Source organism: Lathyrus oleraceus, chromosome 5 (assembly GCF_024323335.1).
Source record: "Lathyrus oleraceus cultivar Zhongwan6 chromosome 5, CAAS_Psat_ZW6_1.0, whole genome shotgun sequence".
Lineage (NCBI taxonomy): Eukaryota > Viridiplantae > Streptophyta > Magnoliopsida > Fabales > Fabaceae > Lathyrus > Lathyrus oleraceus.
In genome coordinates this window covers 212,981,217-213,053,305 of record NC_066583.1, presented here as the reverse complement: position 1 = coordinate 213,053,305, position 72,089 = coordinate 212,981,217, and the positions used below count along the sequence as shown (strand labels likewise).

Genomic DNA, 72,089 nt, shown 5'->3' with positions numbered 1-72,089 from the left:
ATTCAAGAAGAACCGTTATGGATAATCTTCAAACGCGACATGGTGATTAAGCTTAAGCAAGAGCTAATGATGAATTCATTCAAGACTATTGATGGTAGAGGAACAAATGTGCACATTGCTGGTGGACCTTGCATAACTATACAGTTTGTGACGAATATTATAGTTCATGGGATTAATGTGCATGATTGTAAACGAGGTGGGAATGCTTATGTGAGAGATTCGCCTACACATTATGGTTTTCGAACACTTTCTGATGGCGATGGGATTTCGATTTTTGGTGGAAGTCATATTTGGGTTGATCATTGTTCGCTTTCGAATTGTCGCGATGGATTGATCGATGTTATTCATGGATCTACTGCTATTACTATTTCTAATAATTTTATGACTCATCATAATAAGGTGATGCTTTTGGGTCATAGTGATAGTTTCACTAGAGATAAGAACATGCAAGTTACTATTGCTTTTAACCATTTTGGTGAAGGACTAGTTCAGAGAATGCCAAGGTAATATAACATATATATTCTGTTGAGTTATTTGAATTAATTTCTCTTTTTTTTTAATATGTTTGTTGTGTTTATAGATGTAGACATGGATATTTTCATGTGGTGAACAATGATTATACACAATGGAGAATGTATGCTATAGGTGGAAGTGCTAATCCAACTATCAATAGTCAAGGAAATAGATTTCTTGCTTCCAATGACAATACCTTCAAAGAGGTTAGTTAGATCCATGGACTACTAGTTTTTAAGAGGTTCTGTGAAAAAATATTTTAAGATAAATAGAGATTTTATTTAATAATGATTTAACTGTGATAATATTTTAAGAGATCTTATTTGGGTCATACGTCGTAGTCTGTCTTGCACGTTTTCAAAGATGGTTCTGATCATTTTATAATTGATTTATATGAGATTTGGATGGTGTCTCTTGAAGTTACGAAGTCGAGCTCATGCTAATTTTTCAGGTGACGAAGCGCGAGAATGCAGGACAAAGCCAATGGAAGAATTGGAATTGGAGATCAAGTGGTGATTTGATGTTAAATGGTGCTTTCTTTAGGGCATCAGGAGCAGGTTCATCATCAAGCTATGCAAGAGCATCAAGTTTAGCAGCAAAACCATCATCTGTAGTTGCTTCTATCACTGCATCAGCTGGAACATTAAACTGCAAAAAGGGTTCACGTTGCTGAATTTAAAAAGCCTATAATAGTATATCACTTTAGAAATAAAGGCAAGAAATGTTCATGAATATGAATATGCCAATTTGTTGTAAATTGAAGTTTATAGACATTTTGCTTTGTAACTACAACCTTAACTTGTGTCTGGAACAATCCACTAAGGTTGATAGACACATGTGATAGAGTTGATATAACTATATGTTGATTTTTCTTTATGAATGAAAAGTGTTTGATTTGATCATGTGGAGCATAGATACATATCACATGAAGTGGAAAGTGAGATTCAATTATCTTTTCATTGGTACCTGTAACCATGAAGATCGTAGAAGGGACCCATAAGCATGATCTTTAATGACTTATGTCAGTAGCATCTACTGTTATTTAGATGGATTGATTGATATTTGATTTTTTTTCTGACATTCAAAGCAATAAGAGTTGATAATAATGCAACAAATATTGATCTTTTGTGAAAATCAATTAATGGTGTTTTATAAAAAGACAATGATTGAAGTTTGTGTCTCAGAAAAGATGCTGTTGTTATAAATGTCACCACCAAGTTTATTAGTTTAGTGCTATGCTCATGTTGCAATGCAAAATGGAATTTTTGGCATTTAAGATGGATCTTAGTCACATGATCTACTTAATTGTTATTATATGCTATTATTGGGGTGCCAATCGGGCATTCCCGCACTGCAAAAGTCCACGAAAAAACGGGACGTGGCGGTCATAGTTGAGGATGCGGGTTTAAAACATAGGCGCATCCTAAAAAAAGTGAGGGCGGGGCAGGAAAAATCTGTGGGTACTGTACTTTTTAAGTCTAAAAATGCAAAAATTCATGTAAATACTCGTGTCCGTAAAAATCCGAGGAAAAAACAGGACAGGGCAAAGACATTAGAGGCTGAGGGCCTAAATCTTTGGCCCACACCGCACTAAAGTACGGGAAAAACGGGCATGTCCAATGGACCGGACTCGTTTTGCCACCCCTAGTTATTATCTTCTCTCTGTTCCATAATGATCCACCGAGTGATTTATTTGAAATAAATAAATATATTAAAATGAATGATTCATTTTAATTTTTAATATATTTTTTCAATTCTATCCTCTAATTAGTATTATTTTTATCATTCTCAATATTTTATTAGAAATACTTTAATAAAAAATATCATTCTTTCTTTCATTTATTTATTTTTTTAATCAATATAAAATAGTGAACTAAATCACTTATTGGAAAATTGAGAGAATAAATTATTTTAAAAGTACATTAAAGTTATTGATTTTTTTTACTTAAACCAAGTTACAATATTCATAGTACAATTTGGAGAGTGGATATTATTGCAAGGAGCATAAGTGATAAAAGCTCTTGCTAAAGTGTGAGAACACTGATTAACTTGTTGCCTAGTAAAAATAACCAGAAAGTTATTTGACTCGTGATAATAGTTCTACAATCATCTATAATAGAGTCATATTATGCTCCATTAGATTTTATGTTGCACACATCATCAATTATTTTTTTACAATCTAATTTGAAAATGACATTTGTGAGACTTGCTGTCAAGATCCATTCAAGGGCTTCATGCAATCTTCAGGCTTCACACTCTACCGATAAAAGGCTTATAAGATCATTGGTTTTATGTTTCGTTTCTCATTATATATATATATATATATATATATATATATATATATATATATATATATAAAACAGTTGATTAGATTTGACATAATTACAAATAAATTATAATTAGAAATAAATACAAAATAAATATAGATGAATATAAAATCAATATAGATTCTATCACACCCCCACAATCAAAACTGCAGGTCAACGAATGTTTAGACTGATTCGAAAATCATAAAAAAAAAATAGGAGTCTTCATTATTTTTTTAAACTATGTCTGCTCTATGATGCTCAATAGCTTTGTCCTTCATCTTGTAGAATGTTTTTTACCTTTACGATTCATAAGACTTGGATAGACGGTTTTGATATTTCTAGATTAATCACACTTATAACATGTCACTTGACTTTCTTCCTACTTGTTATCATGTCATTTCTTTAATAGATTAAACTTTCTGAATTTAAGTTGTCAAAATGGTTGAGACCATTATTCCTCATATACTAATCGAAACACCTAACAAACAATCACATTTCTTCATCCTTTGAAGATTCTTCACTAGTATCATATTCTTTTTCCTCAACTTAATCCTTGGAAGTAGATACCTTCAAGATAATGATTATCTTCTCTTCCTTATTCTTGTCTTTCCTTTTGATAATGACTTCACTTTATTTAAGTCTATTCACCTAGTGTTCATGTTTTGTTAACTTTCCGAAAAGAGTTGACAAGTTAAGTGTATTTAGGTCTTGAGATTCTTATATGTAATTATCTTTGATTGTAGTTCCTACACGGAGATCTCAGGATTTTTTTAGTGCAATCCTGATTAGAACTAGTTTTATCCAAATTTTCTAATTATGTGAGAGATTCTCATTTGCATGGAGGCAGCGGACTCTCTGGGCTCCATGCAAAAGAGTTCATACTCTTCTCTTAAAGTATTAATCTTAGATTATTTAACGTCTTCAATTCCCTCATCGAGAATTTGAAGTGCATCCTATGTTGCTTTAATTATTTTATAGTGTGAGATAGATGAATATTCATCAACACTTAAGAAAGACATAAGTATATTTCTCGTTCTCAAATCGTAAGATGCTTTCTTAATTTCATCATCATCTCAATCCTTGAGGTTTTCTTTACATAGACGTCATTGACGATCCTTTTAGGGATAAAATGTTCTTCTTTGACTGTAATGCATATTTGTAAATCTACAAACATAATATCCACATACATATAATCCTTATAATAAGTATAATTTTCTCCGTAAAGACGGGAGTTCTGTATACGCATCTTTTAGATAATTCTCCACCATATTCAAATCTCTTAGGATTGTGAGACCTTTATCAAAAGATCAAGCTCTTGATGCCATTTGTTTGTGAATAAGATGGAAATATAATCTAAAAGTGGGGCTGATTAGACTTTTCTCTTTTTGAGAATTATAAATCAGAGTTTTAAGCGGAAGCAAAAATAATTGAAAAAAAATCAAAATATTGTGCAATCGGAAGAATTATACTAAATTACTCAAGAATCACAAATAAATAATGATGGGATATAAGCAATTTGGCTTTTAATCTATCTAAATTCAAATTGAAAAATTTTAATAGATTTAGATTAAACTCTTAAACATTGTAATATTACAACTTGTACAATATAATCAGCAAACATATAAATTTGAGAGTTAACTCTTATCATACCTAACTAAAACATTAGAATCTAAGAAACTGATAAACATATAGCATACAAGATCTAATGTTAAAATATGTGTTTGTGTGTGAGAGAGAGAATAACGAAGCACCATGATTTATATTGGTTTAATTTGACTACACAGGTTTTCAGTACAAAATGATATCACATAAATATTGCAGAAAAAACCTAACACCTAAGACAATAATTTCAATTTCTCTATCTCCTCAAGTTTGTACACGTCTCACAAAGTTTGTTGTTAAGATTGACTTCTTGATCTTAATTGAACCACCTTTAAACCTTCAAGATAATCAAATTTTATTTCAGCAACATTCTTCAAACCCTACCTGAAATCACTTGAATGAAGATGAGAAAACGATTAACTCTAAAGTTCTTTGGAGAAGAACTTTCCTTTTTCTTCTTTAGAAATTCACTATCGGAATTCTACAACAGATCTTCTTACTAGAAATATCCAATGAAACATTATCACTCTAATGAATTACTCACACAAAAAAAACTCATTCTATAAGTTGAGCAACATTCATGCACAAGATGAAGTTTTTAATATTTGAGAAAGAAGATAAGTTTTTCATAAAATCACTCTTGATTTTTGATATTTTATGAAAATAATGAAGAAAAATTGATTTTGTATGTGCTAGAGAAAAGGCACACAAATCATGTAAATATGACCTTTTGATCGATTGAGATTTATTCGAGTCGTGTCATGTGATTCATAACACACTAATCCATGAATTGAGTCGTATTTACCCATGATTAGATTCAAGACATTTCATGACTAGTGTCTTGCTAAACAAAAGTGCTTGATTCAAATTATGCATTTTCTTGATTCTAGTCAATTGTGTTGAGTTTGGTCAAAAGACTATTATATGCATTCAAGCTCCATTTTAAAAGAGTCGCAAGTGAAATTTTATTGTAAGATACTCAATTGCAATAAAAATTAAGATATAAGACAAACATCAGAATACACTAATTGCACAGGGTTACCCTAAAAGCAATTTTAAAAGTTTAATTCACTTGAAAAATCATAAAGTGTATCTCGAGAGAACACAAGTTGAAATTTGTTTTCACGTTATAAGAAGTGTGATAAAGTCAAACAAGCTTGTGGTTGAGAAGGTGGCTTCGGAAGATAATTCGAAAGATGTGTTTACGAAATAATTGACTAGGTCAAGACTCAAGTATTGTTTGGAATTTATTGAGTCCATTGAAGAGTTATTCAAACTTGGGGAAAAGATAATTGATGAGAAAATTGACCCTTCTCTTGAATAGACTTTAGCAGACTTTAAAAAAAAGGTGATTGGTAGATAAATTGGCATTGTGATCATTTCTTGAGTCAAGGTGAAGATTTGTGGAGTATGACTCAAGAAAACTCAAAAAATCAATTTTTTCATTCAAAAAAAATTGCCATAAACTCAAGGCGTTTAGGATGACATGTGGAGTATTTCAATTAGAAAATTTATACTCAAATTTGAGGCATTCCAGAGAAATGTAAGGGTTTTCATCTCTGAAGTTGTGTCATATTTAACGTTTTTTCTGTCTTTTTTTTTAATAAAAATGCATTTTTAAAAAGAGAAACTTAGAGAGACAAGGAAATAGATTCTCGAGGTTTCAAAGTCTAACATGTTTAGAAATATTTGTAAAAACTTTAAGATTGTGTGAATATGTATGGAGGGATGAGAGATTGGGTAACAAATTTGGTAGAAAATAGGATGTTCTTATGAATTTGGAGAGTTATTTTCTTATAACTTATTTGTAATAATTTGTGTAAAGACTCTTGATTGGTAGTAGAAGGAATAGTTGTTGACACTCCTAAATGGTTAAACAATTTATATCTCTTTTTCTCTATTTTTAATCTGATTAAAAAAATTAAGTATTAAAATTTATATATATTTTTGGAGAATATTAACATGTGTCTTTGGGACATGTTAAGAAATATACAAATAAAAAATTTGTATTAGAAAAAATAGTAAAAAATTAATTACAAATTTTTGATAAAATCAAAAAACAATTTCAAAAAAATATTTTTATATTTTATTTTTAATTTATGTCCTTAAGACATTACTTTATATTTTAACTTAATCAAATTAAAAATACATCAGTATGTTTGAAGATATTTAATTTTTATTTTAATCACAAAAGTAGGTTTAATAAAATTGAATTTTAAACAATATTTTTGTAAATATCATTTGCACCTTCAAGTATAACATGGAGGAACCTAAGAAGCAAGAACACCAGAGGCTAGCGGCAAGGAACAAAGAATCTCTGAACTCCGAGCAATCAACGCACGGCCGGCTTTTCACAGTTTTCAAGGACGTTGAATTCCCATTAAAAAAAATGCTAGTATTTCTAATCAAACATTTTCCAGTTACAAAAATAAGATTATAATAGAACATGCCTTAACAATCTACATCAGAAACTCAACTTAGAAAACTATGCTTTCGGCAATCTTTTATTTCATGGAGAGAAACTAGACGGCTGTTTAGTTAGCTTCAAAAAATAAAAGTGAATTAATAAAGAGAGACCGTTGGGAGTTGAGTAGAGCAGTTAGATTGTAATCTGAGAAGGTGGGGATTAGATTCGTCAATTAGGAATCAACTCCAATACACATTCAATTCTCGACGTTTCATATACAATTAAGGCCACAACTATGCAACAAATTAGATAAAATTGTTTATTAGGAGGAATATAACGTGGTGAAAGCAACACCATTTTTTAGGATGCACAAAACGGATTAGTGCACAAAATTTTTCAGAATTAAATTATAGTTAAATGGAGTCTTATAATATATTTGTCAAGTTAAATCGTGATTAAATAGAATTTTTATTTATTTTGTCTTTGTTAAAGTATAATTAACCTACACACAGGACCTCTAAAAATTGAGATGGTTTTGATCAAATACTAATGCGTATTAGTATTTCTTTCGCTCTAGTTTTTTGTTATCATTATAGAAGTGAAGGTTGAGATTATATCTGATAGGCATTACATTTATGTGTGTTTCAGATCTGAGATAGATGGAGGCCTCTATATTTTCATCCATTGATCATTTGAGAATTTTCATCAAATTTAGGGTAAGCCTCTTAGAACTATACAACAATTATATAAATGATATTGTCTCTTTTGTTATTTTAATAGATAAGGGGTCTAAAAATTTTAAGAGTAAAAAAATGATGGGGAAAATGAGATTGAAGCATTTTCCTTAGGTTAGGCCTATGTATTAATGTGGTACCTTTGTATCGGTGTGGTATCTACTTCCCACCTAGACTTGCGACTCAGGGTTGAGGTGGAAGTTTATACAAAAATAATCAAGTTGGGGAATCATTTTTATATGCTTTTGTGATTTGTGTGTTAGCATATGTCTCTGTAGCTTCGTGCTTACTTCATGTGACTTAGGTTTTCTCTTGAACACATTATATAATATTGCTAGTTAATGTATTCATTCCTTGGGATTATTCATTCCCTATATTATTTAATCATAAATCTTTAATGATTAAAATTTTATCAACTCACACAAACTACTCAATTCATTTGTAAGTTACTATCTAAGTTTAAGCATGAAAATAACATGAACATAAGAGTTTCATAGCTCCACCCTTAGTCCTAGGTGATGTCATTTAACAAGGTCAATCCCAAATCAATTCATTGATGATAGATCAATAAAAAGTGTTAAGATCATATATTAGATAAATAACATAAGAACAATCAATTAACATAGTAGTTGCATACAAGAGTACAAGATTAGGCCATAAGAATAAGAACATGTCCCTAACAATTATTTGATATTTTATCTACTCACAATGCAATTAAACATTAAATAAGGGTTATAGATATATTATATGATTCATACAAAAGATTAGGGAGCTCCAACGGTGAATAGCCTTCCATTTTTCTCTAAAATAACTCATAAAATACTCATCTCTCTATCAAAATTGGAACCCTTGTGAATGGCTAAGACTTAACATATATAGTAGTTTTTTTATTGCGCAATCGTGTCATAATTGTAATCCATCCCGTTGCGATTTTTTCAAAGAATTGAACTTTTGTGTCTTCATGAAAGTTGTATCCATGGATGTTAGTTTTCCTTTTCCATTAATTTCACTTCAATTAAACTTGAGAAACTGCAGAAATTATCAAAATATTGCACACGTATCATGTTGTTATTTTACCAAAGTTCAACATTGTGCTAAATCAAAATTCTTCCTGATCATGGGACGATTTTGATAGGACTTTCATGTCTTCTTGTTTTCTTCAAGACCTTGTGTAGTGTTCTCACTATGTCTCTTTCACTATAACTTTCACATGTAACATTGTAAAATTGTCTAGTTAGAGTTATTTTGACATGAAATGAAAATTTTCAGAATATCTTGAATCTTACTATAACTTGTTTTGATTCATGTTATGTTAGTGATAATATGATTAAAATACTAAGAAAAATTAGAACAAAAATTAGTATGGTAAGGTGTCATCACAACCTCGAACTTAAATGCTTACTTGTCCTAAAGAAACAAATTTGGAAGATTAGAGTATACACTAAAATATAAAAAGTATTTGACCAGCAATAACTTCCCATTCTAATGCTTCTTACTAGAATACATAAATGATCATGCCTGATTATTACTTCCATTCTCAAACTTCAAGATGAATAAGTTCAGAAAAATCTTTTGAACTTTCATTTGTACTCAACTTTTCTCTTTTTCTCGTCAACCAGCTCAAGTAAAAATCAGAGTGATCACTCAATCAACATTGGACTTCCATTTCACCATAGGCTTGAAAAGTTTCTAAACAGTTAGACTATAAAAAAATACTTTTGAGGTCTTTTAGGGTTGAAACATGACTAAGGTTAATATGTGATATTTTGGGAATAATATGTTTAATACTTTGGATTTAGGAACGTTATCCTTACAATAATTCTTTTCCTTCAAATTTATTATCTTTTTTGACAAATGGGTAGTGTTCAAAAGATGGTACCAGCTTTAGAGACTTAACTTTCTTTTTATTCACAAGAATACACATTATTTTTATTTATTGAGTTTTCTTTCAATGGGTACCTTTTCATTAATTCTTTCATTTTTTAATATTTTTTCAAATCTCTATTTGTATTTATTTATGACTATTAACCCAAACTTAAAATATTATTATTCCATGAGGAACATCAAACTTAAAAATTTTGCTTACCTTAAACGGTATAATCACTACCTAATATATAATAACGAGGTAGCAAGGGATAGTAGTATAACATTTGATGGTTGAAAAAGGTTTAGAGTACTAAGAAAAACATGCCTAGATATATGTTGAACACTTGGTTGGACACTATTATGGTTAACGCCTTTAACCACTTAGAGTAAGAATAAGATTTGGCTCTGCATCTGGCCTTTAGTTTTGATAATAACAATGCATTATTTTTTAGAGAACAATTTTGTAGATAATGGTTTTTATCTAGTGTGTAGCTTTTGCTAACAGGTTCTGACTCTGAAGCATTGACGTGTGACGTCATCAGATTATGGAATCAACACACTCTGACTTTGAAGAGATACAAGTGTTTTACAAGATATTGTCAAGTTCTAAGAAAGCTCTTAGGCAATGGTTATGTTGAACGTTTGTGCTAAAGCTTCTGACTGTGACTCTGATTGAAGAGCCTCTAAAGGATTGTCAGCCTTCAAGATTTTGCGCTCAAGTTCTGAATATTCTGAAGAACAAGATAGAAAGACTCTGAAGACCAGGTTCTGAGGAACTGTGTCAAGACTCTGAAGACCGAAGTTCTGAAGATTTTGTCAACTAGTCTCTTGATCCTTCTAAGCATGCTTCAACATCATTTCATCATAATCCTCTGAAGATTAGAAGATAAGATCAAAAGGTTTTGCGTCAGAAAAATAGTACACGGTATAAGATTGCCCTTCCCTCCACTACGCTGATTTTGTGGGCTAGGAGCAGTACTATTGTGCATTTTGTATTCTATATGCAAACTGTTACACAAAGAGGCAGCTGCAATTTGCTATTCCAATTCTACCTTCCAACGAATCTTTTAACTACCTCTATAAAAGAGTCTTGGAAGAATGGAAGAAGATGCTCATGTTATTACGCTACGCTCATACACACGCTCTTGCTGAAGTAAATATTTTATGTGTATATTCTTTATAAACATACAAGAGTTGTTGCTCGTTATTGTATAAAATATTCATTTTATTAATCTTGTGTCAATCTGCTTTCTTAGAAGCAATACTTGTAAACACACACTTGTAAATCTCAAAGTTATTTGAGTAGTTTCCTTGAGTGACTAGATTTTAGTCAGATAGACTCAAGAAAACAAAGACAGCTTGTCTTTGTGGTGTATGTAATCAGTTTCGGTTATAATGGATTAAGTCCTTGTTGAGAAGGCAAAATCACCTTGGTAGGATGGACTGAAGGTAACTTCGTTAACAGCGAACTAGTATAAAAATAATTTTGTTATTTTTTTTGTTCGTGTTATTGTTTGTTTAAGTTGGTTTTGAAGAATCTTTTATTTTTAGAAACCCAATTCAAACCTACATTTCTTGTGTTTCTTGCCACCTTTAATTGGTATCAGAGCTCTAGTCCTGTAAAGCTGTAAGTCAAAAGGATTTCTCGGTCATTTTCAATGGAAAGAGGAAAAACAACATTTATAAGATCAGACTTTCTAATTTGAAAAATCAAAATGTAAAATGCCTTATGTCTGTAAATGAAGAGCAATGGGTGTGGTATAGACGATAGGGTCATGTTAGCATGGGGAGGCTTTCTCAACTAAATAATCTTAATTTAGTCAGAGTCCTGCCAAATCTGAAATTTGCTTCAGATGCTCTTTGTAAAGCATGTCAGAAAGGCAAGTTTTCTAAAACTTCTTTCAAGGCTAAAAATATTTTCTCAACCTCCAGACCATTGGATCTTCTTCACACTGACTTGTTTGGTCCAGTGAAAACTTCCTCTGTTAATGGTAAGAAGTATGGACAAGTCATTGTTGATGACTACATCAGATGGACATGGGTAAAAATTCTCAAACACAAGGATGAGTCACATTATGTACTTTCTATCTTATGCTCTCAAGTTCAAAATGAGAAGGATCTCAGAATTGTAAAAGTCAGAAGAGATCATGGTGGAGAATTTGAAAACAAAGATTTTGAAAAACTGTTTGATTCTAATGGCATTTCCCATCATTTCTCCTATCCGAGAACTCAACAACAAAATGGAGTTGTAGAGAGAAAGAATAGGAATCTGCAAGAGATGGTCAGAACCATGACTAATGAGACTAATGTGGCTAAGCACTTTTGGGCAGAGGTAGTCAATACAGCATGTTATATTCAGAACAGGATCTTCATAACACATATTCTAGGTAAGACTCCCTATGAATTATGGAAAATCTGAAGCCCAATATTTCATATTTTCATCCATTTGGATGTTCTTGTTTTATGTTGAACACTAAAGAGAACCTGAAGTTTAATTCTAAGGTACAGATAAAGATCTTCACATTCTCGAGAATTGATTCTGGGAGACAAGTATGAACCTGTCAGAACCAAATCCTCTTTCAAACCTTCTGAAGTGACTATTTTAGGTTTGGTATCTCTGATAGAGCCTACATCAATTGATGAAATGCTTCAGGACACATAATGGATTCTGGATATGCAAGAGGAACTCAATCAATTCTCCATAAATGACGTGTGGGATATGGTGCCAAGACCCAAAGGAACTCACATTATTTGAACAAAGTAGGTCTTCCGAAACAAGCTGAACAAACAAGGAGAGGTAGTAAGAAACAAGGCTCGACTAGTAGCACAAGGTTATAGTCAGCAAGAGTAGATTGACTATAAAGAAACCTTTACACCAGTTGCCAGGCTAGATTCTATTCGTCTCTTAATTTCTTATGTTGTCAATTATAGCATCATCTTATATCAGATGGATGTTAAGAGTGCATTTCTGAATGGTTACATTACTAAAGAAGTGTATGTGCACCAACCCCCTGGTTTTGAAAATCCTAAAAATCCAGATTTTATTTTCAAGCTTAAGAAATCATTGTATAGTCTGAAACAAGCTCCCAAAGCATGGTATGAAAGACTAAGCAATTTTCTTTTAGAAAATAATTTCACCAGAGGGGAAGTTGATACAATGTTAATTTGTAAGTCATTCAAAAATGACATTCTTGTTGTTCAAATTTACGTTGATGATATCATATTTGGTTCTGTTAATGCTACTTTGTACTAGGAATTTGCTAAGTCTATGCAGACAGAGTTTGAGATGAGTCTGATGGGAGAGCTCAAGTTCTTTCTGGGAATTCAGATCAATCAAAGTCCATAAGGAATGTACATCCATCAGAGCAAGTACACCAAAGAACTTCTGAAAAGCTTGACATGTCAGAATGCAAGATATCAAAGACTCATATGCATCATACATGTATCCTTGAGAAGGATGACGTAAGTGCTAAGGTAGAACATAAGTTATACAGAGGTATCATTGGTTCTCTTATGTACTTAACGGCTTCTAGACCTGACATTTTATTTAGCGTTTGTCTGTGTGCTCGCTCCCAATCAGATCCTAGAGAGTCCCACTTAGCAGTTGTTAAGAGGATTTTCAAGTATCTGAGAGGTATTATTAACCTTGACTTGTGTTATAGAAGATCTAAAGACTACAAGCTAGTCAGTTATTGAGATGTTGACTATGTTAGAAACAGACTTGAGAGGAAAAGCACTTCTGGAAGTTGTTAGTTTCTGGGAGATAATCTGATCTCATGGTCCAGCAAAAGGAAATCAACAATAACACTTTTAGCTGTTGAAACTGGATACTTGCAGCCTCTGGATGCAACACTCATATGCTCTAAATGAAAAGCGGGCTAGAAGATTTCCAGAAATATGAGAGTACCATTCCTATACTATGTGATAATGCTTCTGCTATTTGTTTCTAAGAATCCCATTTTTCATTTTAGAACAAAACATATTGAGATAAAACATGACTTTATACGTGACTTTGTTCAGAAGGGAATTTTAAATCTAAAATTCATTGAACAGACCATCATTGGGTTGATATCTTTACAAAACCCCTTGTCGAAGATAGATTCGTTTTCATTCTGAAAATTTTGAAAATGGACTTATATCCAGAATGAAAAAGATGTTTTTCTCAGAATGTTAATCTCTCAAAATTGAAAATTGAGACTCTGAGATTTGTTGGTTGCTTTGAATGTGTGAGTCTTTTGAAGTGAGAAGGTTTCACAAGTTAAGATGTATCAAGTTAGAACTTGTTTGGTTAAACAAAACTGTTGTATGGATACTAAACAGATTCACATTAAATGTTTGTCAATCAGTCTTGATTAGTAGAATAGTTTTAAGACATTTGTCTTAAAAACTAATCCATTTCTAATATAATGATGTGACACGTTGGGTTAATAAATCTTCGTATTAGGTAAAATATTTCATGATTTACCCCTTGTTAGAATGTTTGCTTTTCTATAAACTTTTTCAGGATTGCAAAAACATCTATTTAAACCCATTTCACACACTTTCGCTACTATCACAACCTACACTTTCTATCTTTGAACTTAAAACTTTCAGTAAACTCTAAAACCCTTTTCTTCATCAACAATGGCATCTTCACAACAACCTGCTCAACAAACTCAAGAACAGCAACAACCTCAATAATAAGAGCAAGTACTTGAAGGACTTCAAGAATTCACTTTGTCTACCCTAGTTGAAAAGTTAAACGTCTTGTGTGAATTTTTGGTGGATTTTGATAACCTCTAAGCAAATGGGTATTATCTGTTTGGAACCTTGAGATTTCAAGGATGGGAAGGGACTTTTAACGTCTAAAAGGACCAGTTTACGAAGGGTTAGTTAAGCAATTCTGGATTTTTGATGAAGCTACGAATATTCAAGTGACATGATATGTATTGGGTCACAAGATCTCCATTTCTGAGAAATCTATTGCTACACTTCTGGGCCATGATGGTTCTGGAAAGCGATGTTTTGGTATGCTTTCCAAGAAGAGTAAAATGGAAGATACTGCAAAAGTTATCTTTAAGAATGGAAATCCCTCTTCCAATCCTAAGAATCTTCATGAAAATCTTAGAATTTGGTTTAAGATCATTCTTGGGTGCATTCTTCTCATACCTTCGTCAAACTCTCAAGATTACATTAACATTGATCAGAAGCACATGTTGTACTATCTGTCAATTGGTGACAAAATGAATCTACCCTAAACTCTTTTCAAATATCTGAGGGAAATGGTTAAGGAAACAAGGAATGGAGCTGTTAAGATGAGAAATTGGATACCTTTGATGGGTTGATTTTTGACATCTTGTTTGAAAGCAAAATGGTGCAGAAGCTTATGGATGCAGAAATGATCAAGCAAGTTGATTTTATAATTGGCAAGAATTTCAATGGACATACTCTGAAGAACATGTCCTTGATTACAAATGTTGTTGACCTTTCAGAACTCCTAGACAGGACTTTTGTTGGTTCTAGAAGGATTCCAGTGGATGATTATCCTGTCTTATCAAAGAGAGAATCTAAGGAAGTTCTGGAATATTATGATAAAGATTGTATAGCTAAGGGTTATCCTCGGGATGTGATATCTTATGCTGAACTTCTGGATCACCTCATTGACATGTACTATATGAAAAGAAAACGGAAGCCTATATCTTCTAGTGAAGAACCTTTTGGGCCCGCCAGAACTCCCACCAAAGCTGCTAGGATTTCTGGACTCAGTATTCTAAGAGACACAATGAGGCCAGAAGCAGAATCTGTCTATTCTGAGACTGTTAGGTCTTCTGAAGTGACTCCTTCTAGGAATCATGGTAAGTTTCCTATGAATGAGACTCCTTTCTATTCTGATAGTTTTGTCATTTCTACTTCATATATTCTTTCACAACCTTCTCCACCAACATATATTCCTTTTTGAACTATAACCATTCCTCCTTCTAGATCCTCTATTATTTTTTAAACAAACATTACACATATACCATCCATTTCTATCACAATTCCCTTACTCATCCCAACTTCTATTGAATTCACTACCATCACACCACTAACCTTAAATGCATGTACCATTTTTGTAGTTATACCCACTACCAAACCCTCGAATACATAAATATATCCCTCTGACTCTGACTTTTCCACACCTACTTCATTCACCCTAACCATGCCAGAAGCCCCTCCCTTTCCAGAAGATACATCATATTCGCCAACTCCACCCCACCAACCCTTTGATGAACATGTCTTTGACACGTTAATAGAACGACTCAAAAACAATGAACCTTCTACCCCTTATTCTTTTGACCAAACCATTGAAATTTCCACTAACAATGAGACTCATTTTGAACCTAACCCAAACCTTAAGGAATATGATGATTTAGTAAGACAGTCAGAATCAGATGTTGATGTCATCGCAGTCCCAGCTAAAAACTCATGTTTTTATGCTGATCTAACTTCTGTTCAAACCAACATTCGCCCTACATTCATGGATGAATTGTTTACTCAGTTTGAAGGTGAGGTTGTTAGCAGACTCAATGCTCTTACTGAGGCTTGCATTTCTAACGCAAACCTCTCTGAAGTTTGTGATTTGACTAATAACTTCAGAAGTTAGATAGAAGTCAGCTCTAAAGAGTTGGAAATTCCTTATCTGAAGAAAGCTAAAAGGAACTTACATGTCAGACTCTCTGGTATAGTTGAACCTTTACTTCAGAAGGTTCCTCCAACGCTTTTGCTTCCTGATCCATTAGTGACTCAACCACCTTCTCCAGCTCATACTACTATGGTTGCTTCTAAGACTACTCTTGAAGTTAGTAATAACTCTGGACTCAAGAAGACTGTGGTTTCTGAGGAATTTATTTTGAAGACTTTGGAACATCTGGCGGCTGAGAATTCTGAAGTTAAAGAGAGACTCAAGCATCAGGATTAGAAGACTTCAAATATTGAAGGGTTGTTTGAGAGATCTTATCAAGACTACCATCCCCTTATAAACCCTAGTTTTTAAAACTATGTGTCATATTTGTTTTTTGTTTCATTTCTGTAATGAGTTATCTTTTTTAATGAAATTAAGTTTTTTCTTGATTTACTTTGTCTTTTATTTTATATTTTTGAATTATGACAAAGGGGGAGAAAGAATGACTCTGATTTTGATATATCCAATTCCATTATGAAGCCTAAACATGTCTTTATATGTTCTGACTTTGGTGATTCTGAGAACTTTGAAAAAGTTCATCATGTTATCCAAGTGTTTCATATTCTAAGGCATTAACCAAGCAAGCTGAATCAAGTTCACAGGAATCAGACTTATGTTTAAGAATCAGACTTATGTTCTTGACAGTTAACTAAGCAGTTTGCAGTTAACCAGACATATTCTTGTTCTAAACTAAGTTCAAGTGATCAAGGTTGAACTAGGCGTATACAAGCTCTGAACCAGATATATTCAACTAGACATGAGGAATACAACCAGGTTATGAAACCAACACTATGAAAGCTCTGACAAATCATGCTCTGTGATGAGATTGATATCCATACTTTCTAACCCTCAAGCAAGGACTCTGAAAGAAATACTTTTATACCCAAGTTGTTGCATTCTGGAAAACTACTTCATCCATTACAATCAGGCTTCTGCCTTATGGGAAGACAACAACCATGCTTCAGTATCTAGGCTTCTGCCTTATGGGAAGTTATTTCTTTCATGCTGATTGAGATTTTTATATGTGTTAAGATTACTTGAAGTCTTAAATTCATGGGGAGATTGCAAACCTAACTCTGATATTCTAATGTGAAAAATAATTTTTAATAGTATAAAATTCAGAGGGAGCTTACAAACCTAATTCTGATAACATTATGTGATTTAAACAAGTAAAAATTGTTCATCAAAATACATGGTTTTGTCACCATCTAAAAGGGGGAGATTGTAAGAACAAGATTTGATTCTACATCTGCCATTTAGTTTTGATGATGACAATGCATTTTTTTCTTAAAGAATAATTTTATACACTAATGGTTTTTATCTAGTGTGCATATTTTACTAACAGGTTCTGACTCTGAAACATTAACGTGTGACGTCATCAGATTCTAGAATCAATACACTCTGACTTTGAAGAGATGCAAGTATTTTACAATATGTTGTCCAGTTCTAGAAAGCTCTTTGGCAAAGGTTATGTTGAACGTTTATCCTAAAGCTTCTGGATGTGACTCTGATTGAAGAGCCTCTGAAGGATTGTCAGCCTTCAAGATTGTGCGCTCAAGTTCTGAAGACTATAAAGAATAAGATCGGAATACTCTTAACACTAGGTTCTGAGGAACTGTGTCAAGACTTCGAAGACCAAAGTTCTGAAGATTGTGACAACTAGTCTCTTGATACTTCTAAGCATGCTTCAACATCATTTCACCAGAAGCCTCTGAAGATTAGAAGATAAGATCAAAAGGTTTTGCATCATAAAAATAGTACACAGTACAAGATCACCATTCCCTACACTATGTTGATTTTGTGGGATAAGGACAATATTATTGTAGCATTTTGTCTCCTATATGCAAACCATTACACAAAGAGACAGATGCAATTTGTTATTCCAATTCTACCCTCCAATGGATATTTTAACTACCTATATAAAGGAGTCTTGGAAGAATGGAAGAAGTTGTTCATGTTATTACGCTACACTCATACACACACTCTTGCTGAAGTAAATATTTTATGTGTATATTCTTTGTAAACACACAAGAGTTGTTACTCGTTATTGTGTGAAATGTTCATTGTATTAATATTATGTTAATCTGCTTTCTTAGAAGCAATACTTATAAACACACTTATAAATCTCAAATTTATTTGAGTGGTTTCCTTGAGTGACTAGGTTTTAGTCAGATAGACTCAAGAAGGCAAATACGGTTTGTCTTTATGGTGTCTGTAATCAGTTTTGATTATAGTGGATTAAGTCCTTGTTGGGGAGGAAAAATCACCTTGTTAGGGTAGACTTGAGGTAGTTTCGTTAATAGCGAACCAGTATAAAAATAACTTCGTTATTTTTCTTATTCGTGTTATTGTTTGTTTGAGTTGGTTTTGAAAAAGTTTTTACTTTTATAAACTCAATTCAAACCCCTTTTCTTGTGTTTCTTGCCACCTTCACTTAATTGGTACACTTAGTTTTGTAACTTATAATATACGCTTCTCTTTGTATTATAATAATACCTTTTATAATATATGTTGAACGATTCTTCTACACCATTCTATCACACGCATTTCCACTCGTTATATTCTACGTGGTTTTTATACTTTTAGTGGAAATGTGTGTTTGAGGTGGATAAAACCTTAGTTTTTGTTGTTGATCAATCGTATTTTTCACAGTCATTTAAAAGTGACTGATAGACAATAAATGTTTGTGCTTGATTAAGAACAATATGACTGACCAAAATCGGAGTCACTTAGTGTAAATGTAATCAAGGACACTCAATCTTGACAATGAAGTTTTTAACTTTTGCTCTTCAATGGTCAATAATTCTACCAACTTTTTATTTTTTAGAGGAACTCCATAACTTATATTAATATGGCTTATTCTCATGGGAGGACTTATTTTTTGTTTAGCTCATAACATATTCACACTCCAAAAATCTTACACATGAGAAGATATGAGATTGGTTTTCTTCTTACTAGATGTAACGTCTTTTTTTTCATAATAAAATTATGAATTGTTATTGGTATTCATATGTTAAAAATTTTATATTGTTCCTTGGTGTAAATTTTCGACATTACAATATTATTTATATTGAAAGGATAAAAAATTAAATTGAAATGGAATATTTTGTTGACGTGGTCATTTAAAACATATTTTTGAGTTCATTTTCGAGTTTATGTCACTTAACTAGAGTGAATTGACTTATTAATATATTTCTACATTAGGATGCTAGCGCTAGGTATCAGAACACACGTATTGTCGCATTATAATATAAAGGTTAGACATAGAAACATAATTCATACATGTCGATATCCATATGAACATGCCTTTAATTTGACGGTGAAAAGCCTCATTGATTTACTCATTTGGATTCAGTTTTGGGTTTTCTTCAATTACAAAAGATGGAGACAGGTCGAGAAACAGAAACATTACACGCCCCAAGCTCATCCTCGGACTCGTCTCGTTTATATCAATTTGTACTTAATTATTTAGTTTTGACAATTGAATAATTTTCTTTTTATAATTTGAAATATTAGTTGTATGGTCAATGCTTTGATATGTTTGTATATATTTTATCATTTGAAATATTGGAAATGTATGTTTGGAATTTTTTGTGATTGTATTACTTTATTATTTGTGATGTATGTTAGTGTTTGTTAGGGTTCGGGACAATTTTTGAGTTCAAGAAAAATTATGGATTTGGAGAAAGAAACTATTTCTATAAATAAAAAAATTGATTTTGCTGCAAGGATGTGGCGAGTCGATAATACCCAAACCCAACATGAACCCATTTGAAACGGTTTGTGTTGGTGTAAGTCCTAGAAGTCAATAGTTTGATGATTGAACTTAAAACTTATATCATGTTTATTATTTATGAAAAAATATTTTTTTATTATGTTTGATTTCAGAGTAATAAAGTCCCTATAATAACTAATTATTTAATGGAACTTTAAATGTGACTTGATTGTGAGACATCGTCAAATATAAGGATATTCAAAAAGTATTTATAGTCAACTCTTATTGTCAAATAGGACAACAAAAATGCGTAGAGATCATTATGTGAGTAGATTGATGACCATATCTCATAGGTCATGGATATGAGATATTGAGTCTTCACATAAGTATAAATATTATGGATAATATAGATTTATCCGCCATGATAATACTACATAGTATTTATGTAAGTGTCATAAGTTATTCTTATAATTATCCTGGTACATGTCACCATTTGAGCTAAAATCACTATAGATCCTACTTGAGAAGTTGATAATTTTAGTATTATTAAACATTGTCTGTAATAAAAAAAATTATAAAGTAGGTTGATTGGGTACCCAATGAGTTATATGAAAGTACAAAGATTACTTAGATGAAATTTTTCTCTCCTACATATGCAAGAGGAATATCTATGGACTCCTTGATTGAGTATGACTATAAAATGGATGGTCATGCTGAAATAAGTCAATGTGAGATATTGAGCTTATCTACTATTACTAAGTATACTCGGGTATCTAGGAATATAATATTAAAATATGCAAGGGTGACACAAACTATGTCTTGTATTCATTATAGATATAATGGCAAAAGGATAATTATATATGAGATCATTATCATATAAATAGTATGTCAAATCACATGACATTCTTGTCACTTGGGTAGCAATTGCTAGACACCACTCTTTATTTAAAATAATATAAACTATTTAGTAGCGTTATTAACATTACGAGAACCTACATGGTCAGTGGTACAATCTTATGGTGCATTTGCGCTAATTAGATAATCATGGTACATAGTAAGTTACGATGTGATTAAAGGGTTCTATAAATATAACTCTTATACTGAAAACTCTGACCTCACTAGGATTTTGATTTCGTGTTATCTTTGTTGAATTGTAATTCCTTGTGTCGAAGCAGGTTGCTCGACAAAACAAGGAAGTGTCGAACCACCTAGTATGTTGAGTTGTGTTAGTGTGTCGAAGTGTCGAAGCATGTTGCTTCACACAGGATTTCGACTTAGGCATATTTTAGTAGTGTTAGTTATTTTGGGCTTTTATAGTTTTGGGCTTTGGCTTGAGGTCCAAGTTAACCTAAATCTATAAATAGAGGGAGTAACCTTCATTTTTGTAATGAAGTGAATAGAATATTCATAACATTGTAATTCACAGAATTTTGCAGTTGCAAAGTGAATAAAAAGTTTTCCACAGTTTGTGGGCAAAGAGAAACTCTGCAGAATTTTATTACTCTTCTCCTTCATCGTTCTTTACACTCTTTCTTTCTCCATTGCTTTTTTTTCTTTTCATTGTTATTGTGTGGGTAATAACAATCTTGTTCATCAAGATTGATTGAAATTATCCATAGGTTTTGGGGGATTTCCAACATCTGGTATCAAGAGCTCCAGTTTAATCGATTCGTGGGAAGAAAATCACCATGGCAACGAATCATCCAAACGGGCATTTTCCAGTAAATCTTCTGATTCTCAAGAACAACAATTATGAGAATTGGTGCAAGCAGATAAAGGTTGTGTTCTGTTATCAAGATCTTTGGGATCTTGTGAAGGAAGGAGTAACAACGCTTGCAGAAGCCGCGACAGATCAAGAAAAGGTTGCACATAAAAAATTGAAGAAGAAAGATTATAAAGCTCCCTTTATAATCCATCAATATGTTGATGCAGATAACTTTGAAAAGATTAGTGATGCAGAGTCAGCAAAAGAAGCATAGGAAATTCTGGAGAAATCGTTTGGAGGCGTGGAGAAGGTGAAAGATGTGTGGTTCCAAACTCACAAAAGAACGTATGAATTGCTTCAGATGGAAGACAATGAAAGCATAATTGATTTCTTCACCAAGGTTATGAAACTGGTGAATCAAATGAAGGTATATGAAGAAATGTTGACATCAAGATCTGTTATTGGAAAGATCTTGAGGTCGTTGGCTCCAAAGTTCGACCACGTGGTAGTAGCCATATAAGAGTTGAAAGATTTGTCAAAACTAAAAAAGGAAGAGCTTCAAGGGACACTTGAATCTCATGAACAAAGAATGGCTGAAAGAGTTGCAGGAAAGTCGAAGAGTGGTATGGTTTTGCAGGCTCAATCAGCAAAAGAAAGAAAAGGCAAAGGAAGCTTGAATGGAAAAAAAGGCAGAGGAGGCTACAATAACTCGACTGGTCGAAATCAGCAAGAAGGAAACTGGTTGAATCAGAGAAAACCCTAGAACCTAGGCAACCAAGGAGGTGGTGTTGCAGGTAGAGGAAGAGGTGATGGTCAAAATCCAGATAAGAGTCACATTCAGTGTTACAATTGTCAGAAGTATGGTCACCATTCTAGTGATTGTCCAGAAAAGCAGAAGAATCAAGAAACTTATGCAAAGCTGTCAAAACATGAAGAAGAAGAAGAAGAAGAAGAAGAAGAAGAAGAGACGTTGTTGATGGTTACAACAAGAGATGAAGAGAGATTCAAGGACCAGTGGTACTTGGACTCAGGATGCTCATCACACATGTATGGAAGAAAAGATTGGTTTGTCAACATAAAACCCTCAATGAAGAACATGGTGAAATTTGCAAATGACAACACTCTAGCAGCTGAAGGTGTTGGTGATGTTCTGATTATGAGGAAAGATTGCAAGAGGACAGTAATTTTAAATGTGTTGTACATACCAGGCATGAAGATCAATTTGCTCAGCATAGGGCAGTTAGTCAAAAAGAACTACAAGGTGTCAATTGAAGACAGGATGATGAGAGTTCTCGACTCAAATGGAAGGTTGATCATGGAGGCTCCAATGTCTCAGAATAGAACCCTCAAGATTGAACTAAATGTGATAGAGCATAAGTGCCTTGCAATAACAGCCACCAAAGATGAATGGATATGGCATTACAGACTTGATCATCTCAATTTCAAAGACATCAGAGATTTGAAGAGAAGAAATATGGTTTTAGGATTACCAAAAATCGACATTCGAAACGAAATGTGTGAAGAATGTATGCAGGTGAAGCAACATAAGAACAGCTTCAGTAAGTATGCAGAAAGCAGATCGAATGCAATTCTTGAAGTTATATACTCTGATGTATGTGGTCCTCTCCATGTTGATTCGATTGGAGGTAACAAATACTTTGTTACATTCATAGATGACTTCAGTCGAAAATTATGGTCTTACCTGATCCAGAAGAAAAGTGAAGTGATCGAGGTATTTGCCAAGTTTAAATTTATGGTCGAAAGATGAAGCGGTCAAAAGATCAAGGTTTTGAGGACTCGTGGTGGTGAAGAATATGTGTCGAAAGACTTCAACGCATTATGTGTGAAAGAAGGGATTGTGCATGAGGTGGTGCCACCCTACACTACACAGCAGAATGGAGTCGCGGAAAGGAAGAATAGAACCATTATGAATATGGTTAGAAGTATGTTGAAAGGCAAACATCTACCCAAAGAATTATGGGGAGAAGCTGTGTCGACTACGACATATATCCTGAACAGATGTCCGACGAAGAAGCTAGAAGGAATCACGCCAGAAGAATGTTGGTTTAGTGTCAAGCCTAGCTTGAGTCATCTAAGGGTGTTTGGATCTATAGCACATAGACATGTGTCAGATCAGTTCAAAAGAAAACTTGATGACACGTCGAGTCAGATGATCCTGATAGGATATCTTTCGACTGGAGGATACAAGTTGTTCGACCCAGTGAATAAGCAAGTAGTGATCAGCATGGACGTGATCATAGATGAGATTAAGGAGTGGGATTGGACTGAGAATGTCAAGAAAGATTCTGTGAAAATCTTTTGTGGTGAACCAGCTAGTGAAGTCGAAAGAGAAGTTCGACAGGAAGAAGTCATAGGTAAAGCAAGCACAAGCAGACCTCAAAGAACAAGACACATGTCTGTAAGGTTGCAAGAATGTGTGATAACATTAGATGATATGGTCAATAAAGAAGGTAAGCTGGTATATTATGCTTTCTACGCATATGTCGCACCTATCAATGCAGTTGAGGCATTGAAAGATTCGAAGTGGATGAAAGTAATGGATGAAGAGATAACAGCAAAGAGTCATGGAGAAATTACCATGAGGATCGACAGCATGTCAGCAATCAATCTGGAAAAGAATCCGATAGCACATGGTCGAAGCAAGCACATCGAAATGAGGTTCCATTATCTCTAGAGCAGATAGCAGATGGGAAGATGAATGTGAAACACTGCAGAACTGAGAATCAGATTGTAAGCATCATGACGAATGGAGTGCAGGTCGGAGTGTTTAGAAGACTAAGAGCTATGATGAATATGGATAGCTTAGACACAATGAATTAGGTGGTGTATTGAATTGTAATTCCTTGTGTCGAAGCAGGTTGCTCGACAGAACAAGGAAGTGTCGAACCACCTAGTGTGTTGAGTTGTGTTAGTGTGTCGAAGTGTCGAAGCATGTTGCTTCACACAGGATTTCGACTTAGGCCTATTTTAGTAGTGTTAGCTATTTTGGGCTTTTATAATTTTGGGTTTTGGGTTTTGGCTTGAGGTCCAAGTTAACCTAAATCTATAAATAGAGGGAGTAACCCTTATTTTTGTAATGAAGTGAATAGAGTATTCATAACATTGTAATTCATAGAATTTTGCAGTTGCAAAGTGAATAAGAAGTTTTCCACAGTTTGTGGGCAGAGAGAAACTCTGCAGAACTTTATTACTCTTCTCCTTCATCGTTCTTTACACTCTTTCTTTCTCCATTACTTTTTTTTCATTGCTATTGTGTGGGTAATAACAATCTTGTTCATCAAGATTGATTGAAATTCTCCATAGGTTTTAGGGGATTTCCAACACTCTTTAAGACTTACATTCGTTCACAACTAGCACTACATACAGAGGAATCACTCGTCGCAAATGTTGTTCGTATGGACTAAGTAGAGATGTAGTAGTTCACTTTGTGTTAGTGATGAATCTGTTTCGACTATCAAAGGTTATGCATTAGAAGTGATAATTAAATCGATCTCTAATTCATGACCACTCATAAGGATCCATCAAAGGGAAAGTTTTGTATTTTATCTGTTGTGTTTATCGAAATTACCCTACAGTTTGGGATTTAATTTTTCATTCTCGTCAGAGATCGGGGTGGGGAACAGAAATTTCTCATGGAGTTGGATTTGGGTACAGATAAGATAAAAATCGTCTTCGTCTTCCCTGTTGTCATGCTCAACTAACGTAAGCTATCAGGCTTAAGTAAACTGTATTTTATAGAAACACACGTCGCTGAACATCAACTTTATTAATATTAATAAGGTTTAATATCATTTTTGGTCTTGTATATAATCTCATGGTTTATTTTGCTCCTTTAACTTAGAGAAATCCATATTAGTCCTTTGATTTTTCAAAATGTGTCATGTTAATCATTTTCATTTAATTAACGACGAAAAAACTCAGAAATTAAAAAGTAACTAACATAATATATTTTAAAGAGTTAGTGAACTAATATGGATTTTTTAAAATTAAAGGAGAAAAATGATAAATCTAATAATAAAAATGACGTGTCTAGTTAAAACCTCCTATGATCAAATAAAGTATATTGGAAGAAAAAAAGGGTTAAATAAGAGTAGATCACCTTGTAACAAAAAAATTAATTGAAATAAAAGTTGATGCGTATGATATTTCAAGATCTCAAATAGATATTGCATGCAAAAACTTCCAATTGATGATAAACATTGTTTCCAAGTGTTAAGTTCATTTGGAAGGGTCATTTACAACTCCCTGCAAGCTTTCCATACTATTTTTCCTTGCTTGCTTCATAAGCTTTTCACAAGAATATGTCATATTTTTTACGGCACAATTACAAATAATGAATGATATAAAAACAAAAATGGGAGATTCTGATGGTGTCATCTCCAAGGGTACTTCTTTATATAAAGACAGAAATTTCATATATAGCTCAAAGTAATTTTATTATTTTTGTTTGTATATTTTCTTCTTAATAATGTCCTCCTAACTCCTGAAAAGGAAAACTTGTTACTAATTAATCAATTAGTATTTGAGTATATGAGTTGACCTTGGAAGAAAGATACCTCATATATAGGGAAGCAATTGTAGGGTCCCTAAATCCACAAATCACATTTGACTAACTTTTTTGTTTAATCAGAAATTTAGAATCCTTCTTCCACATTTTGCTACCTATATATAACCTCAATTTCCATGTCTCTTAAAGAACAAGTGAGTACTAGTTAACTCTCAATTATGGCATTTCCAACCACACTAATGTTTCACTTGTTGCTTCTTGTCCCAGTTTTCATACATTCTTCTCCAGTTCAAGATCCTGAATCAGTGGTCCAACAAGTCCAAAAGTATGTTATCTAGTACTATGTTTTTATATATGTCATAAATCATCTTTAAAAATTGGATCATGAATCATGAGTTGATTTTGTTTGTTTGTTTCTGTAGGAGCATTATTGAGAATGAGAAGAGAAGAAAATTGGGTTATTATTCTTGTGGCACAAGCAACCCAATTGATGATTGTTGGAGATGTGACCCGAATTGGGAAAACAACCGCAAGCGTCTATCAGAATGCGCTATCGGATTTGGTCGACATGCAATCGGAGGCAAAGATGGTAAATACTACATGGTCATTGACTCATCTGATGACCCTATAAATCCCAAGCCAGGAACATTAAGACATGCTGTTATCCAACAAGAGCCATTATGGATCATTTTCAAACATGACATGGTGATTAATCTTAAAATGGATCTTCTCGTAAACTCCTACAAAACAATTGATGGTAGAGGAGCAAATGTGCACATTGCTGAAGGACCGTGTATTAGGATACAACAAAAGACTAACATCATAATTCATGGTATACATATTCATCATTGCGTACGAGGTGGGAGTGGCTATGTGAGCGACTCGCCTAATCATCGTGTGATGAAAACTCGGTCGGATGGTGATGGGATTACGATATTTGGTTCGGAACATGTTTGGGTGGATCATTGTTCTTTGTCAAATTGTTTTGATGGTTTGATTGATGTTGTTCATGGATCGACAGGTGTTACTATTTCGAATAATTATATGACACACCATAACAAAGTTATGCTTTTTGGACATAGTGATTCTTATGAAGAGGATAAGAATATGCAAGCTACTATTGCGTTTAATCATTTTGGTGAAGGGCTTGGAGGAAGAATGCCAAGGTAGGTTCATTAGTTCGTTTTTCTCTATCAAAAAGGTTGGTCTGTTGGTGAAGGTTTGAGACCTGACAGTGTGCTTATCTCAAGGTCTCAGTATTTCGAGAGATTTATCTTATAATATTTTAAACATTTGTAGATGCAGATTCGGATACTTTCATGTGGTGAACAACGATTACACGCATTGGCAACAATATGCAATAGGTGGAAGTTCGTCCCCGACTATTTTTAGTCAAGGCAATAGATTTCTAGCTCCGGATGATGATGATCACAAAGAGGTAAAAGATGCGCTAAAAAAAACTAAAAACAATGTAAATATATTATACCAGGTGTTAAGTAATGAATGTTATTATTGTAAGACAAACAAATACATGTTCCTAGTTTTGTGAAATACTATGTTGTAAAATATGATGTGTTATTGATTCTCTGTCATTTTCAGATTACAAAGCATTTTGACTCGTCGGATGGTGAATGGAAGAACTGGAATTGGAGGTCTGAAGGAGATCTAATGTTGAATGGTGCTTACTTCACACCGTCGGGAGCAGGAGCATCGTCTTCGACTTATGCGAAAGCGTCGAGCATGGCAGCACGACCACCTATGCTTGTGGCTTCAATGACAGCAGGAGCAGGAGTTCTTAGTTGCAAAAAGGGTTACCAATGCTACTAGACTTGTTGGTTTCTTGATGAAATGAGGAATAGCAATATCAATTAGGACAAGTGAAATCCATTCCCATAAAGGGTAATGTAAGATAGAAGTGTGTGTTGTAAAGTAGTAGTAATTACAAATATTTGAGAAAAACTTTGTTTTATTTTCTATGTTAACATGATATCTAGGCCTTGCTTGCTCTTCATTTTTCTTGACCACTACATCTAAAAATTTAAATATGTAAAATTTTGACAAAAGCACTCTTAGTGAGACCCTCCAATTCATAATAACATATGCTCCTAATTAATTTGTTTGGCTGGTCCTTGTATGAGTGGTAAGAAATTGCATACTTTTTACTTAAAGTAATTTAACAGCCAATACCTATATTGGATAGAAGACACAAATACTTGGTAAAAAGAATAAAAATACACTTGTGTTCATGTGATAAATAATGGTTATTGTACCTTTTGTTGATTAGTTACATAATTCACAATTTAGATTTCTTTCATTATTGTTTTCTAATATACATATACAAATAGGTAATAATTTGTAGGGTTTAAATAGATAGAGGTGGCAATATTAAATATATAAAATTTCTTAGACTTTTGTTTGAGAGTTTAGATTGGTGGAGAAGAAAAGGTTTCGGAAGAAGAAGATTTGGAAGAAAAAAAATAGAAGAAAAAAAATTATATATTTAAAAAAAATATTTAGAATGATAAATAAATATTTATTATTAATATATTTTTAATTTTTCAAAATATTATAATAGATTATAATTAAAAAATTTATCTAAACACTTCAAAACCTTCTAATAAAACCCCCTAAATCTTTCTTCATCTAAATCTCTTAATTATTATATTTCATCCTTCTCTTTTTTCAAAGCAATCTCTTCCCTGGGCATGGCAACAGAGCGGGATGAAGATAGGTTGTATCTTCTCTATTTTGTAGCAAAAGGGGAGATCGTTGACACAATAGAGGGAAGCTTTTCATGTGTTGTGGTATGAGTTTCTGGTACGTTGGAGCAGGATGGACCTACAAGGTTAACCCTAAAACGCCAAAGGCATTGAGGTAAGCGGTGTAACTTGCAAGAGTGAGAATGAATGAATGAATGAATACATGTTATGGCATCTGGCGGGTTTATATATGGTGAGCGGTTAAAACCATTCTCGCTTAATCTGGTGTGGGCTGTGAGAGACCAACTAATCTGATCGGATGGTTTTTAATGGACCAATAACTCACATCAGGTGGGGGGCCATCTAACCAGGATCCATCTATTCATCGTCCTTCAACGAAGATACTTTGGATTGGGCCTTCAAAGTAGGGTCGTTCTTGATGGGCATTTGGCTGACTCATAATAGTCTTCCTCCAAGTCTTTCTTATCGCTTGTGAAGATAGGATTGAGTTGGAGCTTCAAAGTCGGCCTCAAGACTGTTATTATTTAGTTCCTTGATTACATGGGTTGGTCCACACTTTAGAGGATATGACTAGAGGAATTCGTTGAGTAGGAGGAGGTACGCTCGAGAACACACGCATTAAATATTTGTATTGTAACAAAAATGTTTCCAACATCATTCTTTCATGTGGCCCTGGGTCTAGAGGTAAAGGCGGCTTGTTTAGGATACTCGAGTGTCATGGAGAATCGAGGTTTAATTAGGATCGTTAGTGGTGATGGTGCATTTTCCCAAACCCATCATTGTTAATCGTGTGGACGTCTGTAGTTATTGTATGAAGGTAAAAGGGTCAATTTGGTCTTATTTTACCCTTCCCACTTGTGAGACTCGAGGATTCATGTGTTATCCTCCGCTGTATCTAACCATAAGTTATACCGCTCTTCTTCTCCTCAGTATCACTTCTTTGTTCTGACAACTCTCACAGTGTTTATGAGGCTTAACCCCTACGCACTCCAAAAGCTGCGACTTTTCAAGGTAACGAATTTGACCCTATTTTAAATAAGTTTGCATATTACTCGTTAGGATTCTTTGAGACTTTGATTGTAAAGTTGAGAAAAAATATTTGTCCAAAGTTGGGGGTGTTATTGTCGGCCTAGATCTCAGGGAGACCGTTATGTACTTTGCTTTTCTAATTTTTCCTCTGAGGAATCTAGTTGACATAGGTGGCTTCAGACATTAACGAAAGTCCAAAATTTACATTAAGGCGTATCAGCGTGCTTTTGACTTTGACCTACTAAAAATGAAGTCAAATGGTGGCTATACTCTCAGTCTCGTGCTTATACTTGCAATCGTTCTTTTTTACTTGTTAGCAGTGAAGTTCGGATGGGCCGAGATAATCACCAGGTCGATTTAGAGTTAAGAAATGAAGACTCGTCATCGTGTATGAATCAAAATACCTTGGATGTTATTTTTTTGTTTTTTCGGTAAATAGGGTATGGACAATGCTTTCACAAAGGTGGGCTTTTCTTCTAACTAGGGGTTTCTCTCCTCGAAAGAGGGCAAAATATTATGCAGTTTTTGTGAAGAATGTGTCATTCCTTTCTATAAATATTTATTCTCACTGATAGGTTTCAAACTTCCCTTTAACAAATTTGATGTGAATTTTCTTAATAACAGAGAGATTTCCCATTCACAAACTACATCCAGTGAGTTAGGCCTATGTCAAAGTCTTTCAACACTAGTGCGAATATAAAAGGAACGTGAAACCATAACACTCTTTTTCCATCTTTTAAATATTCAGTATCTTAGATGACTCAAAGCAGGGTCAGGGTTTACTCTCCCTCGAATCGGGCAGGAAGATGTCGAAGTGTATAAGAATAGTATTAAGAATTTCAAGGGTCGGTATTACCTAGCCACGTCTCTCACCGAGGTCGTCCACATGAGTATCTAAAATACCTAACCTGATACTCCTCCAAGGTGATTTACAAGTTCCCTAAATTCTTGCACCAAAATCATTTCTTTGTTGACTTGGTGTTTACATGGAAATTTGGTAAACAAACGTTAGTCTCTTATTAAAGGTTGCCTGCAGGATCGACCAGATAACCATAAGACATAGTGCTAAACATTTTCTGAGTTTTGTGTAGAAAAGTAAAGGATTTTGACTTGGTCAAAATCTTTGAGTAAAGTAGTGCAAAAATATAGATTGTATAGAAATGTAAAGAATTTCGACAATGTGAAAATGGTAAGAAGTTTGTAAAAAGATAATGTAAAGTGATAGAAATTAACCAAGGAATGAGAGCAGGATTGTAGAGGAAATAAATTGAAATAAAAGACTTTGCATTTAATTGAAATGGTGTTTCAGGAATCATACATTTCGCTAAGTTAAACTTGTTTCTTGCTACGCTAGGTACTTTGAGTTTATAGTTTTTGTAGTGATTTCAACACAACACCCCCGAATCCTAACACTAGAACTCCTATTTATACTAAATGTAGATTGTCTGCAATATTCTCCTCTTCAGCACTTGACACGTAATTCTTGCATGTTTTTCCCTGGTGAAATATCTTTCACGTGTCTCTTTGGATAAGACAGAAAAGTCGTTACTTGTTTTGAAAATATTTCTTCGCGCTAACCATTGTTGGTTGACGTGTCTTGATGATTGTTGACGTCAAAAACATGAACAATGTTATTGTCGGAAAACTCGTCTTTAGAAAAAGTACTAAGCCCCAATCTTGATCCTACACCTGAGACTTCAACTTCCTCAACTAACAAGCTTGTGTCGAAATTCCCTTTTAGACTTCCAACTTTTCTAAGTCTTCTCATTATGCTAAGATTTGACCCTGTCAAAAATCTCAACTAATAAATTAACTCTTTTCATCAGTTAGTTATGGTCATGTTAAATGTTAGTTACTAGTTGTTACAAGTTAGTTAATTGGTTGGTTATGCTAGTAATTCGTGTTGGTGATCATGTTAGTGATTTAATTTTGATGGTTACACAATAGTTTGAATGGTCATGTATGCCTAGTATGTGTGGCTACCATGTATTAATGCATGCTTGAATGGCATTGTTTGGATTGTTTTAAGTATGTATGTTTACCAAGGGGTCATGATCATTATGTATTGCTAGCATGTATGGTGTATGTTATAGCTTGTGTTTGAAATGGATTAAGTCATGTATGTGTGTGTAGATATGTTTCATTAACTACATATGTTGTGTGTTATGGTGTTGTTATAGCATGTAGGATGGTGAGTTGTATGGTTTGGAGATGCATAGTATGGCCTTGTATGGTTTTGATGATTTGGTTTTGATGCAGGCCAGTTATGTAATGTGCAGTAGCAGTTTTTATTCAAATTTTCTTGCTATGATATGTTATGTATGATGCATTATATTCATGTCATGGTTTTTCTTTAATGTTGCATTTACATGACTTATTTTGGATTTATGACATGTTGAATGCATGGTTTGGTTTGTTTTGGATATGTCTTAATGTGAGTATGGTAATGTATGTGCATATGAATTGAAATTAGTTGTCAACTGTCTTGAGCATGTATATTGCATTACTTTGTTTTGGACTTGATATGTTCTTGTTTTTCCTTGTATGTGTTTGGATAGTGAATTTGTTGCAAAATTGATGCACGTTAGGTTGTTATGAACCCGGTTCCATGGTGATACCTTGCATTGGTCTAGATTGCATCTCATGAGCATGTCTTTTTGGAAATATGATGATGATGGATTGAATTTTAATTATACAGGTTGAGTAGCTGATATAGCACGCACAAATTTGGTGGTTTGGACATGAGGTTTTAGCATACATAGGCATGGTATTTGTGGGGGTTAAGGCATGAAGTTATGGCAATGCAATATGAGGTTTGGCTTGGCGATGGCATGGACGGGGTCATGGGAGATTTGGTGAAGCTGAAAAGTAATATGGACATGGAGATGAAGAAAGATAGGTTTAGGGAGAAGTTTGACTTTGGTCAACTATTTGACTAAAGTCAACAGTTGACCAAAAGTCAACTATTTGTCAAAGTTAGGTTTTTTTGCATGTAATCTTTCATTTCAGAATTTTTATAGTGTGTTTTTATATACTTGAATGTACTTTGGCTTTGTATAGGTTTCCTTATATGGATAACTTGATATTTAAGTAATGAACATTTTTCCCTCCATTATTCAAATTTGAATTTGAAATCCTTTTGAATTCTTTGAACACAAAGGTCCAACACCTAATTGAAATCTTAATATATTTCAATGCAAGAAATAATGAACAAATTAATATGACCTGGTCAACAAAAAGTCAACCTTACATGGTTGACTTTGTTGAACAAAAGTTAATCCTTGTATGAATGTGTTCCATTTATCCTTCTTTTCTTTTTCAAAGATGTACCCAAATGTATCATGATCTATCTTGAATAATAAGTCCTAGATGAATTAAGTCACAAGTCAATCTCCAAAAATTTAATTTGACCAACCTTCCAACTGCAACACAATAGCCCTTTTTACAAGCAATAATCCAAAAGTTTGTTCCATAAGTGTACACAATAAGAAACCTTAGTCTATAGCAACCTATGGGATATCTTAGGCCATAAGTAACCAATAAATCATTTGATCAACTTATCCACGTCCAAGTATTGAGACACCTAATGGAAATACAAACAATAAGAATCCATTGAACCAATAATGTTACATGTACATGCAAGTACAGATGAATGATCCAAAAAATAAATGATTTTGGTAAATGTATGCAGATGAATCAAAATTCATGAGCCTTATAAAATGAAAATATGTAGGGCAATTTTTGGGGTATGACAGAGGTGTATCGAAAAAGTCAACTATTCGGCCCATTTGATTGGCCAATAACTCGTATCTTTGGTTAGTATTTACAATCAAAGGATTGAATATTATACCTAAATGTTGGGTCAATGCATTAACCATTTAAAGATTTCTTTCATCCATATGTTGCCTCATAGCCATCATAGACGTTGTTTTTAAATATGGCATCACTTAAGGGATATAACATATCCCTCCTAGTCAAACCATGTTGTTTATGGTCGAATCAGAGGCGTTATGGGGATTATATGATGGCCATGTGGCCATTTGATTGTCACTATATGTTGACATGTTAGTGTGAAGGTCAGACATAATCGACTGTGGCATGCCATACGGGTATTCCCTATTATTCATTGGCATCGAAAAATGAAACAAAGGTCTTGCAACTGCAGGTTTAAAAGGGGAACTTTCTAGATGTGGTGGTATCAGTGCAACTTGTATTGATGATACCACATGAGGAGTTGCTCTAACAGGCGTTGAAATAACTGCCTCTTCAACCATCGATCTGACTGGTTTTTCAACTATATTGTAAGGATTATTCTATGAATTAGAATTATCCATGGAAGGATGCATCACTTTGGGTTTAAAAAAATTGCAATTCTTAAACGCATACAAATATCCCGAACATTTCGTGCATGCAGAATACTTTTATAAAAGAAAACTATAAAATCTCTAATAGAGCAAAGGTTTTAGCACAATTCTCACTGGGCGTGCCAATTTATTTACTTGAAAATTTGGTAAACAAGTGTTAGTCTCTTATTAAAGGTTACTTTCAAGATCGATCAGATAATCCTATGACATATTGCTAAACATTTTCTGAGTTTTGTGTAGAAAAGTAAAGGATTTTGACTTGGTCGAAATATTTGAGTAAAGTAGTGCGAAAAGATAGATTGTTTAGAAATGAAAAGAATTTATACAATGGAAAATGGTAAGAAGTTTGTAAAAAGGTAATTTAAAGTGGCAAGAAATTAACCAAGGAACTAAAGCAAGACTACAAAGGAAATAAATTTAAATATAAGACTTTGCATTTAACTGAAATGGTGTTTCATAAATCATACATTTCGCTCAGTTAAATTCGTTTCTCGCTACGCTGGGTACTTTGAGTTTATGAGTTTTATAGTGAATTCAACACAACACCCTTGAATCCTAACACTAGAACTCCTATTTATACTAAATGTAGAATAATTATTTATAATGTTCTCCTCTTCAGCACTTGACACGTAATTCTTGCAAGCTCTTCACCGCTGAAATGTCTCTCACGTGTCTATTTGGATAAGAATGAAAAGTCGTTACTTGTTTTGAAAATATTTCTTCACGCTAACCTCTGTTGGTTGGCATGTCTTGTTGATTGTTGATGTCGAAAACATGAACAATGATGTTGTTGAAATGTTAGATGAAAAATCATTTTTTAGAAAAAGTACTAAGTCCCAATCTTGATCCTACGCCTAAGACTTCAACTTCCTCAACTAACAAGCTTGTGTCGAAATTCCCTTTTAGACTTCCACCTTTTCTAAGTCTTCTCATTATGATGGAAAATTCTACATGGTCATTGACTCATCTAATGATCCTATAAATCCCAAACCATGAACATTAAGACATTATGTTATCCAACAAGAGCCATTATGGATCATTTTCAAACACGACATGGTGATTAATCTTAAAATGGATCTTCTCGTGAACTCCTACAAAATAATTAATCGTAGAGGAGCAAATGTGCACATTGTTGAAAGACCGTGTATTAGGATACAACAAAAGACTAACATCATAATTCATGGTATACATATTCATCATTGCATACGAGGTGGGAGTGGCTATATGAGCGACTCGCCTAATCATTGTGTGATGAAAACCCGATCGCATGGTTATGGGATTACGATATTTGGTTCGGAACATGTTTAGGTGGATCATTGTTCTTTGTCGAATTGTATCAATGGTTTGATTGATGTTGTTCATGGATCGATGGGTGTTACTATTTCGATTAATTATATGACGCACCATAACAAAGTCATTCTTTTTGGACATAGTGATTCTTATGAAGAGGCTTGGAGGAAGAATTCCAAGGTAGGTTCATTAGTTCGTTTTTCTCTCTCAAAGGGGTTGGTTTGTTGGTGAAGGCTTGAGAACTGGGAGTGTGCTTATCTCAAGGTCTCGGTATTTCTAAAGATTCATCTTATAATATTTTGAACATTTGCAGGTGTAGATTCGGATACTTTCATGTAGTGAACAACAATTACTTTCAGTATTGTTTTCTAATATACATATACAAATAGGTAAGAATTTATAATCAAAGGATTGAATATTGTACCCAACTATTGGGCCAATGCATTAACCATTTCAAGATTTCTTCCGTCCATATGTTGCCTCATAGTCATTATAGACGTTGTGTTTAAAGATGGCGTCACTTGAGGGATATAACGTATCCTTCTTGGTCAAACCATATTGTTTATGGTCAAAGAAGAGGTGTTATTGGGATTATATGATGGCCCTATGGCCATCAGATTGTCACTATATGTTGACATGTTAGTGTGAAGGTCAGCCATAATCAACTGTGGCATGCCATACGGGTATTCCCTATTATTCATTGGCATTGAAAAACTAAGCAAAGGTCTTGCAACTGCAGGTTTAAAAGGGGAACTTCCTGGATTCGGTGGTATCGGTGCAACTTGTATTGATGATACCACAGGAGCAATTGTTCTAACAGGCTTTGAAATAACTGCCTCTTCAACCATCGATCTGACTGGTTGTTCAACTACATTTTGAGGATTGTTCTATGAATTAGAATTATCCATGGAAGGATGCGTCATTTTTGGTTAAAAAAATTCCAATTCTTAATCGCATACAAATATCCCAAACATTTCATGCATGCAGAATAATTTTATAAAAGAAAACTATAAAATATCTAATATAGCAAAGGTTTTAGCACAGGTCCCACCGGGCGTGCCAATTTGTTTACTTGGAAATTTGGTAAACAAGCGCTAGTCTCTTCTTAAATGTTACTTTCAAAATCGGCCAGATAATCCTAGGACATAATGTTAAACATTTTTTGAATTTTGTGTAGAAAAGTAAAGAATTTTGACTTGGTCAAAATATTTGAATAAAGTAGTGCAAAAATATAGATTGTTTAGAAATATAAAGAATTTCGACAATGCAAAAATGGTAAGAAGTTTGTAAAAAGGTAATTTAAAGTGACAAGAAAATATTCAAGGAATGAAAGCAAGACTACAAAGGAAATAAATTGAAATAAAATACTTTGCCTTTATTTGAAATGGTGTTTCATAAATCATACATTTCGCTCAGTTAAATTCATTTCTTGCTACGCTGGGTACTTTGAGTTTATGATTTTTGTAGTGAAATCAACACAACACCCTTGAATCCTAACACTATAACTCATATTTTTACTAAATGTAGAATAATTATTTGTAATGTTCTGCTCTTCAATACTTGACACGTAATTCTTGCAAGCTCTTCACCGCTGAAATGTCTCCCACGTGTCTCTTTGGATAAGAATGAAAAGGTATTACTTGTTTTGAAAATATTTCTTCACGCTAATCTCTGTTGGTTGGCGTGTCTTGTTGATTGTTGACTTCAAAAACATGAACAATGATGTTGTTGAAATGTTGGATGAAAAATCCCTCTTTAGAAAAAATACTAAGTCTCAATCTTTATCCTACACCTAAGACTTCAACTTCCTCAACTAACAAGCTTGTGTCGAAATTCCCTTTTAGACTTCCACCTTTTCTAAGTCTTCTCATTATGATGAGATTTGACCATGTCGATAACCCAGCTAACAATCGGAAACTTATGTTTATCTTCCTGATGATTTATCTCAAGAGGAGACATATTTGAAGTATAAATCATTGGCCCTTTGAGAATGTCTGAGTTTTGTTTACGATGTTTGGTCTTCAATTGTTGCATCAAGGAAGAAGAAGAGACAACATTTAGATACTTGTCTTCATGTGGAGGTTCCATCAGAGAGGATAGGAAAATTTTATTTGGTAGGGGAGTAGTGGTTTCCCCCTTTTCGCCTTTACTATTCCAAATTGGTTCTTCTCAGTGTTTTAACTTGCCTTTCTCATTTAAAATATGATCGGTTGTTATAAAATGGTGCACCCAAAAAAAAGGCATCCAAAAACACACCCTCACCTTTTTTAAGTTACGATCGCAGTTACTCTAGATGAGATTCTCCCATTTGGTAACCTTGTTATTTCAACCTCTCCAACCCTTCCATGTCTAGAATGGTCAAAGAAGTGAGGTCCTTCTATCCGATCTTTATGCAAGGATTTTTTTAAGGTCATTCCAAGAGTAATAGGTGAAGTTTCATGGATGATAGTTGTCAATGGAGTTTCTTTGGCTGGTGAGATGTTTTCAAAAGGCCTTGGAGTATAGAGCTGAATTTGACGGGGTCAGGTCATGGGGAAAGATCGTTATTGAACTCGACAAACTTGTCTATGTTGTTCCTTGCTCATGGTGATTATTAGACTGCTCAAAAGCTCCAATCTTTTGTATTTGATGATAACTACATATATTTAAAGAGCACGGCAAAAATTATTCATCAAGAAGATACGATAGCGATGTTGTATCAAATGCCCAAGGCATTTGCTATCTTGGATTTCTTAGATGCGGGTAAGAGTGACATATTTGTTCCTAATAACTTTTAAAGGAAAATATAGAGGCTTGAGGAACGTCTTTGTTCCCTAGTTATATATAAGGACTGGCTTCTGAATGATCTTGTTGGTCGTCCAACCTCTTTAGGGAAATGGGGCATGGAGTGTGATCATTTGAGTATCCTCACTTATTGGTTGAGAAAGTGCACGGGTTAACTATGGGTATAAAAGAGATGTATACCATGTTGATGTCGGTCCAAAAGGCGTTGTTCGACACAGAATTAGCTCTTACCAACCTGAATAGAGCTTTATATTTTTCTCGAAGACGATTGGGGAGATGGATAAGTCCATGGGTGAATCCCTGGAAGATTTGAAGAAGATTCAAGATGATATACACGAGGTGCAGCCTAAGAATGTTCACTTGTCTAAAGAGTAAGCGAAGTCCCTGGAGTTTAGTTACACTATTATTCAAATTGCTTTTAAGAATGCCCTGAATCAAGTGGAATTTTTCAACCCCGAGGTGAAAATGTCATAGGAGAAAATCCGCTTTGATCAAGAGATAATAAATGGGAGGGTGCTAGTTATTGGTGAGGATCTAGACTCATGGGGTCAACAAACCCATGTGGAAGAGTTACCGTGTCGTTGAAGGTTTAAATGTCGAAGCACATATAAGATGATAGATTTTCTTTCTTCAGTCCTACATTTTCAAATAGTTTGGCCTATATGATATTACACAGTCTTCCTCTGTCAATGAGAATTGGACATGGTTATTGTATGTGTCAAAAATTACATAATATGTGGCACACCTATGTTGGTAAGGGTGGTCATAGGCCTTAGTAAGTTTCAGTGGTTTAGGGCTTTCTCACAGTGGTGAGAAACCATGTTTAGTGGTGTTTTTGGCTATGGAGAAAGCAAGCTCACGTGAGGTGGGAAACTTTGTATCTTTAGGTATTTTATGTATGTTATGAGTTTCTCTTCCTCATGCTAGGGATGAGATATTTATAGAGGCTTATGGACTTAGATTTAGGGGACTCCTAAGAAGTGGTTACCATTCTACCTTGACTAAGGAAGCTATTGATTGCCTACTTCTTAGGGAGTCATAGGCATGACTTCATACGTGCATTTATGGACTCAGTAGGTGTTGCTCTCTATGTTTCCCCGCCCTACTACGTGAGGGAGATGCATTATGGGGAGGGTGCCTGCTGAAGGAAATACATGTGTTGCCCCATTTGTGGATCTTCACAAGTATATCACTACAGTTGTTATTATAACCATAGGAAAAATCATGTTTGGGATCATGATTACCTTCTTGATATCTTTGACGTGGGCATGGGTACTTTTGTCTTTTCTTCGGAAATTTTTTCCCTTTTATTTTTCACCTCCATCAATTCGACAATCTTTCTTTTGATTGTTCCCTTGGATAGTGTCTTTGAATTGGGAAAGCCTCCACTAATGGAACTGATGAAGTTGTATCGTCTAGTGACAAAGGCTATAAATTTGACATTTACTTCTTCGATCTTTCCCATCATCATCACTTATATCCTTTCCTCCTTTGGATTTTGTCACAGACTCGTCATCTTATTTATGTGTGTCTTCCCTTGAGAATGAGATCTCTTCTTTTGTGGTAATTCTTATTGCCTCTTGAAGTCCCTTCTTTTCTTACAGTCGTCTTCTCAGCCATCCTCCTAAGTATAATGTCGTAACACTCATTTCTTTATTAATTCTTAAGGTGTACGCATTCATTTATATTATGCCATAGCTTTTGTGAAAATGGTAGAATCTTGTCCTATTGGTTCTAGTTGATTCTTTCACAGGGTAAAGGTGCCTCACCTCAGCTTCCTTGAAGTTGGTGAGGCACATTATTGCAAAATCTTTTTCCTCGGCATATTAAGGGGCGTGTAGGATGAAAATATGGCTCGGGGACCCCGGTGGGTGTTTTGGTCCTCATCATCGGGACGCATGTTGGAGCTTATTTCAGTCGAGCAATTATTTCGAGTTCCCTAATTTTCACTTTTGTTAGGAGTCTTTCTTCATAGTTAATATACGATTTGGCTCTGGCATATAGGTGTCTCATACTTTTAACGCCATCCAACCTTAAATTTTCCTAAACGTACAGTTCATTCTTAACCTCTTTTCAAAGATCTAGCATTTCTACTTTGACGACAACCTTCATAAATTGGTTGATATATTCCTACAAGGTTTCTTTCTTCCTTTGTTTGATTCCGTTGAGGACGGTTATCGTCTTAAATTTTCGTTTTCGGGCCATAAACTCAATCGTAAAAGAGTCACGCAATTTCTTCCAATAATCTATATAACCATTGTGCAAGGTTTTAAACTACTTCATGGCTTCCCCCTTGAGGGTCAGGACATATAATTTTCACTTCATTGCGCTTCTGACGTGTTGGTGGTCAATCATGGTGACTCTACATGTTCAACGTGTTCATCTATACATTTGGTTTCGTTGTAGTTATCCAAATTCGGTGTTTTTTCAAGGATTTGGAGTTTCTAGTGTCAAGGATGAGTCTGGAGAGCATATTTCTCCTGCGGTCGGGGGCTTGGGCTTCAAACTCTTGTTTTTTCCTTCCTTGAGGTTGGTGTGACATGGATCTCTAATGGTGACGACTTTCATGAGGAGTATGATTGTCTCTTCTACTCCCTGACTCATAAGGAGAAGAATGGTGATCTCATTAAGGACAACGTTTGGGCAATCTAAGATTTCTCCATTGTTGAGAGATGGTATCACCGAAAACCACTTGAAGTGTGGCTTCACGATTACTATGAGGTGACGCTTTTTGTGGTGAGTAGCTTCGACGTGGAGCAACTTATAGATTCTTTTATACTTGGAAGAGTCTAGGGAGATGAGACGGATGGAGAAGTTATGATGACTGGATGAGCTTCCCTTGTTATAGAATGTGGAACTTCTCTTACAAGAGCGAGAGTAGGTGTTGCCGCCTCAACGGTGGCGCTGGCATTATGATTAATGGTTATTCGAGATGACTTAAACGCTACCATTGTCGATACATACTTAATTAGAGAAATATGACTTACAAAAGTGAAAATGAATGAACACATAATATGACAGCGTGACAAATTTATATATGGTAAATAGTTAAAATCATTTTCCTTATACGACGTTAATTACAAAAAAATAATCTAATAGGAGATAACAATGTTTGATGGACTAGTAACTCAGATCAAATTTAGTCTTCTAACAAGATTCAGGTTTAGAGTCTTCTAGCAAGATTCCACCTGCTCTATAATTTGATAGGAGATAACGATGTTTGATGGACTAGTAACTCGGATCAAGTTTAGAGTATTCTAGCAAGATTCCACCTATTCTTCACCCTTCATCATGACACTAAAATTGACCTTCAAAGTTTAGAGCCTGACTTTACAAGTTTAGATATAAATGCCCCTAAAACTTCGTCAAACTCGATTATTTTAAGTTAAAATAATTCATTTTTCAAACTTTTATAAACATTAATATAAACTAAAAACAATGAATTAAAATAATCTTTAAAAACTTCTAACATACATTTCATATAGACATTAAAATTGTTTGTCTACATAAAAATTGTTTTCCGGCTTTCCTCACAATACAGCACATACGATCCTGATATATAGCTCAATAGTGACAACAATATTGGCAATTGGAAAGGACTGATAAAAACAAATTCATAATATTCAAACTAAATATAAAAAATGTATCAAACAAAACGGTCAACCTAAATCCAATACAAAAACATGCCAAAATCGTAACATAAATATACTTCAAGTTAAGATACAAACTGACTAAAATCATACAGGCCGATCAAAAAACCATCAGCAATTCTGAATCTTGAAATGCAACGTAAGTTCAAAAATAGATATACTAGTACTCAGATGGAGAAATAACATCATCAATTTTCAATATCATCTTGACAACTTGAGTAGCAAGCAATATCTGTTGCTGCTTTCCGATCAAAGTTTCAAAGACATTTTGCTCCCTCATGTCGTTTGTGCCAACATCATTGCAATCAATGCCAAAGTGAGGATAATTATCCTGAAGAAAGGGTTAAAGTAAGTGTCAAGATGAACAGAAAATTATATAGACATCAATCAGCAATCAAGCAGACAAAAAACTTAATTGGCCAGGCGTAGTAATAACCAGGCTAGCAGTCAGTGTTCAATTATCACCTTTATTTGTTGTGACTTCACAGCAGATAATGTTTCGATTGGTTGGAGACCACTATTTTCAGCAAGGGCCATAGGGATAGATTCCAAAGCATCCCCAAAGGCTCTAATGGCATACTGCAGAGGAAAGAAAAAGTCACAATCAGCCTATAAAAGTCTTTCTTTGAAAAAGGTGAAAAGATATTCAATTTTAATTCCTAAAATGTGTCAATTTATGTGAGTTTTTTTCATTATTTCCTAAAATGCATAATTTCTAACCAGCATTTGTCTTCCTATCAAAAATGCTCTTTTATAGAATCTCACATCTGTCACATTCGCTACAATTTTTTTTAATGATTCTAATAGTATTACATATTTTTGTAAAATAAATTTTTAATAACATCTATGAAAAATGTTTTAAATAGTTTTTCATATAATATTATTTTTGGTATTTAATCTCTTTACTATGACTCTTTTAGCTAACAAACTTTCAAAAAACCACTAAAATTATAAGCTATTTTGAATAACTTCTCAATATCAGCTTTGAGATTTATCTTTTTGATAAATTATGTGTTTTTACTATATTTAATCTTCAATAATGAATATTAATGTTTTAAGTGTCAAAATCAGTCCTTTAATTTATAAATAAATTAGTTTCAAATAACTTCTACTATTTTATTTTAAAAAATCTTAATTGAAAATTAAATGAAAATCACTTTTTTTAAATGATTAATAAAGACTTATAAAATGAAAACGGGATATGCTTTTATAAAGCAAACTGAGGTTTATAGTATATTTTATTCTAATACTCCACATGTCTTCTCAAATTCTATCTGCTTGTATATTTGAGATGAGTTGTGGAAAAGAAAATTCGCATATTCATACATTTATATAATTTAAAATATATTTAATAGTGTATAGGATGATGGGGTTAGCTAGTGTTGACATACAAAATGATTAGAATTTATGGTCAGCGATGTTGACCAGGACAGTATTACTAGTTAAGAATAAATTAACCATGGCAGCAAATGACTAGACAAAATAGAATTAGAAATGACATGAAGGGGAAGAGCACCAATAGTAGAAAAATGGTGGAAACTCGATTGAGCAATATTATCTTTGTAGACAACAGAAAATAACTTGTTAAAATTCCACTACACAATAGTGCCACTAAAGCATCTATTTGACTACATTGTGTACTAAATAGGGTATCATGAAACTAGTGGTTTGTCAAAATTCCACTATAATATGGTGATATAGCACCACTATTTCTGCCATTTAAAAACATAGGGCTTAAGTTAGGGGTGGCAAACGGGTGTGTCAGCCCGTTTAAACCCGCCCCGCAAAAAAGCGGAGCTGAGCTGGGTGGGAAGGCGTATTCAAGGGGGTGGGATTAAAAACCTTGACTTCCCCACAGGTCGGGACTATTTTGTCACCCCCAAATTTAGGTGGTTTGCACGTGTAGACAAGTTTTTTAGTTAGGAGAGTGGATCGGATGGAGGGTGGTCAAAGAACTATAGGTATGCTAAGACCTGATAGAAATAAGATATATGATAGAATACTATGCAGTTTCTAGGTATTTTATATCCTATTTATGGCTACATGTAGCCTAGTATTAAGGCTAATATGCTGCAGTTTCTAGGTATTTTATATCCTATTTATAGATTTTCTTATATGGTTTTGTTTGTACTATATAAAATAAACTAAATACTATGCCAAAATAAAGCAGAAGATTTTCAGTGAGATTGAGGCAGCTAAAATACTTCATTTTGCCCCTCCACTTTCAGAACTTCTTCTATACATTAAATTGGATGAAGAGCTTACTATGATAAACATCATGTTAACAGACAGTGTCTCTTATTCTTTATTTTGTTTCAGCCCTTTTTTAAATTTGAAAATTTAATAAATAGATTAATTTCATATTTTAAATTTAAATATTTTTGCTTAGATTTAATAAACACAAGCAGGACATATATCTGTTAGCCAAATAACAAATTAACACCAAGTTAGAAGGGTCTATTAGCAATTATAAGAGTTTAAGAAGAACTTGCGATGAAAGTGACCTTAAAGATGCCTATTTACCAAAACATAAAATTTAGAATGATTGTAAGCACATCTCCCAAATAAATTAAACTGTGGGTTAATATGCATACCTGTTCTACTCCAGGATATTTGTCAGCAGCTGCTTCGACAGCAATAGAGCATGCAATCTCAGCCGAACCACCACCATACACAATTGAGTTATTGCGAATAAGATTCCTGGCCACACATAGTGCATCGTGAATACTGCGCTTTGTCTCTTCAATGATCATTTTGTTACCTGCCAGTATGAAACAAGACAGCTTTGGTTAATTTGTCAAGAATGCTCAGATATTCACCAGTCTTAATAGTGTATTCTATAGCTCAAAAAAAATTGAAAATACTAGTCTCAAGTAGTATAGTAGTAAATAGTGTCAACCAACAATACAAATTGAAAGCCATCTCTCGCCTATAAAATGACTAATTACATAAAATTCAGTGCAGACCAGTAAAGCAAATATGTCAAAAAGTAAACCCTCACCTCCACGAATGAATATTGTCACAGCCCTTGAATTAGCACAGTGCTCAATGTACAGCATCCGGTCTTTAGTTGTTCCAAATGCTTTCTCTCTGACGATACCAGCCTAGAATAGATTAACATTTATGTTACTTTTAGTCAAATCTACAAACAGACAGCATAAGAATCATTGTGTAAGGCACCCACACAGTAAAAGGCATCAACGGCTGCAGGGATGTCAATATACTAGCACATATTTTAAATTTCTATCCCCACATTTGCATGTGAATTAAAAAATATATATTAGGCCCAAAAAGAGGAATGTCCGGGTAACCCATACATAAAATCAAGATTGAAATGATACCTTTCCTAACTTTTCTGCAGTTAATTCCTGGAACCTGGGAACAATTCTTCCACCTTCATTTACACATAGATGATACTTTTGTTAATTAATAGATATGGATCGGAAATAACTTCGAATATACTACAATCATTATTCATAAGTAACACACTTACAAAAAGAATATTCTGAGTTTTTGAATCAAAACAATTCTAATAGAAGCATACCTGTTGCTATGGCAATCAATTCCAACTCAACACCACCAACCCACCTAACAGCTGGCAAGTTCCTGTGCATCAAGAGATGATTTGCTTCATCATCAAAACCCCATTGGCAAATAACAAGGGTTGCACCTACATCCTACAAAACAATATAAATCAACCTTTTCAATAAAGTTCAACCACATTCAAGCAGGCAGAAATAAGTTTGTAAATTATAAGTATATCAATTTGAACATAAATCGAAAATAGTTCATACATGAGCTTAAAGAAAGAGAAATGTGATCGACTCATATAACAAAGTTGATGTGAAAAAAATATGCAAATAGACAGTTACAAAATCAATGACATTAGTAGAAATATTTACAAGACTATCCAACCTTGCATTGTTGAACCATGTCATCAAAATATTTCTGCTCCTGCTTCCTTAACGTCTGAAACTTCTCCACTGTGTCAATATCAACCTTATGCTTGGTTTTTGGCTTTGGGGGCTCAAATGGGCAAGTCAATATAGCAATGTTAGCATCTACAATCTGCTTTGGCATTTGAGGATGGCTCATATCCTTGTCAACAATGATTCCATACACCAACTCAGTATCTTCCAATTTCCCACCGACTTTACCTTCTACTTTAATTAGATCCAAGTTAACATCTTTTCTCTCTAGATCAGCAACAGCAAGAACAGCTTTGACAGCAATCTCGGCCAAGCTACGCTTACACCGATTCACACTGCAATATTAAAACAAATATGCATTATAAAGCTGTCTATAACCATCTTGAAATTCAAAAAACAAACACAAAACTGCATACAACATACAAAACAAAGGTACAATACAGATCATGTCTTAATTATTAACTTAACTTACATTTTGGATGACAACGTAGTCATACAAGTCTGAATCAAAGGCTCCAAAATAGTTTCTCCAAACTCAAACTTATTCGCAATTTGTTCCAGATGTTCAACAGCAATCCTGGAAGCCATTTCATATCCCTCAGCAATCCTAATGGGGTGAATTCCACGTTCCAAAAGCCTCTCAGCTTGCTCAAGAAGAGATCCAGCCAACACAACAACTCCAGTAGTACCATCACCGATTTCATAGTCTTGACTCCTCGACAACTCCACCATCAGCTTTGCAATCTGGTTGTCGACATCCATCTGTTCCAATATCGTTGCTCCATCATTTGCTGCATACAAACACACACACACACAAAATGTTTACTCTAAATTTGCAATAACCATGAAAAAATATCATAACAGAAACACAAATTCCATGGGTATAGCTATTAAACAAAAAGTAACATAAACCAGATGTTATGTTAGGGTTTCATTTCATGGATGCAGAATAAAACGATGTGGAGGGTTATGTGATTGAATGTAGTGATGAAGTGGAAAATGGAGAGTGAAAAGTGAATAGAAAAATGGAAATGAAGAGAAAACGGAAATACATACAGATGATGACGTCGCCATCGGGGCTCTGAAGCATCTTGTCCATGCCCTTAGGACCGAGAGATGTTCGGAGGATACGAGCGACGGCTTTACCGGCGGAGATGTTAGCTTTCTGAGCATCGAGACCTCGAAGCCTGTTCTTCGTTTCTTGCTCTCTGAGGATTATGAATGGTCTTCCGAACTCGTCGAAAGCCAACGCCATTTTTGTCTATGAGATCCCAAACCCTAACCCTATGTTGATGTTTTCGTTCGCAGTCTGAGAAAACTGCGATCGGAAAAATGAGAAGGGTGATGTAGAAGAAGTGTAGAACCCTAAACAATGACACACTCTCAAGTTGCTATTGCTATGCTTCTAATTACTTCCTTATGCTTCCCACCTTTTTCTGAGATTTTTCAATTACAGGCCGATCAAGTTGGGCTACTTGGTTGTGGGCTGGGCTTTCAGTTTTGTCTTAGGTTATTTAGAGCATTTAACTTGACAACCCATTTAAATTTGACACCCCCAATACTTTTATATTGTTAAAATTGTTCCTGATTAAAATGTGAATGAAATTTACGTTTAAAATTTTTGATAGGTAAAAATAAAATTTTGAATATGAATAAAATTTTCAGTAGTATATTGTAAATTTCTGGTAGTTCCGAATAATTCCGGAAATTTGAAATTTACTAGGTGATTATTGACAGTTTTGGATGGTTGTGATTGCATCATAAATTTTATCTATACCGAAATTTTCATAATTTCCGATAATTTACAGAGTGCTTATAACTACCGAAAATTCTGAAATTTACGGAAAAACCAAATAGGATTTGGTATCGAAAATTTTGAAATTTCTAGTAAAATTATTATGATTAATACCTGAAATTTTGGAATTTTCGGTACAAAATCCCATAGATTTTGACATTTACGGTACAAAACATATTTATTTTTTAAATTTCCGGTAGTTGCTTCAAAAATTTCGGTATCACCCCATAATTTTTAAAAATACGCGTGAATACTGTAAATTTGAGAAATAAGTGAAGTGATTTTGCAAAGGCAGTGTTGTTTTTTCATACCCAATAAGGGGTGTCAAGTTTAATTGGGGATGACAGGAATAAATATCGAGTATTTAGTATGGTGATGCGCTTGGAGAATTTATCTTGTCACCTCATAATTTGACCTTGCACCTCACATATTTTTATTCCATTTTATCCATATCAAAAAATTTATTAAAATTCGTGGATGTAAAATTCAGTAGGACAAACAAAAATATTCGGTACACATCAAAAGATCTGGTAGTTCATATAAAAAATTTGGTATATCATATATTTCAAAAAAACCTGTATGTGGTTAAACAAATCGGATTTTTAAAAAACACCTATCTTTTTATCGGATTTTTTGTTAAACGTTGAAAAATTCGCTGGTTTAAAAAGTACCTGTTTTTTCAAAAAGCATCTTTCATATACCGAATTTTTAGTGGATCTGTTAAAATTATGGTAGTGTAATTTCAAGGGTTGGGATTTTGTCGATAGTTTAGTACGATTGTGATTGCACCAACCGTTTTGTGTGGTCCAGAATATAGGTCATGTCTTTTTAAGAAAAACATCTTACAATGTCCTACTATTTGTTTAAGGCATAAGTGTACTTCAACGGGTGAAACCTCCGATTGAATTTGAACTCTCGGGGGATACCATGTGGTCTTCTGATATCCAAGTTGAATAATATGTTTCCTCGCACTGAGAATAAAAAGGTGAGTAAGATCGAGTTTCTGATTCATATAACTGAAATAGACTCATATAACCGGCAAGTTTTCTTGTCTCAAAGATATTGGCATCTCCAAGTGCAACATGTATAACAGATAGTGCAACACAACCTCATGCCTAGTCGACATGCGGAATGCGACTAAACGTCCACATGTACTTTGTATTGATATATACATGAGACTTATCTGCTAAGATAGTGTATCCTACAAGATGAAACATATATACCTTGGCAGTTGCCTTATACATTGACTAATGCATTAGATCTTTATACATATCTTGGAGCCAATATAGGTCAAAATGAGCGACCATGTTAGTCCTAAACTCCTCTATCACCTACTTTTCAGTAACCCCTAAGTCTTGTACAACAATAATACATGTAACCTCCCTTCTAATGAGAGAAGCAGTGAAGAAACTACATGACAGGAAAATATGGAATAGATTGGAGACATCATCTAATGTAATTGTCATCTCATCAAATGGAAGATGGAAGGAAGATGTTTATGTATGCCATCGTCAAACAAAGGATATTAATAGTTGGTCAACCAATGTAATCGTCGAGCATGGTCAGCAAACACTCCACCAATAAAAGAAGATTGTATTCATCAATAATTTCATTGACCTCTCATGGCATCGGGACATATAAGAACTTCTTTAACTTCCCATTATGTGTGGGCACCTCCAGTGGTAGTCGGTCCTCTAACAAAGAAAGTAAAAAAGCATTACTTATTTTCAATGTATTAATAATAAATAAAGTCACGTATTCGGCATAACATATACATACTTCTCCCTGCCATAATTTGAATGCCACAAGATTGGCATATCTAGTGAGCACAAAATAGTCACTAGGCCCTCCAAGAAACCCTTAATTTGTGTGTGCGAACGGCTTTGTCAAAGTTGAAGTAGTAACCTTTGTCTCAACCGGAGTAACCTCCATATCATCTATATGAGACACCATAATAGTCGTCTCAAAAGGATGGGGCCCCTTTGTTCTCAAAGTAAGATATGATACCTCTTCCTCCGCCACCATCTTTCTTGTCATCCTAAACTGATGCCTGGATATCCTTAGCAATAGGCTCATCATCATGATTTATGGTCTATTCAATAACATGTATAGATCATCTACGTCAGATATTGCGGGGGTGCATTAAACTACATGTTTGCAAACCGCTTCCTTTGATAATAGACCGGGGTTACTCTTCCCGCTTGGAGATGTGACTCTTTTACGTTATCTCCCCTCACATGAGTCCTCGTTGTAGCAGTAGTAACTCTCCCACGCTATCGAGAAGTTATCGTGTGTTAGAACAATATTTGTTCATGCCATTAAAAGGTTTTGATGATAACAAAGTATTTAAAGAACAATATGGCTTACTAACGGTTGTTCAAGTGTGCAGGATTAAAATACATTAACCTTGATATAAGTCAAGTTAATCACTTAGAAGAATCATTAGAGAGAAGCAAAATTATTCTAAATCTGAAGGATCGGAACCAAGCCTTCAGACTCTGAATAGTTAACTCAAGTCTTTCAGATGATCAACCTAATCTTACTTGAAATTCAAAGATCAACAAGGTTTTGAAGACTACAATCGTTTGGAGAAAGTAGACTCTGACATAAGGAATGACTCTGCAACTTCCAAGCTTCATCAGCAGTTCTGAAGATTCTGCTTCAAAGGAAGTTTATCTATATCAAGTCAATAACTCTGAAAGTGTTCATCCAGATTAGTTATGATCAAGACTCTAATAAAGGCAAGATTCCGAACTTGTGAACTCAAGACTATGAAGTCTCGTTCCATCCAGGTTCTGAAGACATACTTTAACTTCTAATCATGGTTTAACTAATTCTATCAAGAGTCTTTAATTCAGGAAGTTAAATACAAAGATAATAATGACTCAGATCAAGCTTCAACAAACGTCTACAAGAAGTCTCCGGTCAGAAGTTATCTAAAGAAGATCATGTGACAATGCTACACTATTTTATGTCTAATCAAGCAAAAAGTAACATTGTCAAAATCATATCTCTCTAATAGTTTTGAAATCTATTATGCTCTTCTTAAAGTCTTTATGCCAGATGGGTTTATATTTCACTTTATGTGCTCTACCTAAAGACCTTCAACGACTACATGTACCATGGGTAGTTCCAATCTTCAACGGATATATTCTCAACATCTATATAATAAGAAGATTGAAGACATTCAAAAACATCACACATAGAATGATTGGGGGTTGATGAGTACGTGACTGTGTTCACAAAGTTGTGATAGTAGTTTACAAAATGGGTTGAAAGAGAGAGATTGTGTTACACAGAAAACATGGGTGAAAGAAACACACACAAAATGGGTAATATAACCAGAAGGGTTAAGTGTGTGAGAGTATAGTGAAACATATTCACATATGACTTGTAGAAACAATATATGAATATGATCAAGAATATCAACAGAACACAAAGGCACAACAAAGAAGAAAAATTGTGCAAGAAGAGAAAAATAATGAAAAAATAATTCTTCTACACTTAGGAGCAACCAATTTGTATTATGCTCAAAAGTGTAAAACCTATATGTACTTGCTTAACTAAGAAGCACACATATAAACATAAGGTTACTATCGAACTCTTTTGTTAAGAGAATCTGAAGACTCTAGCCTTTGTGCTCAAAGCAAGTCTTTTTCTAATGATTGAGCATTAAAGTCTCATGCTTGAGGGCAAAGTAACGAAGTCTCGATCAGTGTGATTGAGCATTGAAGTCTCATGCTTGAGAGTAGAGCATGAAGTCTCTTTCTGGTTAGATTGAGTGCCATACCCTCAAATTTACCCTACACATGTCACTTTTTTAAACATAATCCATAAGCATACATCACATGCATGTCATCTCATATACATCTATACTTAATGATCCACAAACTCAAGGCATGAGATTCATCTGTGAAGCTTAAAGATCTCCTAACCATGTTGAGGTGTGCCCAAGCCACCTTAACCCTAATCTCATCCTCAAGAATCCAACAAAGCTTGAAGGATCATTCAAGTCATCTCACTCACTCTCCAAACCCAATTTGGATGATGAGTTCCCTTTGAAGATGTCTCAAGATTCACCTGGTCACCCAAGGACCCTAACCCTAGATCTTGAACCTCATTTGGCTTGTACAAATCTGAATTCCCCATGGATATTGACCATGTCATTTAGGACCCCTCAAGTCCAAAGTTTGTCATGCCCCACACCTTTGAAACATCTCAATATGTACATTACATCACCAACCCCTAATTCATTTAACATTGGTTCTTGATGAAACTTGTAGCTCAAGAAACCCTAATTAGGGCATCCCTTAGCCATTGAACTTGTTTTATTTAGACCATACAATCATCCCACCACTCATTCAACATTAAGTCATGTCCATCAAAATCAAAACCCATCATTCAAACACTCATTTGATTCATGTTACAAGTGTTTGGTTGGATAATGGATTTTGGACTTTTAAGACACTTTATATTGTGTTCAACCCTCTGGTATTTGAAAAGTTGTACTCGTTTAAACTCATCTTCTATATCAGCTCTTTTACCTGCAATTCGGTTAGTGTTCTTATTGTACCACCCACAGATGCATCTAAAAGCATTTGAACTTGTGCTTGGAGGCCCTTTACAAAATTATGCATTTGCTTCATATTACTCATATTGTGATTAGGGCATCTGTGTATCAATAATTTAAACCTCTCCCAAGTATCATAAAGACATTCAGTCCATTGTTGCTCGAATTACATGATTTCAACTTTTCATTATGTGAACTTTGTTGTAGTGAAAAATATTTCTAGAATTTTGTCTTCCAATTCTTTCCAAGTTTGATTACCCCATTTGGCAGACATAATAACCAATCTTTTTCTCAACCAACTAATGAGACAATTTGAGTTTTACCCGATCTTCTATAATACCCTCTAGATGGCACATTGATGTTATCTCATGAAACCTACCCATATGTTCCCATGGGTCACTAGTCGTGTTCCCGTTAAATGGTTTATCCCTTAAATATGAAAGAACATCATATTTGATGTTGAAATTTGCAGGACCATCTTGAAGAAATCCCATATAAACATGTGATACGTAAGTAGGCCTACAGTAGTCCCCCATAATTTGGGCTCTTGACTCTGTCGTAATAACTTGTCAACACCTGTGCCCTGTACTTTAACAAAAACACCACAATAGTATTATGATGAACAAGAAAATGAAACAAAAATACTAAAAATAATATTAAAAAATTGCACAAATGTCGCCTTGTTGAAAAATCAACAGTCATCGACAACAGCGCAAAAAACTTGATGACTTCTTGGAAAGTGTATTGATAATGTTGAAGTAATAAAAAAATCGAATCCACATGCACTACCTCCAAGCAAGACAAAATGTGTGCAATATATAAAAACTAGTAAAAATGGTTTTTTTCGAGTTTCAGTGCAAAAAGTGATAAAACGAGTAAACAATGTCACAAAAGTGGTCACGTTATGTTGTATAATCCCTTATTCATATATGGTTGATGTTTGATGCCTTGTATGAATGATATAATCACTATAATGCCATAGTGAATTAACAAAACCATTATAGTCGACCCCTCACGAAATAACTCACTAACCACTACTTGGAGTTTTCTATCCCTAGTCCACTAGTGTAAGCAGGGTTAGGCGATGTATAGAACATTAATTCTCTATGCCACTACTTGGGGTCTCCTATCCCTATTCAAACAACGTAAGTACAACAATTGCCATAGGTCAAACACATAGACTAACGGTCAGTATTCCATATGTGCCCAAAATAAGATTAAAAGAGTATCTCACATAAAAAACGTTACGAACAAGAAACAATTGAATAAGATTATATATCAATAGGTTTATACAATGGCCAAATTAATATAGAATCTAACAATATAAAAATAGGTTCATCATAACCTAACCTAACCTAGAAGAGTTTAGCTACTCATAGTGCAATTAAAAACACCATAATTGATAGATGAAAATAACATAAGAAGTCACTTAAAGTGATGGCCTCCATTGGCTTTAAATGCTCTAAAAATATCCACTTGTGCTCTCAAATTCGTGTTTCAATCTCCCAAAATCACAACCCTTGTGAAAGTGGAGAAAATCCCCTTTAAAAAGGTGTCAGAATGGACCAAAATGCATCAGAAAAACCAAGAAAAAGTACTTATCGCGCGCATGATACCTTACATCGCGCGATGTTGCTTTAATGACCCTATCACGCGCGTGATGGTGTGCGTGATTATTCTGGTGGTTGCACGTTTTTACTTCCTTTTTCACTCTAATTTTCATTAAGTCCATAATTTTCACACTTAGCTATTTTTTCCTCATTTTTGGTCATTCTTCTTCATTTTAGCTGAACTTTCACTTGTTTTGCTCCAATTCTTCGACTAAACATATGTAATGACGGACTGTCATCATTTTTCTAAGCATGTATAGGGCAGAGGGAATGAAATAAGAGCGTTATATATCCTTAAAAAAATAAGAAGACGCCACTTTCACCGTAGTTGGAATTTCAATCATGATGAAAATTGGCTTAAAAGTAAGTAAGACATAAAAAATGTTGGTGATGGGATTCAAACACATGACTAGACACCATTTTTCACCATGGTTGAAATTCCAACCATGGTGAAAAGTGGCTTGAAAATAAGTAAAAAACCCAAAAATGTTGGTGCTGAGATTTGAACCCATTACCAAATGCCAAATTTCACCACGGTTGTTATTAAAAACCGTGATGAAATGTCTTTTAATAAAACAAGAAAAAAATTAGGCGCTTTAAAAGTGATATATTATTATAGTTTACAAAAGGGTCATAGTAATATAATGTTACTAAATGTATATTTTGTAATAGTGTTTAATACAATATGATCTTGAGATTTTAACAGGCTTATCCCAAACCAAATGACAACTTTTAACATATGCTAAGCTATCAAACCGTTTAGAGATTTATGGTTGATCTCAATAACAAAAACAAGTTTTTTCCGGCAAAGCTTATTAAACCAAGAACATAGATTTTGTAAAGGTTGATCTCAAGAACCAAACTCAATCTCTTAAAGGTATCATACCTTTAATAATACAAACGACCAACATGATGAGTTACAAATATACTTTCCTCATAAGTAAAGCTTCACTTACTAGCACAAGGCAATTCAAAGTGAAAAGAAATATTTTTCTAAAGAGAGGGAGAAAGATAAATTCTAAAGAAATATGAAAGCGTTGGAAATTGGTGTGGCGTGAAGTGAGGACGAGCCTCTCTTATATAGTAGTTGGATTATCCAAGAAATGAAATAATCCATGGGCCGAACTGATGATATATTGATTGACCAAGATCTTTATTCAATTGGACAAGTCATTAATGTGCTTTCCTCATTGATTTTGTAATCGATTGGTACCCATCTAATCGATTAGCATAATGTTCCAATTGATTGGATGGTAAAAATGTTTTGCCAATCGATTGACATATTTTTCTAATCGATTAGATGGTTAAAAAAAAATTTGGACAACTTTTTAATCACTTCGTTCTGGATTAGAAAATCATTTTCAAGGTAGAAAACATTTTGATGTATGTGTGTGTGTGTGAGTTTCCTTGGTAATCTCGAGATACCACCTTACTTTTATATTACTCGATTCATTCAGACAAAACAACAAATATGACTTTGTGAGATTTTACATCTTTCACCAGAGTAGCTTCAACACTTTGCTATTTAATATCTAATCATATAAGCACTTGATCTTGAATTCTCTTATAAGATGATTTGGTTATCATAAGGATTGAGGGTTGTTGCTCTGCATTGTCATCTTCAAAACTTCATACACTATTCTTTGTTACCTATAAGCACATAGGTCCACAATCCTAATATGAAAACTAGAGGTTTGACTGTAGAAGCCATTCATAAATGGGTGTGAATTTTTCGAATGACTAATCTTTACAAAGCCAAGAGAAAAAGCAATAAATATGCTTTAAGGTGTCGGTCGTGAACGACTCACACATTTAAGGAGGTACGTTGATGAACTGATTAAGTAAAATCCAAACTTTACAATTAATATTAAATGTGTTGATTCTATTGGTTGACCTATTTTAAAGATAGTTTATGTATGTTTGGAAGAATGTAAGGTTGCATTTTCAAACACATGGGTACCTCTGATTAGGTTAGATGCATGTCTTTTAAAAGGGTACTTTGGAGGTCAGTTGATATCTATTGTTGGTAAGGAATAAAATAACAAGATGATGCTGATAACATATATAGTTGTGAAAGCCAAAGCAAAGGACTCGTGGCAATGGTTCATAAATTTATTACTTGATGAATTATAATCCATCCAGCATAAGTGAAGGAGAAGGGCGATCCAAAATGCAGCGGAATTTAAAAATTTCTCCTTTAGTGATCCTTATGAATGGGCATGATCAGTAATAGAATTGTTACCTCTTGTGGCGATCGAAACATTTGATGCAAATCTATAGAGCGATCACGAACGTAGAACAGTGACAACGCCTCTACTCAGTCCACACGAACGGATTCCTTCAGTCTCAGTGCTAGCTACCACGAATGAAGGCTTTGAGTGAGAGAGAGAGAGAGAGAAACAAAATTGCAACTCCACAAATGCTTCTACACAAGGGTTCTATTTATAGAACCACTTGTGTGGGTTGTGTCATACCCCAATTTTATCCTACCCCGATACAATTTTCATTTGATCCATGACCCTACTGCACATGCATACATTCATTATTTCTAAAATAAATAAATATAAATAAATAAAAATTGGGTAATCGGTTACCCTAATCAGCGTAACCGGTTACACAGACCCAAAATTGAGTTTTTGGCCATTTTTGACTGGGTAACCGGTTACCCTAATTAGGGTAACCAATTACACCTGCGCAGGTAGCTGTAATAAGTCTGTTTTTTACACAATGTGCTTTTTGGATCACCCCCTCTTTCCACCAACTTTCCCTATAAATAGAGGTACTATTTCCCCTCATTTTTCATGCTTCCTAACCCCCAAAAGTTTTGTCCAAATACCATTTATTCACCTCTCTAAACCTAAGCCAAAACAAAAAATCTTTCTCTCTTAGAAAAGTCACCATACCAACTTTTTTGTCCATTTTCATATTTTCTTCAAAACTTCTTACTCTCTAACACTCATAACTCAGCTCCTTCACTATACTTCCACCATAAACATTTTCATCCCAATCTCCTTACTTTATATCCAAGCTCAACACCACTTCAACCTACCATTTTTCAACATTTTTGGGTAATGATTTTAGCTTAAATTTTGTTAACTTTTTGGTTCTGTTTTTGTGTTGAAAATGGTTGTTTATTCTTGTTTGATTTTTTTGAGAGGTTTAGACTCAAGCTTGTAAAAAATGATTAACTTTAGTTTACATCTTTTTTTTGGGATTTCTTGCTCTTGTTACTTCTATCCACCATCTTTAATCAAACTTAGTATTTTGTTTCATTTGCTATTTATTGTGGATTTGTTTTCACATCTATTTGGTTGATGAGATCTATTATGTCATGGCTATGGTTGTTTAAAGTGGATAAAACCTTCAATGTTTCAAACCTATTAATGATTGATCAATAGATCCTTCATGATACTTTGAGGCATTGATAGGTTGCCTCTATTTCAACCATGTTTGGGTCATTTGATACATAGATGAAACCATTTTTCTTTACATTTTTTGTTATCATTTAATATTTATTGTTGACTTGTTGTTACATTTATTTGGTTGATGAGTTCTATTGGATCATGACATGGTTGTTTAAAGTTGATTAAATCTTCAATGTTTCAAACCTATTAATGGTTGATCAATAGATCATTCATTATACTTTGAGGCATTGATAGATTGCCTCTATTTCACCCATATTTGAGTCATTTGATACATAGATGAAACCATATTCTCTATATTAACTTGCTAATCCATTTGCTTATTGTTATTCTACTAACTACTAACATTTATATTATTGCACTTTAATTCCTTGCAATTTATTTTATTGTTACTAACCACTAACTACTAACTTCCAACATTTGCATTATTGCACTTTACTTCCTTGCAATTTATTTTATTGTTCATTTACATTCACTAACCATTATTATTGTGTTATTACCATTATTTATCTTGTGATTTACTTTTATGTCATTACCTTGTAATTTATATTCAAGTACTCATCATCATCATCATTGTACAAACTCATCATGCATGTTTATTTACTTGTTATTCATTTTATTATCATCATACATTAAAAATAACAAAAACATGATAAAATGATAAAGACCAAAAATATTCACTCCACTCTTAATCAACTTGGACTTAGAGGATTTCATCTTAGGACCTTTGCTTGGAAGTCTTCTTTTACTCTTTGTGATATTTTGTAAACACTTGGATTTTCATCTGTAATTTACATGCATATTGTAAGGATGACATCATGGCACCATCTTAGGGGGACATGTTTGTAAGACCATTATCCTTTGTTTAGCATAGGTCACTTTTTTGCACACAAAAGGCTTTCTCTTGGGCTACCTTACAATGAGACTCTTTATTTTCTTATTGCTTATTTTTGCATTCGCGTTGCATAAGCTAAAATTTATAAGCAAATCTCATTTCGAGACCATTTTCATAATTCAACTCATATGCACATGTAAATACAAACCTCGGTCAATATCGAGTGCGCCTTTTCCAAATCAATTCAAAACACCCTTGTAAGTCGATCGCTTTTAAAGCAGCGCCATTAACCTCACAAAGCTTACTCTTGGGTTTTTTTTACAATGATACCTATTCGATTTTTATCGAGTAAAAGAGCAATGCACTAAATAAATTCACTTCATTCAAAACACAAATCTAAAGCCTCGATCCAACGTCGAGTATTTTCTCTCAAACTCAATTAAAATACCCCGATTAAATCAAAACATATTTTAAAATAAGTTGAATGAAAAGTAGTTGACTTTGAGTTTTCAACTTCACTCCTCAATTGGACGAATACGAGTTCTCTTACTCGGTCAGTCGAACAATTGACATTCTTCCGCAAATACAACTTAATCAAATCGCTTGCTTAACTATACGAAAAGGGATATGGTTTTGAGCTTTCAACTCCTTTTCTCAAATGCTTGGATATGAGTTGTCTTACTCAGCTATTCAAGTACTTGTCGTTCATTATAAAAATACGTCAACCGTATACAACCTTATTTTCATAAAATATTCAGATGAAACAGAAAACGGTCTAGAGTCTTCTATTCCTTTTCCCGATTATTAGGATACGAGTTGTCGTACTCGATTATCCGAATATTCGTCATCCGTTCAAAACACTTTAACTATTATCAAATCCTTTCTATAATTAAGGATAGAAAAGAAAGTGGTCTAGAGTCTTCTACTCCCTTTCCCGACTGTTAGGATACAAGTTGTCTTACTCGACTATCCGAGTAACCATCATCCGACCAAAAAACATCTCAACCAACCAAAATATCTCAACTCAACCAGTCAAACAAAATATCCAATATATTAATCCAATTTGTCGCCCTTGTGTGACCAAAAACTCTTTTCAGAAAGAACACTATTTAAATCATTTCTAATGCGCACAACAAACTAGTGCTTAAGCCTCCGCCGAGAGTAGACAAACCAACGTTTAGCATTTAGGATGCAATATAAATAGTTGTTCATTAAAAAACACCAACCAACCGTAGTTCCCCGAACTACGAATGCTCTGATTTCCTTATTATACCATAAGGATATGTAGGAAGGAGATTGTTGTATCTTCGCGAGCACACTAATAAAAAACCTCCCTTTCCCTTTCTGAGGTTCTCATCCATTTCTATTTTAATAATTTTATAACCTAAAGATAACAAACAAACATAAATTAACACTCGAAACACACACTAGAACTAAAAGGTTCCCGTTGAGTACAACGGACATAAGGGGTGCTAATACATTCCCCTTACGTAATCCACTCCCGAACCCGAATAGGGTTGCTATGACCACTATTCCATTTCCTAAAGGTTTTATCGATATTTTCCTATCCATTCATTGGGATAAATAAAGTTCGGTGGTGACTCTGTTCGAACATTAATTTTTTCCGCGACCATCGCGAGGAATCGTATTTTTCGAGATGCGACTGGTTGCAAGCTAAAAAAGCCCACTTAAGTGTATGTGGCCCATATCTTATAATATGCCAAAATCACTTAAGCGCGTGGTACCTTACCATATTTCGTATTCTACTTAAGTACACCGTATCTTACGATGTTCTACAATTCACTTAAGTGCACCATACCTTATGGTGTTCCTTAGTTACTCTATCTCTCATCAATCTGTCCTTTTGTGTGTGACCCTATAGGTTTTCACGGCATTGGCAATCATATTAAATCACGTATTTAACATAATAAATAGTGAGTGGTATCTAGCAACACATCACTGCTACCCAAGACACGAAAATGTCATGTGATCTGACAAATCCTGTTGTGATAATACTTATGTGTATAATTACCCTTTTGCCCTTATATCTATATTGAACACAAGGCATAAACCGTGTCATCCTTGTCCAGTTCAATATTGGGCCCATAGACATTTATCCTGTTACGCAGGATGAGCAAATTTCATTTAGGTCACTCATGTCCCTTATCATGCTTTGTGGAGTACCCATCAACTGTCTTTATGGTCATCCAGTTACGGACAATGTTTGATCAACAATAAGGCACTCGACTCTACATCTAGGGTCCATAGTGGTTTTAGGTCGAAGGGTGGTATACACCATTATCACCATGAGAATAACTTATGACACTTTGCATAACGTTCTATATAGTATTCTCATAGCGGGTCAATCCAGTATAAATATTACTCTTAATATTCATACTTATGTTTAAGACTTGATAACTCCTTATCCATGATCCATGAGATGTGATCATCAGTCTATATATACATAATAGTCTTAATGCTTTAATGTTATCCCACTTCACAATAAAGCTCGACTACAGATACTTTAAGAATAGTGTCCTTATGTTTAATGTGATCTCATGATTAAGTCACACTTGATACATTAAACGGACTAGCTATTCTCGGGACTTTATTAAACAAACATAATAAAGAAAAAGCCTTTTATTATTAATAAATAATTCGATACAAGTACCAAAATTATTGGCCTCTAGGGCTTACACCAACAATCTCCCACTAGCACTAGAGCCAATCAAGCATACCCATAATGCCCATAGATCTAGTATGGCCATCATGCTTCTGATGTGCAAGAGGCTTTGTCAGTGGGTCAGCAATATTGTCAAATGTAGGTACTTTGCATATTTTCATATCTCCTCTATCTATTATCTCTCGAATGAGGTGATAACGCCTAAGTATGTGTTTGGATCGTTGGTGAGATATAGGCTCCTTAGCTTGTGCGATAAAACCATTGTTATCACAATAGAGACCAATGGGATCCACAATGCTAGGAACTATGCCAAGTTCACTAATGAACTTTTTGATCCAAACAACCTCCTTTGCTGCTGTCGCACCTCGAAAAAAATGGGGATACGACTTCAAAGCGAAGCGCGATCGCACGCTCGCAATGATGGACTGAACAGAGTCGCCACCGAACTTTATTTATTCCCAAAAATGGGAAAAGGAAAATATCGATAAAACCTCTAAAAGAAAGGATAAGATATGGTCATCGCAACCAATATCAGGGTTCGGGAGTCGATTACACAAGGGGAAGGTATTAGCACCCCTCACGTCCGTTGTACTCAACGGGAACCATTAGGTCAGTTGTGTGCATTAATGTTAGTTTGAAATGTTAGGCTTTTCAATTTATTAGGTGGGAAAGAAAGAATAAAAGAAAGGAAAATGTTTTTTGGATTTTTGACGAAGGACTAAACCTAAGTTTTTTATTAGTGGGCCTGACAAGATTTACAAATCCTGCTCCTACGTATCTCAAAAGAGAAATCAAGGCTTACGTAGTTCTGGGTAGAAAAATGTTTGTTTGTTGGTCAATTTTTAGCGAAAGCTATATTGTATTAATCGACGAAAACATCGTTTTATCCAAAACAGATGAGGAGTGGACGCATACCACACATCGAACGGATTTATAAATCTACATTCGGAAAAGCGTCATTTATCTCTACTCAACAATCGTGGCCGAAACATTGTTTTGTATCACTTAAGACAAGATACCTTTCGTTTATGAAAAATGTTTTTGATTAATCGCACGGCGGCGAGAAAAGAGTTTGATTGGTTGACGTATTTTGAGTGATGGCGAGAACTTGGATGAGCGAGATATACATCTCGAATCCTAGCCTCAGGAGTGCATGGTATACACCATGTTCCATTTCCATCTTTATTGAAAGAGTTTAAGATAGGAATTAAGTATTTTGGAATTTGATTGAGAAAGGGTTTGAAGAAACCGCATTGACAATTTTAGACGATGGCGAGAGTTAAGATTGGCGAGGCATACGTCTCGAATCTTAACCTCAGGAGTGCATGGTATACACCATGTTCCATTTCCACCTTTATTTGAAAAGTGTTAAGTAAGAATTAGGTATTTTGGTTTTTGTTGTGAAAATGACTTGACCCTAAATCAAGTGTTGATGGACATTTAAGAGAAATTTGGATAAGTGTTTGAGAGAAAACAAAGTGGATAAATTGGATGATGGCGAGAACTAGGATTGGCGAGATATACATCTCGAATCCTAGTCTCAGGAGTGCGTGGTATACACCACGTTCCACTTCCATCTTTATTGAAAAAGTCTTGACTATGAATTAATATTTTTTGAGTTTTTATCAGGAAAAATGGCTTGACATTGAAATCAAGCGTTTGATGAAAGTTTGAAAGAAACAGAATAGAATGGAGAGAGAAATGAATTGATTTGTTTATTGAGAAAATACTCGACGTTGGATCGAGTCATTATTTTTGATCTTTTGAAATTGTTGATTTTATTCTTGTGTTAGTATCTAACTAAACAGTCAAACAAAATAAAGAAATAAAATAGTACAAGATTATTACACATCGGGGGAGTGGGGTACATTTTGTCAAATGGGGATTAAAAAATCATGAAATAATTGAATCGGACCCAAACAACAAATAATGCATGAGTGTAAGTGCAAGGGAACCGACTCATTGTAAGAAAGCCCAAGAGTAAGCTATGTGAGGTTGACGGCGATGCTTAAAAAGCAATCGACTTACAAGGGTGTGAAAAAGGGGCTCGATATTAAATCGAGAAAATATGATTTTTATAAGTTAAAAAAATGGTTTCGAATGCATGATGCAATTAAAAGAAAAAACAAATCTATATTATTAAACAATAATAAAAAAAAAGAAATATGAATAATAAAGCATAAATATAAAAGAAAATATTAAAAGAAAGAAAAACTACACCTAGGAGTATTGAACCCACTACACTAAATATCTAGAAGCCACGCCCCTCCACCAGACCACTTACTAATTAACTGACATTTTAATGCTGACTTAAATGTATAAACTAAGATAAACTAAAAAAGAATTAAAATGAAAAAACTAAATAATAAAAAACTGTAGAGTTCCCTAATGAATCCCAACCCCCGGCCGTTGGTTTCTTCAAAAAGAGAATGGGAAATGAAAATATTAATTGGTTGTACCTAGGAAAATTAAAGGGATCCCTTTTTAATAATGTTTCTTTTTAAAACTAATTACTCTATTTAATACTAAATTGGAAAAAGAAAATAAAGAAAGAAAAAACAAAAAAGGGAAATCGTCTCTCTCACAAAGCTCGTTCACCTCTCCACCGCTCAACTTCACTCTCGGCCGCTCCCCACCTCTCGCGATGCTCTCTCTCAAACACTCTCACTCAAACTCTCAAACTCGTCTAACTCTCAATCTCAATCGCTCTCAATCTCTGCAAGAAATCGTGGCTGAAAAGAAAAAAGAGCTCACCTCCGGTGATGGCGATGGCAACGATGGGGTTCGAACCTCCCTCTTTCACCTCTTCACAAGGTTTGCTTTTGATTGATTTCTTTTGATTTAGGGTTTTCTGTTTGGCCGCCTCTCTCTCCATTTTTCGTCCCTTTACTCTCTGAATCGCTCTCTTCCTTTTATCCCTGCAGCTTAGGGTTTCAAACGGTACTCAAAAGTTCAAAGAAGAAAAATTCCAGAAGTGTTTTTTTTTGTGCTCAGAACCGAGTTGTCTTTTTTGATGCTACAATTCGAAAATGGTAATTTGTACTTTGCTTTCTTCTTTGCTTTTGTCCCAATTCCAATTTGGGAATTTCCTTGAAATCTTAACGCTTTGACTGATTACTCTGGGTTTTGTTACTGCAGTGAAAAATTATTGAAGACTCAAGAGTGGTTTGGTTCCGGTTCAACGGTCTGGTGGATGATAGGTTCAGTTGTGTACTGAAAAATTATTGAAGATTCAAGAGAGGTTTGGTTTCGGTTAGACCTGCTTCTAGCCGACAAGATTGTTGTTGCCTTATTTCAGACAGTAGAAACAATCCAAAATGGAGATTAAGGTCTCTTAATTTAAACCGCCATCTTCAACTCAATCTTTTGGTGAGGATTATAGTTAATGAGCTTGAAATCAGTAGTCACAAAAGCATCTATATCCTTCTTCTTTGCATTGATTTTTCTGAGTTGGAAAAGGTTTTGGTAGGTTATGCGTACATGGGAAGAATCAGCATGAAGGCTCTTACTCGCGACTGCCGAATGAAGTAGACATGAGGAGACATGTCACTGATGTTTGCAGCGGCATTGCATTGGTGAGCTGTTTTGAATCCAACTTTACTTGCCTTCTTGGTTTTACTTTTGTGTTTTGATTTCAGCTTTGATTATCACAAGGCTGCAACTGTGTTTGTTGCAGTTTTTTTTTTGTAGGAGGACATGTGGAGATTTCCCCAGGTCGTCAACAAAACATAGATCAACACTAGCCAACCAAACTTGTACGTGCCAAAACTCAGATATGAACATCCATTACTGTTGTAGATTTTGGGATCGTTTCAATTATACCTTAATTATCCATGTGTCACTCAATGTTGCAGGTTTTGTTCGGGCATAATCGACATGACACTATTAATTCAGTATTCAGCTTCACCGCAGTAGCTTCACCGGATTGGATTTGATTTGTCGGAATAGCCTTGGTGAACCGGATTTTGAATTGAGTTTAGGCTTCTGTCCTGGTAAACACAGTGGAGTTCATGAATCCGGTCCTTAAATATAGTTTCCTGTGAATTCCATCAAGTGTCCAATCAATGCCATAACCTGTACTTTCTATAACATCACCTGGAATACTAGCATGTCCAATGTCCACAAAAGCCACATTCAGTTGATCATTTTCAGGCAGATCTGTTTTATAAATCCCACACGCCAATGCAGTAGCAGTAGTTTCATGAAGCAACCGAAGCGGGTTCAAACCAGCAATAGTTGCAGCATCCAAAACAGCTCTTCTCTGAACATCAGTGAAATAAACCGGAGTCCCAATGCAACAATCATTAACCGCCGCATTAAGATTCTTCTCAGCTATCTCCTTCATATTCGACAGCATCATAGCAAACACTTGCGTAGGCGTAAACGCCTTCACTTCCCCCAAGTACCTAGCCTGAATCAAAGGATATCCGTCTGGTCCTTCAGTGACAGTATAAGGCAAAGACTTAAGATCACGCTGCAAATCAGGATCCGAAAACTGCTTTATAATAAGCCTCTTAATCTGTGAGATTGAATTCTTAGGATTCATCATAGTTGAAGCAGCACCGACAATACCAATAAACCGTTGCTTTTTACCAAAACAAACAATAGTAGGGGTACTCAGCATCGGAGCTGAAAGCATGTTGGAATCATCCACACCAACTGTGGCACTATTTGTTTTGATGTTGACAAAAGCAGGAGGTAAAGGATCAGCTTGAATCAAAACCTGGGGCACTTCCCATGAAGTCTCCTCGGTTTCAACATTCCAGTAGTAATAACGTTGGCTTTCTTCATGCAGGTTTTGCATTTGATTTTTTTTTGTGTTTTTGTTATATCCTCCAAAACTATTCTTCATTATGTTTGGTAATACTGATAAAGTTTTGGTGACAGGGGACTGTACACATCGGTACTGGCGGGAGGATCTGGTATTCTAATGCAGTGTAAAACGGTTATCCCAGATAAATCGGTGATGAAACCACATAGCTCTGATGCAACTGCTCATACTTTGTCCTGAATAATCCTTAGACATGATTGCACCGGCTAATACTGTAAACAATATGAATAGTGCAAAATAGATTGGAGAAACCAACTGCTGTGTTTAAGGTATCCCATGCCATATTAAGGTGATTTACTTGTAATGACGCAGGAAATGCCGACCATTGTAAAGAATCCATGTTTGAAAGTAAATATTTTAATTTGAACCATCGAATGTAAGTTTAATGGCTGCCAATCAATATTGCTTGGATCATTTTTGTTGTTCTATCACATGTAACAGTACATTTAATGAATTCATTGCCAAATCACGTTTGCCAATGGAAGCAATACAGCCTACTTGTAATGATAACGCCATCCCTATTGATGAGAACACCAAGGAACCGTCACTTAGTGTTAATAAGTTTGAACCATTTTGTAATGAGAGGAACGCGAGCTTGCTACATCAAACGAACAATCATGGTTCTCTTTGGTGTAATTTGGATATTTGATTATAAAAATGGATATGGACTAATTTAAATATTAATTTAGATAATAATAAAAAATCAGTAGAAAGTCCAATTAAAATCAAATTAATCCAATAATTTGTTAAAATTACTTTTGACATCAATTCTAACATCTATTTGAAAATTAAAATCAATTAGAGTTTTGAATCATTAGTAAAAATAATAATTAAAATTAAATTGAAATTTGGAAATTAAACTTAATTTGAAATTAAAATCAAAAATTGAAAAATTCAAAAGTCAAATGATTAAAATCCATTTTATAGTCAAAAGCACCATGATCAAAAAGGCATAAACAATGATCAATGTGTAACAAAAATATGGAGTTGGGAATGAATGTATGCAAATGAACTTTAGGCCAAGTGCCAAACAAAAATAAAAAATTCAGGACCAAAATCGGGGTATGACAGCTGCACTTGAGGCATCAATATACTCGGCCTTGGTTGTAGAATCAATAACCGTATCTTGCTTTGAACTTTTTCAGCTCACAGCGCCACCGTTTAAGCAAAACACATAACCAGATTGTGATCTAAAGTCATCCTTATCTATCTGGAAGCTAGCATCAGTGTATCAAATTACAACAAGCTCTTCCTGACCTCCATATATCAAGAATGAGTCCTTAGTCCTTCTTAAATACTTAATTATTGACAGCTACCCAATGAGCATCATCGGGATCAGATTGGTACCTACTCGTTGCACTTAAAGCATATGAGACATCTGGTCGAGTATATAACATGGCATACATGATAGATCCTATTGCAGATGCATATGAAATCTTATTCATGCGATCCCTTTCTTCCTTAGTTGAAGGGGATTGTGTTTTTGATAGACACGGGCCATGTTGCATAGGCATGAATCCTTTTTTGGAATCATGCATCAACATACATAATGAAATAGTTATGTCCCCTAGCGCAATTGTTCTCCCAAGCCAATGAGAGAACCTAAGCTAACCTAATAACGATTTAAGCTTCTCCAAGCAAGATCTTCAAGGTTGTCCTCCTTTGATATTGAATTCTTCTCTTTATTCATAACATTACATTACATAAAAGAAACTCGTCTTACATACGAGGTAGTGAGATGAGAAAAGAAGTTACATTAAGAGATTAAAAGAGAGGCACAACACGCAGGTCGTATTTTAAAATCCCAAAACAAAATAAAGGAAAACTAAGGCCATAACCGATCACCACAAGACAATAATAATAAACAAATTATTATTAATAATTTAAATTATGTTAATTAATTAAAACCAAATTAAATTTCGGCGACCGATCACACTACGCAGAGTTAGCCGGTGGTTCTGCTGCCCGGTCAGCGGACAGTGGTTTTGCTGATCGATCAGTGGACGGGGGTCAAGGGGGCAGCGCCCTGACTCAAAATTTTAATGAATAATTCATTTGAAATCGACGTCGTTTTTCGCATTAACACTTGATACTGTAAAGCACAACTCTTGCACAATCACAACCCTAAGCGCATAACTCTTTGACAACACAACCCTTGTGTCGTCATTAACCCTAATGCACCAATTTCAGACCGTCAAACACACCTCAATTGTTAATTCAGTATGATTGATCAACACGTCATTGCTTCACCATACTAATGTCGGATCAAGAAGCAAATGACCATTGATCGCTCAAATGACCATTGAACGAAACAAAAACAGTATATCATATATATCGTATTTTGCACAAGGAGTACTTATATCATATATATAACTTGATCAATCTCAATTGCATAACCTACAGACGATCAATGTATCGCTGCTTCACCATACTAACGTCGGATTCCGAAGCATAGTCAACATCAATCATCCAAATCGTACACACATGATGCCAAATTTAATTACTCGTTTATTCTTTGATTCATTATGTCTTTTAATCGTATTAATACAGAAAATACATAAATTAAACAGCTATCAGATGCATGGTTTCGTAAGTGGATCTGATACCACTGAAGGAGAAGGGCGATCAAAAATGCAGCGGAATTTAAAAATTTCTCCTTTAGTGATCCTTACGAATGGGCATGATCAGTAATAGAATCGATACCTCCTGTGGCGATGGAAACCTTTGATGCAGATCTACGGAGCGATCACGAACGTTAAACAGTGATAACGTCTCTACTCAGTCCACATGAATGGATTCCTTCAATCTCAGTGCTAGTTGCCACGAATGAAGGCTTTGAGTGAGAGAGAGAGAAACAAAATTGCAACTCCACAAATGCTTCTGCACAAGGGTTCTATTTATAGAACCACTTGTATGGGTTGCAAGCTAAAAAATCCCACTTAAGTGTATATGGCCGATATCTTATAATATGCCAAAATCACTTAAGCGTGTGGTACCTTACCATATTTTGTATTCTACTTAAGTACACCGTACCTTACGATCTTCTACAATTCACTTAAGTGCATCGTACCTTACGATGTTCCTTAGTTGCTATATCTTTCATCAATATGTCCTTTTGTGTGTGACCCTGTAGGTTTTTGCGGCATTGGCAATCATATTAAATCACGTATTTAACATAATAAATAGTGAGTGTATCTAGCAACACACCACTACTACCAAAGACACGAAAATGTCATGTGATCTAACAAATCCTTTTGTGATAATACTTATGTGTACAATTATCCTTTTGCCCTTATGTCTATATTGAACACAAGGCATAGACCGTGTTATCGTTGTCTAGTTCAATATTTGGCCCATAGACATTTATCATGTTACGCAAGATGGGCAAATTCCATCTAGGTCACTCATGTCCCTTAGCATGCTTCGTGGAGTACCCATCAACTATCTTTATGGTCATCCAGTTACGGACAACGTTTGATCAGCAATAAGACAGTCGACTCTACATCTAGGGTCAATAGTGGTTTCAAGTCGAAGGGTGGTATACACCATTATCACCATGAGAATAACTTATGACACTTTGCATAACATTCTATATAGTATTCTCATAACGGGTCAATCCAATATAAATATTACTCTTAATATTCATACCTATGTTTAAGACTTGATAACTCCTTATCCATGATCCATGAGATATGATCATCAGTCTATATATACATAATAGTCTTAATGATTTAATGTTATCCCACTTCACAATAAAGATCGACTACATATACTTTAAGAATAATGTCCTTATGTTTAATGTGATCTCATGATTAAGTCACACTAGATACATTAAACAGACTAGCTATTCTAGGGACTTTATTAAACAAACATAATAAAGAAAAAGCCTTTTATTATTAATAAATAATTCGATACAAGTACCAAAAGTATTGGCCTCTAAGGCTTACCCATATGTCTTCCATTATGTTACTTTTATTTAAGGTTTAGTACCACCTATTCTAGAGACAAGTCAATATGTTGAACATATACTACGTGTTAAACATTTATATGGTAATGGGATAAAGAAATATCATGGGATAAAGATGAAAGAAACTTTATGGAGGACAACTAGGGCCACAATAATATCTATATAAAATAGAGTAATGAATCATATGAAAGAGATTAACGTTAATGCTTGTAAAGATATAATGGATGTTTCTGTTGCATGTTGGAGTAGATCTTATTTTAAGTCAGATACACAATGTGGCTTGCAAGTTAACAATATGTGTGAGGCCTTCAATAGAGAAATCTTGGAGCATAGAGACATAAGTCAATCACCACACTGCTATAAGGAATAAAAAACTACATGACATTGATAATTGTAACTCAAAAAGATGCTTTAGGTAGGTGCAAAGGAATCATAAGTCATAATATCCAACAAGTCCTAGAAAAAACAAAGAGGGCAAAAAAAGGATGAAGTGCGAGATGTAATTCTGATGATGACTTCGCAATTTTTGCGGGTTAAATAGTGATGTGACACATGCTATTAATTTACTTCAGGAGAAATGTGTATGTAAGTGGATACCATGTTATCATGTTATCACATGCATATGGTATAACAGGAAAAAGCCAAAAGAGTGTGTTTCATCATATAGGTAACACATCATATATGTTTGATTTTTCATTTCATGGTATTTTCTAGAAGGCCTAATGTGATGACTACTTCAAGCCATATCACCCCGCAAACAAATGACCCACAACCATGACTAACTGGTGGAATTGAACCAATCAACCCTCTGGTCATGAGGATGATTATTGGTCGCCAAAAGAAGAATTGTAGCAAGGCAAATGATGAGCCTATAAACACAAACACCTTTCCTAAAATATCTTCAAATAGTGAAATGCCAACAATGCAGGAATATGAGACATAACAAACAAACATGCCAAGGTAAAGAATGATGTTAGACAAATGATTATAGAAGAAGGTCAGAAGCACCATAACCATCTCAATAATAATTATATATTATGAGTTAAGTTTATTATTTTGTATTTTAAATGAAAACTACTGTATACTGGCTTTTGCATTATGAAGCATTATATAAGCATTATGAAACTACTACGCAATGGGTTATCCCACTTTTTTTGAATGAAAAGTATGATTTTGAAAATCAATGTCTTGGTGTGATAAAAACATGATACATGTTTCTGTATGATTTTGAATGATTATGGTAGCATGTACAGGACACATATGCATTTTCATATGTGAAAACGGGCATGCATTTGCATGTGAAAACATGTATACATTTGCATATATGAAAATAGATCCACACATGTCTGCATGTTTTGATTACACAAGTTTGCACATGTTACATCTTCTGATTGCACAAGTCTGCATAAGTTACATGTTCTTATTGCACATGTCTAATTTGTAAGACAAATTATGTACATGTACTAATTGCTCATGTCTAATTTGCATGGTAGGTTTTGTACTAGATATGATTTGTGAGCATATGTGAAAACTATTATTATTTGTGAACATATGTGAAACATGTTATGCGTTTGCATTATCAAAACACGTTCTCAATTTGCATTATCAAAATAAATCTTGCATTGCACTATGTAAAACATGTTATGCATTGTCAAAATAGGTCATTGTTAAAACAGGTCATGCATTTCCATGGTTAAAATAGGTCATGCATTTGCATTGTTAAAGCAAGTCATATTATTCAAGCATACTTATTAATATTATGAACCATGTTTCAATAATATTAATGTCATTTCACAAACATACTTATTACCCAATGTAATTCCATTAAATAACACAATCACAAACTACATAGGCTTGTTCAATGTCATTACATAGGTCAATACGTTATATATTTCAAAACACATACAAATTACATTACTTCAATACATGTGTTGCAACTAATCCAAACACAAATAACAATATAAACACCAATGACAAACCCATAAAATAACGCATACATTTCTTCTTCATCTTCAACAATTCTTTATTTTTTTGTGTCGCTCATTATCTTCATAAGCCCATCATTTATGTCTTTCAACAATTTTATCACCTCCTTTGCGTGATTGCTCATTTTTTCATCAAGCCATTCAAAATAATTACAGCTTTTTTCCCCATCACCTTAAAACAACGACAACCATAAAATCTTATTTTGGGATTCTCGTTGGTCCATGATGTCATAAATGGTGAGTTAGTCTCACACTAACATTTATTCTTTCTTCTTCTTAAATCAATCTGGTTAGTTAAAGCAAATGAGAACCTTGAATTAGACATGGGTAAATAAAATGAAGGAATTTGTGTTAAAGAAGAAAGGATCCATGAAGAGGAGAAAAAAAGGAGTTTGAAGAAGGCGAGGAAGACAAATGGGAGAAAAAAGAGGGAGAAGGTTTCACAAAAGGAAGAAGCAAAAAAAAATTACATTGAATAAAATGAGTTAGAGTTCATATTATTGAGTTTATATTAATTTATGTTATTTTAAATAATAGTAAGTTATT

The 72,089-nt window shown here is 34.3% G+C and overlaps 4 protein-coding genes and 1 long non-coding RNA gene across 5 annotated transcripts in view; 3 read left to right on the top strand and 2 right to left on the bottom strand.

Annotated features, from left to right (window-relative positions):
• The window catches only part of LOC127083010 (probable pectate lyase 5), a 1,972-nt gene extending 557 nt beyond the window's left edge, over positions 1 to 1,415 (top strand). The window contains exons 2-4 of the mRNA XM_051023246.1: positions 1 to 503; positions 581 to 719; positions 965 to 1,415. The exon at positions 1 to 503 is cut by the window's left edge and continues 235 nt beyond it. Coding sequence (XP_050879203.1) covers positions 1 to 503; positions 581 to 719; positions 965 to 1,186 — 864 coding nt within the window. The 3' untranslated portion in view covers positions 1,187 to 1,415. The remainder of the gene's footprint in view (positions 504 to 580; positions 720 to 964) is intronic.
• Positions 1,416 to 26,297: 24,882 nt separating this feature from the next.
• On the top strand, positions 26,298 to 27,987 carry LOC127087928 (probable pectate lyase 5). The gene is made up of 4 exons (XM_051028847.1): positions 26,298 to 26,404; positions 26,502 to 27,245; positions 27,379 to 27,517; positions 27,679 to 27,987. Exons 1-4 carry the CDS (start codon positions 26,298 to 26,300, stop codon positions 27,904 to 27,906), a joined length of 1,218 nt encoding a protein of 405 aa, XP_050884804.1. The 3' UTR covers positions 27,907 to 27,987.
• A 970-nt stretch (positions 27,988 to 28,957) lies between these two features.
• On the top strand, positions 28,958 to 32,949 carry LOC127083009 (uncharacterized). Its single transcript, XR_007788278.1, has 2 exons — positions 28,958 to 29,810; positions 32,527 to 32,949. It is a non-coding gene; the product is annotated as an uncharacterized LOC127083009 (long non-coding RNA).
• Positions 32,950 to 41,866: 8,917 nt separating this feature from the next.
• Positions 41,867 to 47,260, bottom strand: LOC127083008 (T-complex protein 1 subunit epsilon). Its single transcript, XM_051023244.1, has 9 exons — positions 46,902 to 47,260; positions 46,318 to 46,636; positions 45,832 to 46,180; positions 45,461 to 45,593; positions 45,258 to 45,310; positions 44,918 to 45,020; positions 44,511 to 44,677; positions 42,382 to 42,495; positions 41,867 to 42,247 (listed from the first exon to the last, which is right to left on the bottom strand). Exons 1-9 carry the CDS (start codon positions 47,098 to 47,100, stop codon positions 42,077 to 42,079), a joined length of 1,608 nt encoding a protein of 535 aa, XP_050879201.1. The 5' UTR covers positions 47,101 to 47,260; the 3' UTR covers positions 41,867 to 42,076.
• Positions 47,261 to 64,736: 17,476 nt separating this feature from the next.
• Positions 64,737 to 65,612, bottom strand: LOC127079784 (heat shock 70 kDa protein 15-like). Its single transcript, XM_051020152.1, has one exon. The coding sequence runs from the start codon at positions 65,610 to 65,612 to the stop codon at positions 64,737 to 64,739; it is 876 nt and encodes a 291-aa protein (XP_050876109.1).
• Between the last annotated feature and the right edge of the window lie 6,477 nt (positions 65,613 to 72,089).

What these genes read in the sequence shown, in the direction of transcription:
- LOC127087928 (XM_051028847.1), top strand. Translation starts at nt 26,298, where the DNA reads ATGGCATTTCCAACCACACTAATGTTTCACTTGTTGCTTCTTGTCCCA. An exon ending in CTTGGAGGAAGAATGCCAAG is followed by an intron (nt 27,246 to 27,378) that starts GTAGGTTCATTA and finishes AAACATTTGTAG; the next exon opens with ATGCAGATTCGGATACTTTC. An exon ending in ATGATGATGATCACAAAGAG is followed by an intron (nt 27,518 to 27,678) that starts GTAAAAGATGCG and finishes TGTCATTTTCAG; the next exon opens with ATTACAAAGCATTTTGACTC.
- LOC127083008 (XM_051023244.1), bottom strand. Translation starts at nt 47,100, where the DNA reads ATGGCGTTGGCTTTCGACGAGTTCGGAAGACCATTCATAATCCTCAGA. An exon ending in ATTGATTGCCATAGCAACAG is followed by an intron (nt 45,311 to 45,460) that starts GTATGCTTCTAT and finishes GTGTAAATGAAG; the next exon opens with GTGGAAGAATTGTTCCCAGG. An exon ending in AATATCCTGGAGTAGAACAG is followed by an intron (nt 42,496 to 44,510) that starts GTATGCATATTA and finishes TTTCCTCTGCAG; the next exon opens with TATGCCATTAGAGCCTTTGG.
- LOC127079784 (XM_051020152.1), bottom strand. Translation starts at nt 65,612, where the DNA reads ATGAAGAATAGTTTTGGAGGATATAACAAAAACACAAAAAAAAATCAA.